The sequence below is a fragment of the Leptosomus discolor genome, chromosome 11 (assembly GCF_034619465.1).
Source record: "Leptosomus discolor isolate bLepDis1 chromosome 11, bLepDis1.hap2, whole genome shotgun sequence".
Taxonomy (NCBI): domain Eukaryota; kingdom Metazoa; phylum Chordata; class Aves; order Leptosomiformes; family Leptosomidae; genus Leptosomus; species Leptosomus discolor.
Genome location: NC_141401.1, coordinates 21,751,500 through 21,822,732, shown reverse-complemented (window position 1 = coordinate 21,822,732; position 71,233 = coordinate 21,751,500). Strand labels below are relative to the sequence as shown.

The following is a 71,233-nucleotide window of genomic DNA, read 5'->3' as shown; positions in this document are numbered from 1 at the left end:
CTGGTATCTTTAAAAATAACATCAGTGTGTTCCATGTCAGCATCTGTAATTGGAGATTAAATACACTGTGGATATGGTTAAAAACATGTTTTCTAACCACCTCCCAGGCATTTATGAAGCATATTGTTTCCTTTTTGACAGGTAGGTTACTAGTAATAAAGGTCTGTGTCTCTGCGGTGGCAGTGTTTGTCCTCTAACGTGGCTGTGCAACGGTGTCATCTGGTATAAGCTGCACCAATGCCATGAGGGCAGAATCTGGGCCCGTATCATTTACTTAATCGTGCTGCCTGCCATTAGCAGGGCTGATACCTTTCTGCCCACTCCCCTACCTCAGTGCTGGGGGAATAAAGCGACTCAAGCTAGTCAGTCGCTGCAATTCTGAAAACAGGTTTTTTGTGCAAGGAGTTGCCATCTGCACAATCCTCCTTTTCCTCTTTGAGTAGCAAACAGCCAGAAGGTAACGAGCCCCCTCTCTGCCTTGCAGAGGGAAGAATCTCAGACATGGCTTTGGTAGCTGTGCCCTGCTGGGTTTTTAACCCGTTGAGGTATTTTATAAAGATGCTCTTATTTCCTTGTGCTTGGCTGGTGTTATGGTGACCATGAGTGAGTATATCAAGTTACTGGTATGGGAGAAGCCCTGCCAGGAAGCCAGAGGGCATGTTCAGTGCAAACTGTTTTTAGAAGCCTGAATAGGCATAGGTCTAAGTTGGGTGCCTGCTATGTTAATAAAAGGACCAAACGTTACTTCTCCTACCTCCTGACAGTGGACAGAACACAGCCCATATCTGAGAAAAGGCTTACTCCTGGGTTGGTGTCACACGGCTAATTGGCCCTTACAGCACTGTGGGAATAGCGATATTCTCAACCCGGGGTTAGACAGTCGGATTTTTGAGCTTGGGCTCTGCTACAGTTCAGGGGGAGGATTTTTTAAAAACTGAAAGGGGAGAAATTAAAAAGAAGCAAGCAAACAAATGCCCCATCCCCCCCCAGCGTGGGAAATTTTAATGAACAAAATGTGATCAACTCATTCTAGGGGTTAAAGTGAAAATGAAGAGCAGAGGGAAAGCTGCCCCTACTTCCTTTCTTCCTGATATTGAAAGAGATCTGTTCCTTGCTTCACAAAGGAAATAAAATGATCTGCTTCAGGAAAATCAAGTTAAGAAGGTGACCTACTGATTTATTTATCTTACTCTTCTCGTGGTGGTATAACACATCCAGCTGCAAAAGTGCACTTGATTGTAAACTGAGCTGCTCCACTAGAGGTTATTCAGATTAAAACTGCTAAAAAACTCTGAGCACCATCCCAAACAGTAATGTACAGGATTTTATCAATTATACTCCCCATGCTTTCCCCCATTCAGATGATAATCTGTTGTAAAATGGCAGCTTTTATCTAAATTTCCATAATTTCACACATAGTATTTATTAAAAAGTTATTTAAATACATCAAGCAACTCTCAGGCTCACTTAAAAGTAGCGGAGGACAAGAAGTGCTCTCTCATACTGAAGTTTATACCTTAGTCTGCTTTTCCTTTTGAACTGTTAGGGAAATGTCAGAAGCCAGATAGTATGGGAACGGCTGTTTCTTGGCTGTTTGCGGTATTGATTTGCAAGAGTAGTGATATTGTAACTATTCAACTAATTAAGACATTGATAAAGCACCTTGATAAAGGATGCCATTCTTCTCCTATTTAAACTCGTTTGCTATTGGTTTTTTTGTGAGGTTGAGCATCCACCCCAAACATGCTAGTAAGACTGCAAAGATCCCCGTGGGTACTGAGAGGACTGTAGCCAGCACTGCTGACACGCTCACTGCCACACTCTTCTGACGTGGGAACCGCTACACAGCCTTTCCCTCCCACCCCCGTTCATATGTTGTTATCTGCCCATGGACTGGGCTCCCTCAACAGCTCTCTGGCTTCATCCCCATCTCACTGCTACCTTTCCTGATAGCCTAATTTTGGCTCTGAGCTAGATCCAGTGCCTAGATAGGATAAGTATAAGATTTCAGCCAGAAGGATTATCAACAACATTTTCTTTTCGATGTTCTTGGCTCCAACCCCACAGAAGATTGCTTCAGCCCAACAGAATAAAATCCCATCCTTCAGGCAGCTGAGCCAGTTGCCTTGCTTTAGCATGCAACGTAATTATCCGGTGTGTTCCGTTTAACACGTATTCCGCTTGGAGCTTCTGTTTTCTGCCTGAAATCTGGATGTGCTGCTGACTTCAGGACTGCGCAGTCCGAACTTCCTTACAAAGGCAGAGGAAGGCATTAAGAATCTGGACCTAGGCATAGGAACATAAACAGCCTTTCATTTCTTACATTTCACCTTGATAAGAAAAAATAATGTCCATGCATCACTGGGCTCTATGATGGTGAGAAAACCTCACTGTGAAGCTTATAAACCTATTCAATACAAATAGATAATACGACTTTTTTTCCCATCTTGATTCAGATTATAAATAAGTGAAATTTAGTCCAACAGTCCTTATTGAGTCATTCTGCAATCATATATTCATGCTGAGGAACACTTTTCAGTGGGATCCTTTGCCAGCTATTGGAAGTGGGATCATTGCAGAGCTACTAATATTTTCCTGCTACTTAACAAATGCAGCAAAAGTCTGCCTGGCATCTTTGTTAGTTATTTAGAGTGTAGCAGGCAGAGTTAATATTCTCAGAATTATTATTGTAAGAATTTATGATCTATTATGAAGTGAAAGTGATTTTGATATATGAGCAGTATTAGGAGGAACTACCAGTGTGAAAACTCAAACCGGATCTGTGTGCATAATATTCTTGTCTCGCAGGAAGTAGTGGGAGTTATATGTGAAAAGGAGTTGTTCACGAATCAGTATCCTGGGGAGCTCTCTAGATGACTTTTCCTGCACTTTGTGATATTCTGCAAAAAGAAAGATCCTCTTTCCCCTTCTTGAGCCCTTTTGTGTCCCAAACTGTGCACACAAAGCCATGTGTGTAACAGCTTACACTGGTTCTTCAGCAAAGGGTGCAGAGTAGGATCAGGTACAAAACAAAGCTTCTAGTCCATGATGGTGGTTACAACTACAAATCTCAGTGCAAAATAATGTTAATCATTAAAACAAAGGTATTCTTAAAACTGTCTTCATTATTAAAGGCTGATTTATCTTTCCACATCATGTTGGGATGAATACCAGACAAGCCTTTGCACTGCCTTCACTCACAGCTTAAATGGAATCACGAACAGTTTTCATAATGAAGTCCACAGCCTGCAAAAGATTTGTGTTCCAAGTGTATGCATGGACCCTGTTGTTCCAGACTGCACTTCTTTCCCACAGCAGGCGCTGACAAGCTCTTCTGAAGGTACAACATGATCAGCCAACTAATGTTTATTGCTGGCTGTGCGTTAGGCCAATCCAGAGTTTCACCACAACAAGGTATGTTTTAAATGGGTTGTGCCTGAAGGGCCCTATACCTTATGGATCAGCTTAGCGGGGAGAAGATCCTGCGTCTTCATCAGGGTGTGCTGAGCCCCACCTCAGCCTCAGGGGAGAGTAGGTTGAGTGACAAGTCCTGTCCTTGTCTTCCTCAAGCACAATCACTCTTGATTTGTTCCTGACCTTTTTCCAGGGCTCTGAGATGGAGGAAATCCTCCTCATGTCCTGCCTCACTCCAGATAGCTGCGCTCAGGCCAACCGCAATTACTGCTATGTGTATCATGTTCAATAATTAAGTCTACGTAGCATCATAAATACATGTGTATTATACCTAAGTTACGTTAATAGGGCAAAGATGCATCCATAAATATATGCACCAGATGCTCCATACACAGAAGACAGATGGTATTTATTCTATATTAATTAATATTGCATCCAGAATTTCCTCCCTCTAAATATCTTGAACATCTTTTTTTTAGAATCTAAATGTACACATACAGATTCTTTCTGCTCTGACAGATGACTTGTATTTTATCTCCATTCAACATAGGTGGCCTTGGTTTGTTCTTATAAGTACTGTCTTGTGTATCTTCAATCTAAATGTCATTATTGTAATTCTACTTTCTACTTAAATCGAGTTAATTAGTTTAATGATGGAAAGCAAACAATGGTGCTAACCCTCCTGAAAAAATTTCAGAGTTAATATGTCAAGTTTGATGGGATTTAGGTCTGCAGGTGTTGGCTTCACTGGCCATCACCTTTTTTTATACTTTGCTTTTTCTTAGTCACTTGTTTCAAAATAACATCACACATAAGGATGAAATGTGGCCGATGCTGGTATTTTACTGTTCAGTGTAACTTGTTCAGAAATACTGCTTGAGACACACGGTCTTTGCTATTGTAGTCTTGCACTGGAACATTTCTGCCTTACAACCAGAGCCACACACAGATGTGGCTAAAAACAAAAAAGCGATGGCACTATCACAGATATTCAAACCCAGTTGCTTTAAGGGACACTCTAAAGGAAACTAGGCCAAAAACTTGACCTATTTTAAAAGACATGGCAATCTGTTCTTTTAAAAAATCATTCACACTTCATTGAGTTCTTCTCTCATTCCTATACCATGAAAAATATTGTACAGTAGCAAGATTCAGAATCCTTCTATCTCCGTACAGTTTCCCATACAAATATTGTAAGCTGAAGTCTCCAGTTTGACAATTTGATTTTTCTCCATCACTGATCTTGAGAAAGAAATTATCTTAAAAATTAGAAAATGTGTAAATTGAACTGATAAAGTCTAGCAAACTAAAATTGCTATATCACTGCACTTTCACCCTAGTGTTAGCTGCAATTGGCCCATTTGGCAACCAAAAGGTCTTAGGATCCATAAAGGATTTTTGCTTCTAGGGACTTCCATGTTTTGAATTTGAAAACCAGAAGCGGTGAGCCATATTTCTCAGTTATTTTGTTGTTTGAAATCTGGCTGTGAAACTCTATTTACTTTGTGTTGGACTCCTGCCAGAGGAGGCCTGGTTTTAGCAGATGGTGGTGGAGCGGAGGCCAGACGTTTCCTGCTGCGCCCTGACAAGGCACTGATAGCACCGCTCCCAGGCACAGGCAGCGCTGCCTTCAGCAGCCTCTGATGACGCTGGAGGTGCAATGACTGCTGGGGGAAACGTCGTGAAGAGTCCGTGAAGCAGCCTTTGGGGCAAAAGCCTTCACAGACAAGAAGGTCCTGACATGGTGCCCAGAGGTGACGGAGCTGCTGGCCAAAAGGCGAGCAGGGGGAGGGCTGGAGTTTTGACCAAGAAGAACTGAAGTGTTAAAACCAGATGGACATAAAACAGTAGTGATGAAAGGTGGTTGCTTTGGTCTTTGGCAGGTCACCCCACTGTCTTGTCAGGGATAGAGAGCTGAAAGAAGAAAACAAAAATGGGAGGCTGAGGCATCGTACTGTTGTGTGGGTTCACCTGTCTGCTCTACAGGCATGGTGTGCAGGTAGCATTTTCCTTTCCTCCCATTTCTGAGGGGCAATTTCTTTGAGAACAAAAATCCTTAATGTGTCCTCAGGCTGGTGTCTGATCTTTCAAGATACTGCCGGCTCGCAAGATGGGAAATCAAAGGGCGATGCCATACTCTCAAGCACTGGTGTATCGTTGGATCACTGCCTTGCCAATTTGCATACAGGAGAAAATGCAAACAAATTTCTCGGGAGGCCGTAGGACTTGGAAATCCTCCAGGATTCCTTCAGGCAGCAGTAAGATTAAGGACATCCATAGTTTATCTGAGGATCCAGGACTTGGACCAGCATAGCTGAAATTCATGGTTCCTGTGCCATATGGCTCTGCATTTGGGGATTTGATGCTCTCCCGTCCTCTGCCACGGGAGGAGGGCTATGTGATGCCTCAGATATGTAGAGGCACTGCATTACTGTGTGAGGCTTAGTTGGGGCATGACTTTGTGCAGGTGGCAAGCCCCCTGAAAACTGCAGCTGGCCCTCTCCTTGCGCTCAAGCCATTCTGTAAGTAGGTAACGTTTAGTTTTGAATGCTTGTGCCTTTCCAGTTTACTACTGGATCTCAAAATCCAAAAAAACCCAAGGAAAGACGGAAGTGTTGATTGCTTTGTTACGTGAAGCTTGCATATATTTCTCTCTCCTTGGCCTTGATTCTGTCAGAATCTCCCTAAAACTGAGCCTCTGGGTCAGCACAAGAGACAACTGACAAGATCATGCATCTGCACAGGGGCCTGACTGAAAATATTTTTCCCCTAACTTCTACCTGCAGGAGCATCAAATATTCAACAGCACTGAAAATGGAAGGATGTCTCTGTTTAAATCCTCATTCAGTCAAGTATCAAACTTTGGTATTTCTTTCAGTGACAGCCCTTCCTTCCTACTCATCAGCATGGTACGGGATAGTCTGAATCACCGCTTTCCTGACCTACTGTCCCCTTCGAATTTGTTTTCTTAGGCTGTTGTAGTTGGTGCCTTTTTCAACCTTATTAACTTCTTCCATCTTGACGACAAGCATGCAGTATATAGGAACACCATACTTAACTTCCAAGCTCAGCAACTGAATCCATTTGACATTACATTGAGAGAGTGATTTATTGTACTGTACAGATGAGGCAGTCTACAGAGATGAAAAGTTTCAAACTATCTGTATGTTCAAAGAACCGGGATGGACCTCGGGAATCTAGTCTCGTAATCATGACTGACAGAATGCAAATAATCTGTGTATTACCCCAGCAAAACGCCATACTCCTCGTCTGACCGACTGGCAAGGCTTGTGTGAGCCTGGGCTATGCTATCGCTGTCTTGCATCTGATGATCATCCATACCTGTACAGAGTGAGGGCTGCATACTCATTTCATTAGCACCTCAAAACTGCCTTGCAGAGATAGAAATGACTAAACTGATGGCAAAGCAGAGAACTGGAGCTGTGCTTGCCAAGAATACTGTTTCCACAACTAGTCGGAGTGGTGGCTAATACTCTTTCTTTGCTGTATTTGTGATCACAGGGTTTACCTCAGACTTCTCTAGCATTTTTCTTAATGTTTCCCATTTTTTGCCAGGTTGTGATGCTGCCCACCACACAACACTTGCACCCGCTCGAAACAGGTGCTCAAAAACCGAGCAAAGTTTGGCAAACTTCTGGTCAAACAGGCTCTCATTATAGTTAAAATTGCCCCCTTTTCACTGACAGACTTGAACACAACCCAGTTTCTCCTGTCAGTTGGTATGATATGAGTTTGGATGTTTCCTAGGTAAACTGGCTATTTTTTAAAAAACATAATTGAAACCATAAAAGCTGAAGTATTCATTAAAATTGGTTAGGTGAATTACTAGTTACTGCACTTTTGTTTTACAAGTGCTACACATGAGTGGAGATAACAAAGTAAAGCGAACCAGAGGGAGGTGTCTTGGGCATAGATTGGGATACACAGACAGACATCCCTAGGGAAGGAGACTTGCAAAAAGGCATCAAAATGGAGTTCACTGAACCAGTGTTTAAAGCTTTTGGAAAGCATCTTTTTTTAGCAAGCCTTTAAAGTCAGTTATCCTCACCAACTGTGTTTTATGTTTATCTTGAGGATAAAGATAGCGAGATTTCATTATTTATCTGCCTAATACCTCAGGTTAGCCTCTGAGTGTGCAGGTCTCTGGCCCTGTGCTAGACAAGAGCTGGCAGATCCCTCCCTATTGACAGGAGAGCGGGAAAAACGCCTTCCCCTCAGTGCTGGAGTGCTGGCTGATTGATGGCTGGAGAAAGGGCAGCGAGGCATTCCTCCTTGAAAGCATGAGATGCTGTATTCCCAGACTGTCAGAGACAATTCATAACAGGAAAGAAAAAACAAAACAAAGCCACGCTAAAGTACAGTAGAGAAAATCCTGGAAAATAGGTTAGACAGTATTTAAGCACAAGTTTTCCCCACGGAGAGGGCTTGCATTAGATCCTAAGCTTCAGAAATAGAGGAAAAATAAACACGGCTTTTGGAATTAACCTGGCAAAATAGAGTTAGTGCCTGCCTGTCACAGGACCGCATGGTGGAGATTGTCTTCGTGCAGACAGCCGGCTCTTTCTTTCCCCAAAACGGCTCTTTCATTATCCTCTAATGAATATATCTGTCCAGCGCAGCAGGCTTCCAGTGCTTTTGAGTTAGAAAAGACAGGAATTTTAGCACTAATACAGCAAGATCTGTTTCTAAATGAGCAAAATCTGTCTGCAGAAAGGGAGAGGAGGACAGGAAGGCCCCAGCCTACCTGCTCTAAGCTCAGCTGCTGCGCTCTTCAATAAAAACAGGTGTTTGGAAAATGGAAAGGAACAAGGAAGATCCCAGTCCTGCAAATACTGGTTGGATTTCTGATGTGCTTAAACTTTCACACAGTCATTTGTTTACAGTAATGTGACTTAAAACTAACTCCTTTGTATTAGTTTTTGTCTGTTTTTTATACAGTGCTGCCCAGGAGCTCAATGTCTATGTCAAATGAAGGTGTTCAGAGCCATTAGAGGCAAGAACTCCAGCAGACGGTTGTAATGGTCCTGGGTGGATATTCCCTGGAGGTCTCCAGTCAGTCCATCTGATTCAGGTTCATCTCTTAGCTGTTAAATAATTCCCCTCATTGTCTTCCAGTTAATTCTGTCAGCACAAGCTTTTTGTTTACACAATTATTCTGGATCTATTTGTTCTTTGCTGTAGTTGTGTATAATCATGTAAACTGTGTGTAAGATGCTGCTATTTTTCTTTCACCCATTTTATGCAGAGACCGTACAAAACAGAAGGCAAGTTTAGCTGGTTGTGTAGGAGTCAGCTAAAATGGCCTCTGTTGATGGGCCTACCCACTGCATAGAGGGAAACATTCCTCACTGGGTGTTAAAACAGGCGCGTAACAAACCTGTGCCAAACGCCGCACTCAGTCGCACTGAGAGAACACAAGGAAAGCACCGAGGGGGCATTACTCCTAACATGAAAAAGGCTCTCGGAGAGCAGAGCGTGGGCCTCTCCGCTGTAGTTCTACACAGCACAGCCCCATTTATTTCAAGTATCATGCTGGGAGAAAATGTTAAATTTTTCTTTACTGCTAGGCCCGCAGAAGAAATCTCTTCTTTACACAAGATGGGACCACAATCTCATTTTGGGCCTCTGTGCAATCTCATTTTGGGCCTAGTACTCAAACCCAGCAATACAACCTGGCTTGCAGTTGAAAGGCTTCACACCAAAAAAGCATGGAAAAAAAAGGGGTTTTACAAAAAGAAAGGTGAATTGATGGTGCGATATGGGAGCACAGACATAGATTTTGAGGCCCAGTGACCACTTCCACCACAAAAAAGCAACCTGGGAGTCTGGCCCACCTATTTAATCTCTGTGCTAATTTAATCCCATTCTGCCCTAAAACACCTGGTGTGATTACAGGGTGGCCTGTGTGATTAGCAGCCCTGGGGTGCCAGCCTGTGCCCGGCATGACAGATTTTGCAGAAGAGATGTGACTAATTTACTTTTTTGGTCATAGGATGCCCATATGGCTGTAAAAAAGTGGGATTACAATTTGACGTGGCTGGGAACTAAATTCATGAGGAACTAAATAATAAATTTGTCTTCCAACTACTGGTTTAGACTGAAAGTAGCACTGCTTTTGGTGGGGATGACTACTATTTGTTGTGATAGCCTACGATCCTGCAGACATGTTGCACATCTATTGAACTTTATTCTGATGCATAGGCCCGTTGATTTCAATTTGGGACTGATAGACACGCATTGGCCTGAACACTTTTGTGGCTGGGATCCCTGTGGGTTAAGCTCTGGCCGGGCAGGTGTTACAGGGTCCAACAAAAGATCTCAGCAGAGGCAAGCCTGGCTGTGTTGATACAATGGTATCAAGTGGAAATTGCCACAAAACTAGAAAATATCACCAAGGACATTCACCTTTGTCTTCCTGTGCCAGTTTACATGCATAGTGATGTAGTTTTCCTGCAAAAAGCATAGTGGTTGGGGATTTAAATGGATTACTTCTCTGTTTACTTCTGATTACATTTTTTGCTTGTATTTTTCTCTTCTTTTTGGAAACTTCCAACTAAAGTTAAAAAAAGTGCTTTTAATAAGAGGCAGGAGCAAGAGGCTTAGTTTTTGTGGTTCTGATGAGAGGTCATATGAGGAGAAGAAAATCACCATCATTGTCATAGCCATTAATGTTCTGATTTTGCAGCAGTGGAAACGTAAGTGAAGATTTATTTTTGAAATGTCTCGCTTTGGTTGGTGACATAGTAATTCACAAATACTTATCTCCTAAATTTAGCAATGCTGTGTCTCCGTGTGTGTATTTTCATTATTAGTTGTCTTTTGGCCCACATTTTCTGCGATCAGCACAGGCTAGGTAGTCACTCCTTTATCCTTGCACAGCACTGTTCAAGGGTACCTGGGCGTCCATCCCCCTCACAAGTGCTGCCCCGGTGGGCCCAGCGCGAAAATTGCTAATTCCCGTCAGAACACCACCAGAATTGGAGTGATCGGGGAAAGAGGGGCAGCCCGGGCGCAGCTTCACCCGTCTGCGCTGTTCACAGAAACCTGGGGGTGAAGACCTGTGGGACTAACGCCACCACGGCCCCGTTTATGTCCAGGGGGACACAGGAGAAGGCTGAGGGCGAGGGACGGACCGGCCTGCCCCCGCCCCGCGTCGACGGCTGCCTTCCTCGGGGACGTGTGAGCAGGGAGGCATTTAATTTTTGTTTTTAACGAACGAGGGTTTCGGGAGCGCTGCCCGCGCAGGGAGGGCGGCAGGGGACGGCGCCGGGAGCACCCCGAGGAGCCGGGCGGCGGCGGTGCAGCCAGCTGATGTAATGCTGCCGCCGCCGCGGGAGCGGGGCTCACGTGTCTCCAGCGCGCCGCTCCGCGCTCGGTGCACCCTCTGTAAATCACGCACATCTACGTGTGTTTTATAGATACAGATCTGTCGGTAAAAACCCTACACACACACATATGGGCTATTTTCGCCGCCTGCGCGCAGCGGGGGCCGCCCCCGCAGGGCCGGCCCGCTGCGACAGAAGCCCACCACCCCGCGGCGGGGGGGCCGCAGGCCGCGGCCCGGGGCTATCGAGGGGCGCGCCCCCCTCCCCGCCCCGGCTCCGGCTCGCCGCCGCCGGCCGCGCCCCCGGCCCCCTCCCCGGCGGCGGCGGCGGCGCGGGGCGGCCCGTCTGCTCGGGCAGCGCCGAGCCTGCGCACTCGGCGCCCGGGCGGGCACGGCGGCCGCGGGGCGAGGAGCGGCGGCGCGGGGCGGGCTGGGCCAGGTGCTGCGAGGCGGGGGAACGCGGAGCGACCCTGCGCGGGGGCGGCGGCGGCGGAGGAGGAGGAGGAGGCCGGGCCGCGCCGCCATGCGCCGTGCCGCGGGCCGGGCTCGCCATCCTGCGGCGTAGCGGCGGGACGCGGCTCGGCTTTCCGCCCGTGATGTCCCCCGGGCAGCGGGGGAAGGCGACTCACTCGAGGGCTGCGGCAGAGGCCTAGTGCGGCGAGCGCCGCTCCGCGTCCCCGCCGCCGCGCCCCCCATGGCCGAGGAGCAGCAGCCGGAGGGGCAGCCGCCGCGGCGGCTCGCCGGCACCCCCGCGCCCGGCGGGGCCCTGCCGGCCCTGGTGCCGGGGCTGCAGGGCGGCGAGGCCAGCGCGCTGCAGCACAAGATCCGCAGCTCCATCTGGTAAGGGCCGGGCCCCGCCGCCGCCCGCCTCGGCTGCGCCGCTGGCCAGCGCTCGGCTACGCGGGGGGAGTGGGGTGCGGTGGGCGCTGCGCGGGGGGACGAGGGGGGGCGCGGCCCCTTTGTGCGAGGAAGCGCGGAGCCGCCTGCGCCCCACGGCCCCCCCCCCCCCCCCCGCGGGGCTGCGCCCCCAGGCGCGCACCACGGGCGGCCATGCGGAAAACACGCGTGGTCGCATGCAGGTGTGCGGGGCGGGGGCTGGCGGCTGCCGCCGTGCCCGGTCCTTGTTATTTTCCAGGAGCGAGGCAGCCTCGGTGAGCCGGGAGGGGTTAGCGGTGCTGCCCGCTTGCGTTCAGCGATCGCGGCTGCGTTCGGAGGGGTGGGCGCAGCCTCCTCACCTGCGGAGGGCATTTCAGTCTGCCGGCAGCTCCTGCGGCCCTCTGCTTTTCTCGGGCGTTCGCCTGAGACCCCCAGCACCAAGCGGTGGTGCAGCGGGGAAGGCAGAGCGTTGCAGTGAGGGTGCATTTTGCCAGCCTCCCTGCAAGCCTCTGTTCTGCTGAGTTTCCAGTCTGGCAATGGAAAGGCGATTTTGGCTGAAACTTGTGATGATGGTTTGCAAGTTGCTGCATAAGAATCCGCCCCCCCCCCCCCCCCCAAATGAAAATAAAATTCATAGTAAACCAACATTTTACTGAAGAATATTAGTTCTGTGTGTATTGGGGGGAAAGGGATAAATTGAGTTCAGCTTGCCTTACAAATTTTTTTTTTTTTTTTTTAAATGCCTGCAAGAGGCTGTCACCTGCAGCATTTATGTTTTGTGTATGTTTTTGAAAGCTGCTTTTGGCTGAGAGGGCTGATAAAGTATTGTGAAAGTTGGGAGTTGTAAATACAGGTTACTCATACATAATGTTTTCCTTTATGTATACACACTCTATATATTTGTATACTCGTCCTAAAAAACCCATACTGGTCTAGCTTCCATATTACTTAATACTATAGTTAGATTTTATGATTTGAATTCATGTAGCTGAAAAAGAAAGAGAATCTAAATATACCTTCAGATTCTTTTCTTCTATGGCATAGTGAAATTGCATTTATTGTTTGGTGTTGGTTGTTTTGGGTTTTTTTTTTAAATTAAACAGTAAATAATAATCCATTGTCCTTAATGCCCACTTGCTACCTTTTGTTTTGATTTTCTCTGCAATGTGACCTAGAGAAGGAATACAAACTGCAGAATTTTCTGTCTGTTTAGATCACAAAATCTTCACACCCTCCTAATCTATTATGGTCTTTAGTGATGTCCTTTTTATATTCTCTTTCCATAAACGTGCTGTTTGGAAATGAGCCTCAGAGAGCGTGTTTACATTGCGTTCAGATTAGGTATCATGTCCAAGTTGAAGACAAAATGGCTACTAAGTGAAACCTCTGCTTTTATTATGGGTTTTCTTTTCAAGGAAAAAGAGCATGTATGTTAGCCTTTTAAATGAAAGCTGCTTATTTGATTCAGGTAAACTTGATCAATAGTGGAGCCCACGATTGGTACAAAGGAATGCAGCGTTTTGCCCTGGTGTAAGTGCCTCGCCTGGTGCCAGGTGCCTGTGACCAGCAGAGCTTTTGTCAGCACCTTGCAGCCCTGTCTCCTGGTACTTTCACAGATGTTCCTCACCTCAGTGTGAGTGTTCCTCCTGGCTACCTGCTTCCTGCACCGGGCTGGGACTGCCCTGCTGCTTTCAGGCAGTATCCATTCCCGGCAGGTTATACTGTTGAAATGCAGTATTTGAAGATAGGGTTATTTCTTATATAGAAAACCTTTTATTTGAGATCTTAAAATTTTTTGTCTGGGACTATTAGAAATTTGGTGTTTCTGTATTGCGATCAAGCAGTCTTCATTTGAGGCTGGAGTTTAATGTTAATTTGCATCTTCATGTGGATGCAGGCGTTGTTTTTGAGCAGCAAGGGTGAGAAGCATTGCCAGGGAAGTCGTGCACGTTGCGCTCAGAGTAAACACTGGAAAGTCTCCTTCTGTACTTGCAGATCAGCTGTTCTGTTCAGCGGGTGCTGTGTGCTGGTGATGGATAATCAGTGGGAGAGATTGTGGAAGGCTGCTTGCGAAAATGGCAGTGCTCTGTTGCTAACAGAACTAGGTGGAACGTGCAGAAGAGAGCTTCCTCTTTTCTGTCTTCCCTCCTCTTCCCCTGCCGTGCCAGTTGTGTGTGCTGGCAGGTTGGTGCATTCAGTTCCCCCTTTGCTCCCCAAAGGCTTTGGCACATCTAGAGTAGTACTCTTCCAGATTGGTTCCCCCCCCCCCCCCAATCTTTTTCTCCCATGCGTGTTTGTGCGTAGTGGATGGATGTTTTTAGTTGGTTCTGTTTGTTGTTGTTTTGTTTTGGTTTTTTTTAAAGGGTTTCAGTCTTCAGATTGTATTGTCAATGAAAATAGTAGTATAGCAAAATATAGCAGCTACTGAAATACTGAACTTGAGGATCGCGAACAAGTCTGTGCTTGTCCTTCCACTGTACAGGCAAATATAAATATAGTGTGTGATGTAGGCCTCGAGCGGGACAATGACTTATTCATTATCTCAACTCATACTTAATTTATTTGTTTATTAAATTAAAATGTAGTTTGACAAAAGTAGCTCAAGTAATTGTGAGCATGTGGAGTCCCTTAAAATGAAACAATAGGTTAAGTCCTGCTGATTGAAATTGCAGGCAGAGTCAGCATATGTACTGAAGATTTAAAAATGTGCTTGCTAGGAGTCCAGTCTGGTTTGTTTTGGTTTTTTGTTGTTGTTTTTTTTGCATGTGAAGTGACAGTTAGTTTGGACTGAGGAGGGTAAGGTAAAACAGTTACTTAGCTGTGCTTGAAACAAATCAAGAAGTATTTATTTGCTTTACAGCATCGCATACAGGTATTTGACAGCTGTTTGGTTACAATAATTAAAGTTCATTACTATGTAACTGCATTTTTTTCCTGTCTGCCCCACTTGAACACCTCCAGCAAAGCGGTGTCCATTTTTGTTCCGTGTTGCGTTATGTGAGTTGCTGAGGCAGTCGGATGTGTTCTTACGGCGTTGATGAAACGGGCAGAAATAATATTAGATGTCTTTTCCCATTGACGGATTAGAAGTCTAGACGGGGAGAACACGTCTTTGGGAGCCCAGCCTGGCTGATTAGTGTCAGGTTGGGCGGGTTTGTAAACTGCCCTGGTCTTTGCTGGGCACTGGGCCTTAATCTGCCTGTTTTTATTTCCCTTTAGATTCATTAAAGCTTTCATATTTATTAATAGCTTTTTGTCCAGACATTAGAGCCCCGAGGCAGGAAAACCTCCCTAGTCAGCTGTCTGAGCATATAGACTAATGGAGTTTCAATTATTTCTTTCTTTGGGTGGGGGTATACTGTATTACCAAATGTGTGTTATCTGTATATGATGTTTCTGTACCCAAACGCACGGTGGTGAAGACAGAATCTACTCAATATTACATTAAGTTGCCAAAGCATATCCTATAGCTGAAGACAGCAAGCAATGTACATATGTAAAAGCAGCGTGGCACAAGGATTGAGGTGTGGCGATGACCAAGGGAGCAAGGTGTTCGCTGAGAGTCTGCTCTCGCTGGTGTGACTGACCGACAATTTTAGGCAATTAATCCCTCCGCTCCCTGTATTACTCTAAAATCCAGTCCATAGCTGCGAATGCTGAAGGAACGGACGGGTTTGTTTTCTTGTTCACTGTTGCGAATAACGGGTGATGATTCTTCAATGAGTACTTGTTTACTGTTGTAAACAGTAATGTGGTGCTTGCATCTGTGCATGGGTTGGCCTCAGCTTCTTTCACCTTGCCTGCATCTCAGCTCTTTTTGTCCTGAAGGCATCTGTTAGGATTTGAATATAATAATTCTGTTCAAGAGATTAATTTCTTTCCTTCCCCTCCCCAATATCTTGCGTGTAAACAGAGCTGAGGACCAGGCAGCGTGGAGTGGCAAACACAAAGCATTGCTTTTGTGGCCTTTTCAGTTGGACGTGGGTGTGTGTTACAGATCCGTAATTTTTGTGCTCAAATCGCTCTTCCAGCTATAAGTTGTATTGGAAAACCACATGAGCTAGGCTGGGCACTGCCAAAATTATATGTCCTAAGGCCCGGTTTGTCTCATGTTCAAGGGGGAGTAGGAGGTGAATTGTGCCCTTGTTAGTTTTGGGCTCTTGGTATCGTGCTAGAAAACCAGATTATCTGATCATAACACCAATATTTTCTAATCTTGGGAAGGCTCTGTTCTTTCTTACTACTTACATCATTCCTATTCCCTCCTGCAATTGCATCCATCACTCCTCATTAGGCGTTGTCAGCAAGTGTGGATTGTCACTTAGCTGTTGGCAGAGCAAATGTTCTGCAGTTTGGGAAATGCCATTAAGATTTTTTCATCATAGGAATTGCTACTTATTTGTTTAGCTAGGTCAGCAGAAAAATGATTGGCAGTCTTGATACTTTTAATAAAATATCTGGCAATGAAGAGGGAAGTTCAAGGGATATGTGTTTCAGGCTCTTTGCAAATACAGGTGCAAACATCTTTTTGGTAGTTTTCCTCTGTAGTTGAAATTCCTGTTACGAACACTCTTTACGTGTTTATTTTAAAACGTGGATTTCTTGAGTCAGGTTGGATTAATCTGCAGACCAATCCATCTGCATTTACTCTTTTTCAATTTTCTGTAGCTTGGGAGAGGGAGATGGGGAATAAGAGCAAAAAAACCCCAAACCCCAAACCAACTGTATATTTTGTTAAATGTCTGTCAGAATTGAGTGGAGAACTTAAAATTTCCTGTAACTGATCACAGACTCTTTGTGGTTATTCTGTGCCCCCAGCCCAAGATGCACCAGCTGCCATTCCTGGTTGATTCATTGTTGGAGGTTGGGAAACAAAACTTATAATTCTTCAGTAAAAGGTTATTAACTATTGGAAGGAAGAGCTAATAATTATCATTGACAGGTGTACAGGCTGCACTCATTTCGCTAAATCTATGTAACTTCAGAAGTGTCTTTTACCTCCTTTGAAAAAGTTCTTTGAGCCCCTCAGCTAAGAGGTGCTGTGTAAAACTGCAAAAATTTGTCAATGACCCAGTTTTCTTTGGCTTTATGGTTCCATTATTTACAGGTGATGGTGAGACTTGCCTGTCCTGACTGTATTTCCCGATATGTCTAAGCAGTCTAATATGTATGAAAAAATTGAGCTGTGGACCATATTTTAGGATAGTTCTTGATGATTTCAGGGAAGGTCAGCCTTCTTTGGGCAAAGCATTTAGCAGCATGTCATTCTCCTTCACACTTTGCTTCCCCAAATGGACAGGAACAGAAAGTGGAATTTGTTTTGTTTGACTCCATCTGTTTCTGTACGAGTTGGTCAAGGTAGCTTCCTTGTAGCCACTGGGGAGAAAAATGCACTTCTGAGGTGAGAGCCATCTCCTAGGGGTGACGTTTCCATAAAACAATCCGCCGGATCACTTCATGTGCCTGTTTCTCTTTGGCTGTAAACAAATTTTAAACTGTGGGCCATCTGTGGGACAGATCTCTTGAACTGGCTAAAATAAATCCTACACCATTTGTTACTTTTTCAACTCTACTTCTTTTCCTGGAGGGTGGCTGCTTCATCCCTCCATAGGTTGTTTTGGAGATCTGTTCCTTTGAAGAAGGTCCAAGTGCATCCTTTAACTATTACTATGCATTCCTGTATGGAGGAAACCTTCTGTTTGTGGGGAAGCCCCCCTGGAAGAATTCCTTCTCACCAAAGGGAATTTTTTACTATTCTCTGCTGAAATGCATCCCCTGGCTGTTGAGAAAGCCTTCCTCCACACCACCGACCGCTGGGAGAAGGCAGGTCAGCGGCATGCAGAGTCAGTGCCAGATCGGCGTGGGAGGAGAAGCAATTTTCCAAAACGGGGCATGGCCACCATGGTGGTGGAGTTTCTAGGTCAGCAGGTGTGGAAGCCAATTTGGTCTGCAGGCATTTTTACAAGGTTAGAAAATAAACCTGAATAAAATGAATACTGACCTTTATGTAACCTTTTGAGAATGGAGTTGAGGTTTTATTGAATGTCCTGGCTCCAAGCTGGACAGAATAGCTCTGCAGAAAAAAGATCTTTGTAAATTTGCTTTTAGAAAGTGAGTGGATTTTTCAGTCTTGCTTGTGGGTTCTGTTTGCCTTTGTTTCCTGAAACAATAGGATCTAATAACGTATATGGTGGAAAAACAATATTCAAATAATAGAAGATTTGACTAAGTTTTACTGCTGTTCATTTAAAATGCATAGGAGTGCATTAATTTGTTGACTTCACAGCATCAAACATACACAGTTCCTTGTTTCATAAACATTTTACTTTCCACTGCAGGAGTTCCCTTCGTTGAAGCAAGTCAGATGGCGTGACACGGATTCAGAGCAGCATTTCTAACGAGTTTTTAAGCACAGGATTGTCATCTCAGGCCTCCATAGCTGAGTTGCTTGCGATTTGGGGCAGTTCTGTTTGATTTGCCTGTGCCTGTATGCTGTTGGCGAGTAGGAATCCCAATCTCTATCTGAAAACCTGGAAACCTCCCTAAAATTTTCTGGATGCCCTATAATTTAATCAGGAAAAAATACTGTAACTGGATGGGATGACTGTGCTGCTCAGGTTTGGATGATAGGCTCTACACTGAAGCACTGATTAATTTTGTAATTAATTGGGGCTTGGGGTAGTTTTGTTAGTCGTTTGTGTGTGTGTAGTTTTGAGAGCAGGGGTTGAGCTTAATGTTTTTATACAGATCCCATAACTTATTTATGTTGCCTTCTCTTGTTACTCCACTCTGCTGCTTGCCAAACAGAAGTATTTGGAGAAGGGCCAGAGCTGCAAAATTCAGATCAGGATCCAAATTTGGATTTTGGGTTCAAGCTATTCTAATATCTAATATTACAGAGTCTCATATATAAATAAGGAATTCCTTACTTTTAAACCGTGAAGATGAAGAGGTGGAGGTAGCTTTCTAGCTTGCCTCCGGAGCAGCCCAGGTAGAATGCTGGACTGTATGTTTGAAAAGTTAACAGCAGGTGATTCAGAAGGTAAATTGAATAGATGAAAATGCAGTGCTCTGTGACCCCGAAAGGGCCCAACCAGAAGGCCAGCACAAATTGGTACTTTCAAGCCAGTGAGAAGAATCACTTAAATAAATCGAAAAATTCTGAAAGTGCTTTGGTGTTTTGCTGTGTTCCCTCAGATCTTTGGAAATTTTGAGGGTTTGTTTTGTTTTGTTCTAAATGGAGTTAGAACTCTCAATTTTAATGCTTTCTTGATTTAATGGAAAAAGGATTATCTGTCATCAAGTAGGTTGCTCATTATCGGCTGCTGTGCCATCAACAGGCTTTCACTAAGCTGCCAAGTGTTTTCTGTTGTCGAAGGTTTAATCATTAAGACAGCGGAAAAAACATTCAAAACATCCCGAATATTTTCCCTATTGCTTGTTTTTAATTGCCTGTGGTTGCTGCAGTGACGTTGTCCTAGTCAAAGGGTGGGGAGGCCGGGTGGTGCTGCAGGCGGGACTGGGGATGGGGGTGTTCTTTGTGGGTGGGACCTGCACCCTGGGAGTCCTGACGGAGGGGCTCCCGCGGGTGGCAGACCTGCCAGGCTCTCCTTTCGGACCTGCTTAGTACCGCACCCAGTGAGTGATCTAGTCTTATTTTTCAGGCTACATGAGCTGGTGTCTTTTTCTGACTATAACCTGTAAACACACAGCGCGGTGCCCTGGGTGATGGTTGCAGAGGTGTGGGATGTGTTCACGGACGTGGGTTTCTTGGGGCATACCCGCACTCCTCCAGAGCAACGGGTCCTGCTCAGCCTCTCCCTGGAGCTGGCTGGGGCTGGTAGCCCTTACCGATTGTCAGGTACTTCAAGTTTGGGGAGAAAATCTCGTTCCTGGGAAGAATTCATTTGTTAAATGAGGCATATTCGTATCTCCCCCTGAGAGGAAATTTGTGGTTAAAAGTCAAGATCCGTGACTTATGGTCGTCCTTTTTGATGGATGGTCTCACAGGCATGGAGGCCATCCGTATTTCTTAGTCAAAGATTCCCAAGTGCCATTATAAGGTTTTTGGGACTCCTGCCAGTGAAAAAGTTGGATTGCACTGGGCAGCAGGAATTACAGTTCATTCTTTGGTTGCCTATAAAGCAGTGAATTAAATTATTTTTAAAGCTGTCAGCAATGCAAACGGGCTATTGGAACTTTCTCTTAATATGAAGCTGCCTGGAAGTGTCTGCATCAAGCGTCCTTCAGACAAACAAGAATTATCTTGTGAGCAAGGTGTGGTGGGTAGTAGGATGGGCAATTTGTTCTGCTGCGTTTTCGTCACCGCCTTCTTGCCCTTGTTTAGAAGTCACCTCAAAAATACTTGGAGTAGTCTTTGTGACTTCAGTGAAAGTACTGCTGTGAGCTTTCTCCCTTTCTGTTCAGAACTGTTACCACATTAAAATACAGACTTAAAAGACAGGTACTCAGTACCAGAGTGATAACTGTTTGAGGGCCTGTAAATTGAAAAGTTTTAAAGTTTATTTAGTATTTTTTTGTGAATGGAATTTTAAGTGCTTTTTTAATCTGGTTTGAAAAATAGTCACAACTCCCTCCTCCAGAACTACACGCTAGTTTTATTGCTAATTCAGCAGAGAAAAGTACTCAAGAGCCTTGGGTGCTTGTTAAGCTGGGGGAAGAACTGGGCAAGGTGGGTGCTTGATGCTGTGTGAACGCTGTGTCTGGAGGCAATCTGAAACTGGGACTTGAGGCTTCTACTTTGGGGCTGGACATCCTCTGGCAGGACCGGTTTATTGTCCGTGCCGGCGGTGTGCAGGCAGTAGTTTCTCTGGAAGAGCCTGGAGGCAGCGGATGCCCAGCTGCACCCTCAGGGGAGGTCCGCAGGACGGGTACCCTGCTGGGGCGAGCTGTGCTTGTTGGTACTTACCCAGTGTCATCCGCCTGTGGCTGCCATCTCCCGCATTGTGTTCAGATTCAGGTGCTTTGTGCTTCTCGCAGCATTTCTCAATGAAAGGTAAATGATCGCTCCACGGTCCTTGTGCTGATTGTTGGTGGCCACAGGTGAGGTGCCTGTGAGGCCAGCCAGTGCTCAGCCCTTGCGTGAAAGCTGCAGCTCTTTCTGCTGTGATGGGACTGTCTAAAGCAAAGGCCAAAAATCATTCTGAAATCATCTTGCAGGAGTCAGAGACTGCCACAGGAACCTTTTATCCAAGCTCTGACAAAGTATGGCGTTTCTTTCATTAAGGGTACATAAAGTGTTTGGCTGTTTTCTTTACGGTTTGATTTTATTATTTTTTTGTAAGTCTGTTAGCGTTATAAGTGATGAGCTGTGTTAGGACCTACAGTTGCTATTAGTGGTCATGTAAACTAAATAAATTAGTTATTTAAGACAGTCAAATCGCTCGCTGGCAGCAGTCGCAAGCTGCACACCTGGAACCACAGTTTGCTGAAGAGCTAAGCCAGCTTTTGGCTCCAGGAGCCTGCTCTGCAGAATTACCTTCATTATGCTTGATTCCAGTGGTATAGTTCAATGATTAACTTATAAAAAGTTGAGAAATGAAGTATCAGCTGAGAGAAAAGTGTATTTGCCTCTTCCATTCAACAAGTGAAGTGGGATTTACAGATCTAGTTTCAAAAATACAGAAAGGGATATTTTGAACAGAAACCATCAGTTGGTTTCAGAACAGAAACCAACAATTAGAGATAGCTTACTGAGTCAGATAAAAAAATCCCAAGTAGTCAACAACTGTGCTGAAGACATAAGAAAAAAACACTTTTTTTTTTTCCTTTGGACAGCAATTTGGAAATGTTGGTTTGTGTGTGTTCAATTACATTGGACAAAAGTTGGTCTAAATCAGTTTATATTGAAATTTCAGTTAAAAGTGAATCTTGGAAATTATCATTTTATCATGCAAAAAATGCTAAAATGCTGACTCTGAAGATTTGGTAACCTATATAATTAAGTCCCTGATCCATGGAGATACTGAGACAACTATCTCTTACTGATTACTTCCGAGAAGAAGCTAGGTGTCTTGAGTACCCTGTGGTGGTTATAAGCCTGAATGTACGCTATGAGTAGTCAATTTTCCTGGTTAATAACGGCTAAAAAAGTGGTAATAGTCTTGATCTCTCAGGCTGAGAATAAAAATTAAAAACAAGATAATTTTGTGGATTTGTTTAGTACCAGTAAGTTTAAACGGTCCCTGTTTAGCTTTCATTGCACATGTCGCCAGGACTGCATCTTTTTCTTGCCAGAAGCTTGCTTTTTTGGAGGGATTAAGAACATGAGGTTCATGTACCGTCATGGGTTGTACATCCAAGTTGGTGAAACTTGTAGCTTAACTGAAAAACAAAATTTAGATTATGTGTACTGTGGTTCAGTGTGTGGAAGCCCTCTCTCTGTGAGGACTTAGACACACATGTATGTACTGGGATGTTGCCAGTCAATAGGTCCAGATGTTCAGGGTGAAAATATTTATAACGGCTAAGTGTTTGCAGGGCAGAACCTAATAATTTTTATTTGTCTTTTCACACTGATTCTTATCACTTCAGAAAAGTTCTCGGTTACCACTGAATACTTTAAATACCAGTAGCTTTGTGGCAAATTAGGCCTAATGTAGGATCAGAAGATAGCGCGAGGACAGTGTATTCTTCTGGAAGAGATTGTTGTTCCTAAATGCATCAAACTCGGAAAGGTGTGAGCTGCAGTTTTGGCTTGATTAGTTCAGCTGCTCAGTAAGGGAGTGGCAAAGCATCATATAGTTCACCTTGAAAACTGACTGTGTTAATAATCAGGAAAAGACATTTTCAGTCCCTTAACGCAGACATATGCTTTCCCACTGGCATGTTTATGCATGATGTGGTTCACAGGAATTAAAATCCAGACTGAACAATTCTGTAGTGCTCTTAGACAGTGTCTCCTTCTGGGAGGACCCATCAGACAAGTAATTGTGGGTAACATTAGAGTGAGACTTTTATAAAGCATAGCTCAGTAAATTGTTAGATGCTGAAAGATGTTAGCTAGTTATGTGCTGCAGCCTACAGGTACATTTCAACAGTGTGGTTAACTTGGTGAATATTGCTTTAGTAGCTATCCGTCTTAAGTACAATGGTGCTGTTATTTTTGGAAAGTCAGAACTTTAATGCAGCTTTTCTGAAATCTGTTCCAGATTTAATCAAGGACAGCCTTTTCTGTTTGTGACTATTTTAGTAAGTAAGTTGTGGTGTAACTTCACAGTTCCCTGGGATGTTTGAAGTGGACATATTATGAATAATGAATCCATGCAGGTGTTCTGCAAATCGTCTTAATAGGGTGCTGAACTCTGTGACCTGCATGGCTGTGGCTTCAGTACTTTGTACTAGGACAGGTCACATGCCGTTAGTAAAATAAAACCATGACAACATGAAAAATTTTATATCCAAATGCTTATGGATAACGCTGTGCCTGCAAAGTAGTATGTTACTTGAGAAGAAAATGGCTAAGTTCTCAGTTTTTTGGGTCTCATCCCCACCCAGTTGCCTGCAGAAGTAGGTTAGGGTGGCAGAGCCAGGCGTAGCACAGTCTGCCTGCAACGAACTGCCTACATACGTCGTCCTCTGTTCCAAGGAGACGGAGTACTGAACCCTAAAGTTGTGGGGTATTAGGTACTGGTCAGATGCCTGCTGTTCATAATTTCCATTCTTAAATTAGGTTTTAAAGGAAAGAAATAATCTGGTAGACTTGCTTGTTCATTCATCGCGGCTGCAGAGGCAGCCTAGCAGTGAAGGAGGCAGTGGGTGGAGTGAAAGTGCCTGAGTGAATGATGCTCGTCTGCCCTGCGTGTGTAGTTTGTGCAACGCCGGCAGTGGAGCTGTGTGTTCTGGCTGCTCTGAAGCTGTGCAGGCCTGATGGGTGCCTCAGCCTGAGAGCTGGTGAACGTAATCTTGGGTTGGAGCAACCGGTCCTGCGGTGCTGGCTTGTGTAAGATGCTCATTTGACGCAGTTAAGCTACCACCTAGGAGTGAGAGCAGTTGTGTTCAGACCCAGGTGCAAACTGAAGTAAATGCGTGCAGGTATGAACTTACATGGCTTTAAAGTAATTAAATTTGGTGCAGCTTTAATTTTAAGCAAGTGCAGCTTACAGGTCTAGACAAGCTCTTGAGTCTGCAAGTAAACTAGAGTTCACCTGGGTTGCAGGCTAGAGGAACTCAAACTTTCCAAACTAAGTCCTTGCGAATTGGAGTAGCACATGTTTGTAACTTCTGAAGATCCTAGTTTAGGGATTAAAACCATTTTAAAAGATGGCATTAGGAGTTGGTTTTTTACCCCCAGAAACACAGATTGGAAAACTGATGGGTTATACTGCTTTAGTATTCAGTGAACTGACCTTTGAGGTAGGCGAGAGACTTCTGTCTACTTGCAGCTTTTTATTTGCAGAGACCAGACAGTTTCTGTGCCTGGAGTGGGTTGAAGCCAGTAAGCAGAGGTGAGTGAGAAATGCCCCAGGGTGCAGGTGTAAGGCTGAAGGATGGGGGCCTGAAAGAACCTGTGGCAGCTGAAAAAGGAGGAGGAATTTTTTGAGGTGGGAGGTTGTATGGCTGTCAGCATCGGGCAGCAGCGCTGTGTTCATCCTGCATGCATTCAGCTTTTAGGTTTTCAGCTCTACAAAAAAGTCAAGGACAGGAGTAGAGGTATGGGATGTGCCGGTGAGCAGTGTGGCACAGGTCAGGGAGAGAAGTTGCCTTTGCTCTGGCGGTGAAGCCGTGCCTGTCTAGCACGAGAGAAGCGACCCTTTTAATAGGCAGACGTGTGGAGAGTGCGTGTAGATACTCTCAGCATTACTCAGCACAGGGAAACCTAAGAGGTTGCAAGGATTGCATTCCCTGGGAGTTACCAAGGTCAGCACTTGGGTACAGGTTCCTCAAGTGAAAAAAACGGTGCAGAGGAGCTGTGTGGTGGACAGCCGTGAGAGGAAAAGGAGTGAGGAGGAGGAGGAATGCAGACGTCCAGAGACCGGGGCAGAAGCGGAGGTAACAGGGTATCGCAAGCAGCATCGGGAGGAGAGGGCTAGGTAAAAGCTGGATTTATTTGCAGAAAGACAGGCTGATGCTTGTCGGTGAGCTGTTCAGTGGGGGAGGCAGGTGGATGTCTGCAGCATGGAGGAGGGACACAGCGTGTGTCAGGGAAGCCCTGTGGGTTGAGCTGGACCTCCCCAGGGCAGTGTCTGTGAGGGACTAGCCAGCCCCACTGCAGCCCTTGAAATGCTTCTCTGCTTCCTAGCGTGTCGGGCCCCAGGCAGTGGTGAGATGGTAGGGTGGTGTGAGGGCTGGGGCTCCTTTCCTGGTTGACCACGGGACACCCCCAGCTGTTGACCCTGCAGGTCTTGGAGAGGGGATGGCTACATGGGGTGCCAAGTACTGGCTTGTCTTGGTGGGACTTGGGTGGTGTGTGGGGCTCAGCACTGGGCTTGGCAGTGCGGGAGGGTCTGGTCTGCTCTTCAGGCTGGAGCTTGCTTAGGGTAAAGCCACAAAAGAGCTTGGATGGGACTGGGTTATGGCACTGCTAACAGATGATACCTCCCTGGGTACCAAACGAGTAGGGTAATGAAGAGGTACAACCAGTAGCAAACCTGTTGGTTAACTGAAGAGAGCTAGGATAGCTGTGGGTCGTGGAATGCCAAAGGAAATGATGAGAAATAAAGAAACGTGCCTTTTATCAGCAGGCCTAAATCTGCTGTCTGGGCATCTGTGCCAGCATTGGGAAATGTCTGTGACAGGAAAGTGTTGCTGCAGAGCTGTTAACTCTGGGAGCTTTTCTGTTGGATTCAGCTGAACTTTGTGTAACTATGTACAATAAACATAGCCCTATGCAGGTGTGTGCATTTATGGGTGTGTGTTAAACGTAAGCAGAGCGCAGAACCGTTCCTGTTTCCACATGACTCTGAGTATAGTTTCAGTTTGCTGTCAGCTGTCTGTAGCCACCATTTCTCAAGGGAAGGGCGGCGGAGGGCCAGGTCTGTGCCCTGTGGCAGGCTGCGATGCACAGCAAAGCGCTGCCTTCCTCCTCCTCCTCCTTGCCATGTTGGCTCTGCAGGTGTGGAAGTGAAACAGTTTTGTGTACATGTGTTTTGTAGGTGTGTGGGTTTTTCCTGGGTTTCCCTCCCCCTCTTTTTCTAAGTACCGCTGGCATCCTGTCTCAGAGCCACGTGGGACAAAGGCTTGAGAAAAATCTTACCATGCTTTATAGCATCTCCAGTTCAGACCCCTTAGAAATACTGGCCTTTAGTAAGAATGTGGTGATGAGGCTTCTGCTGACGATGGCTGAATACCACAGCGTATCTTTTAGCGAACTATAGACTGAATTCAGAAGCAACCAAAGATTGATTTTTTTATTTATTTTTTTTTTCCAGAATTGGTATTAAAACAGAAGCTTTCATTGTGAAATACATGAGCCGTTGTGATGGATGATTTGCCATTTAGCCACAAACCTGCCTACCTGGTGACTGTATCTGTTCTTTCTGCATTTAGTGGGACACACTTTAGATTAAGTTCCTACTCAATCAGTCTTTTTTCGTGTCATTTTATTGAGATCACCCTGTGTTTTTTGTATTTAGTCTTTTTAGGCAATTGATCCTTGCGGACTGATCTTAGAACAATGCCCTTCAGTGCCCCATGTAGACTGTTAGTAATAACTATAGGATGTGGCTCCTCTGAAGTCATATTATCTTCCGACATAATGTGCAGAGGGCATCACATCCTTGGAATAGAGTCCTGCCTGAGTATAACAATACACGCTGGTTTTAATTCAGAGCAATGCTGAAAGAACCAGGGTGAGAACTGTGTAAAAGCGTTTTCTTTGTCTCTTCTAAGAGTTCATTAAAGTAACTTGTGGCAAAATAACTGTATTTAAATAAATGTAAAAAAACCCCAGGAACTTAAATGACTGTCTTGTTGCTGGAATAGTGCACCTAGCTGCAAGTTCTTCCCAGTTATTTTAAGAACTGTTGAACAAGCCTTTAGTGTTGAATACAGCTAGGTTTCTTCAGAGAGCTAAAAGAGATTTTATAGACCTAAATTTCAGATGTAGGTATTCTGATATCTGCTGGGTAATTATTTCTTGGCAGTTCATTACAATGGGCTATGTTTAAGACTTGGGCGTTTCATTAGCAGCTTTATCTTCCTTCTTTGTTGAGCTGTTTGTATAGTTGGCATTATTTAATAGTCATAAAATCATCACAGTGTCAGAAATCGTGAAGGGATTACGTTTTTATCCTATATCATAGAATCATAGAATGGTTTGGGTTGGAAAGGACCTTAAAATCATCTAGTCCAACCCCCTGCCATGGGCAGGGACACCTCCCAACAGACCAGGTTGCTCCCAGCCCCATCCAGCCTGGCCTTGAGCACTGCCAGGGAGGGGGCAGTCACAGCCTCTCTGGGCAGCCCCTGCCAGTGCCTCACCACCCTCACAGGACAGAACTTCTTCTTAACATCTCATCTCAATCTCCCCTCTTTCGGTTGGAAACCGTTACCCCTCGTCCTGTCACCACACCCCTGATCCAGAGTCCCTCCCCACCTCTCCTGCAGCCCCCTTTCAGCACTGGAAGCCGCTGTAAGGTCTCCCCGGAGCCTTCTCTTCTCCAGGCTGAACAACTCCAACTCTCCCAGCCTGTCCTCACAGGGAGCTGCTCCAGCCCCCTGAGCATCTTCATGGCCTCCTCTGGACCCGCTCGAGCAGGTCCATGTCTGTCTTGTGCTGGTGCCCCCAGAGCTGGACGCAGCCCTGCAGGGGGGGTCTCACCAGAGCAGAGCAGAGGGGCAGAATCCCCTCCCTCGACCTGCTGCCCACGCTGCTCTTGGTGCAGCCCAGGATGCGATCGGCTTTCTGGGTTGCGATCGGCACGTTGCTGGGTCATGTTCAGTGTTTCATCCACCAGCACCTCCAAGTCCTTCTCCCCAGGGCTGCTCTCAACCCACTCATCACCCAGCCTGTATCTGTGCTTGGGATTGCCCTGACCCAGGTCAGGACCTTGCACTTGGCCTTGTTGAACTCCATGAGGTTTCCATGGGCCCACCTCTCCAGCCTGTCAAGGTCAGGATGAAATACTTTAATTCCATATATTTTAGTAACAAGTGTTGAAGTTATGCATTTGACCAATTTTAACCTGCACTAACTTAAAATGTGGCATGTTGAACTACTACTTTTTTCAGCGATGTGGTGCAGTATTGGTCCTTCTTGTGTCTGGTGGAAGACTGGTCTGGCTTATTCTCTTCAGTGAGTGGAAGGAGGTGGATTAGTTTACAGGGAACATGAAATGGTGCAGCTCGCCTATGTTGTGCTGTTTTATCCGCTTGCTGTAGTTGTTGCTTCCTTGTTCTGCTGAGAAGAGTGGTTTGACTTGGATTGAGGAGGAGTCTGCCTTCAGGCTGAAAGAGCTGATGTTTACAAATTGGTGAATACTTATTTTGTTTACTTTTTGAGGCCTGAGAGTTGGACGTTTTTCTACGTTTCCAGTGGACACAAGTATGGGTAGTTTTATGCTTCAGGGAAATAACAATACTTCATGTGCTTCCAAGATGCAGTTGTGGTCCCTGTAGCTTTTATCTGGAGTAAGAATATATCTGCATTTGAATACTGGGAAATCTAATTTGTTTTGTGTTAAATGTTTTGCTTCTGTTTGCTTGTGTTTGTGCTAGGTTCAAGTGCCTTGTCTCTAAGGCATGACGTTGAATTGTCCCCAGGGGAGAGCAGTGCAGGCAGGGAGAGAGCCCCTAGGTGGCATCAGAAGCCACCTGATTTTTGGCTCCTGCCTGCCAGAGGGCGAGAGGTGCGGGTGGGAGGGGAGTCCTGCACTCTGGGATGCCAGGGTGGACTTGCGGACACGGACGTGCCTGGCTTGGGTGTGCTTTCCTTTCTCAGTAACCTGGGCTAGCAAAAGCTCTTACTCCATTAGCTGAGCGGTATATATAGTCATCATCTCACTAATTCAAACATGCTTCAACCTTTTGCAGCTCTGCTTTCTAAATATTTAACTGAAATGCTTTTACAGCCATTTTACTTCTTTATCAATGTGAGCCAAGCCAGACAATGTAACATGGCATTTAAGATGTTAATTGAGTAGCAGCACACATAGGTGGCTGTTTCATAATTTTCTCCTTAGATGATCATTGGCTCCAGTTTAACATTTCTTTGTGTTTCTGAATGGAAGGTTATATAAAGATATGTTTGGAGCTGTTAGTCTAAGAAAGAGAAGCATTAATTCAGTAAGATTAAGGATTAAGGGCTGAATCCTGCAGGCACCACTGGGACACAGTGCTTGTCATGGTAAGGGTGTGATAATAGTACCTTTCTGATAGTACCACTTACTGTAATAGGGTTGGTAATCCTTTTATTGAGTGGTTCCTCACAGCATGCAGAGTAAACAGTTGGGTTTTTTCTTCTTTTTTTTTTTTTTTTTTCCTAAAACGTCACCTGATGTTGTGAGAGTTGTGGAAGAGATACTGAATCTTTCCAAAGGGATGTGTGGTCCGTTTAATAATAACCCTCTCTCTTTTAACATGGCTTTCAGAAAGATGACTTTGCCGAAACTGCCACTGTTTGTATTTAGTAGCGGAGTCTAACTTGCTTTCCTCGGAAGCTAACGGGGTTCTTGCAAGAGGCAAAGAGGCAGCAGGACACTGCACAGGAAAAAGAGCTCCTGGGTGCTCTCAGCATCCAAATACCTCCTGCGCCTGGGAGACAAAAGCCTAGCAAATGCAGCTTGTGCGGTGTTGCTCCCCATAGGAGCAGCCTTTCAAGACTACCCATAGGCCCTGTTGTTAAATAGTTTGACAAACAACCTTTGGAGACTCTGTGGAGGAATGACTGATGCAGTGGGAAATGGAGCCTTTTCAGAGCTGTGTAATTTTTAAAAGGCCACATGACCAAACTAATTGTTCCTTGGCAGACAGCTCTAACTGCTGTCTTGGGCATCCTTCTCATACAGAGGCTTGTTCTCAGACACCTGAGTAAAAATATTGGGGCAGCAGCCATACAGTGCTAAGGTCGTACATGTGGGCTTTGAGTGAGCAATTGGGAGGGTGTCCTGCAGCCCTGAACAGCCCCTGGTCCTGCTCCTCTGCCCGAGTTGCACTGAGTTATTGCTGGTCTTGTGCTGAACTCTCAAGAGAAAAAACTTAGGGTTTTTTTGGTTTGGTTTTGGTTTTCCCCCTTCTCCAAAGAAAGCCTATTTTAGAACTTTATAAACCTCCTCTCTGTTAATTGTCTGAGATGATGATGAGAATTGGCTGAGATGGTGGTTTACGATCTGAAATAGTAACTGGTTAACAGTGCTGATAACTCACTCTACACTGGGGTTTTCCTTTCTAGTTGCAACTTTTCTTACTGCACCCTCTAATAATGTAACACACTGCATGAGTGCTGGAAACTGGGAGCCCTGCAGTGGGCAGCCCTTGCTGTCGGGTCAGGAGTCGTATACCATCTTTGTGATGTATGACAGAGCTATTGGCAGTGATGGAGACTGGTTCCTTTTCATAAATTCTGTTAGGGTTTGGCAGAAATAATGTTTTTCCCTAGGTTGTCCAAAATGTACCAAACACATGAAACACAGCTGTAGAGGCTGTTTTCAGGAGGATGTTCCAGTTTAAGGAGATATTTGCAGTCTTGGGCTGAAGGGGATACAGAGTATCTGCAGCAACTTCACTGATGGTGTGAAAAAATCCCTCTGGGCTTCCTGGGTTTGACCACCTAGTCAAACAAACCATTATGATATTTTGCACAATAAATTGTGGCTCCTCTTGTTCCCTGAATTTTGCTGAACTGGACTTGTTGCCGTTGTTGACATCTTCCTCCCATCGAGGAGTGAGTCCACTGCTACTGCCTAAATGATGAGAGCTGCGTCCCATCTGACTTTTGGGGCTGGTAGGTCCTCTGCCTGAGCGGAACCACAGTGTCCTGCAGGTGCTGCTGTCCCACCCCTGCTGGGGACACAACCAGGAGCCCCTTCGCTGTGTGCACAGTGCGTCCCAGGACAGGAGTAGTGCTGCAGTGGATGGGTGTTCATACAGTGCGTTCACTGAGAACGTGTGTGTGCTCCCCCAGTATTTGTGATGCTGCTGCCTTTCATAGGGAGTGAATGATCTGCAGTTGGGGAGCTGATAAGGGTTAGTTTCAGTGGCTGTGCAGGCTTTGAGAAGGCTTAGAGTTAACTAGGCGGTAGCTAGTAAGTTTGAGGGCTTTCTTTTGCCCTTTCCAACCACCTTCTCTTCCTGGTCTCGCAGGCATAACGCCTCTCATATCCCTTGTGGTTGTATGGCTTCTACTATTGCAGCATTAAGGAAACACTCACTGAGCTCGGAGCGAATTAATTCTATAATAGGATAGTCCCAGGTTGCTCAGAGTAGTTCAGCTACCTATTCCTGAAAGCAAAGGATTGCTTAATTAGAGGAAGGTTGGCAGCATCTAGTTTTATGCCACTTTGAAAAAAACTATATCTCCTTGCCTTCTCCCCCTGCTTTTTCCCCTTCATATCTCCCTTAGTGCAAAGTAAACCCAGCTGCACACCTGGGCAGAGAACACTCTCCTCATTCTGCCTGTGCCAAGTCAGGGCCGTTAAAATGGGGCTGTTTTGAGTAGAAGTACATAAATAGGTCAGGGAAAGCAGACATGCATACTTTGGCATAAGATAGAAGAGCAGTTTGAGGAAATGCTTTAGTCTGATTTCCCTCCTCTCCATCCTTCCCAAGATACTTTCAGGAGTTTGTCAACGTGGCTTCGGCATTTACGAGCTTAAATTTCTGCAGCCTTCAAAACTTACCTTCAAGATTCTCTCAAAGGTCTTGGGCCTAAAGGTTAAGTTAAAAGCTGAGGCCTGCTTTCCGCTGTAGACACAGATCAGCTGGCACGGGTTCCCTGGGAGGACGTAGGACTGGGGGTCTCGAGGAAACACAGCAGCTTTTGCAGGGAGGCACCCTGCTGTGCTTCTCCAAACCACAGGCAAAGAAACCCCCTGTTCTTTGCTGTTTTACTAATTAATAGAAGCTGGGCTCTTGTGTTTTGAGTGGCCGATGGTAGTTCTTCAGAGGTGAGCAGATTGATCCAGGCTGGTGGCGTTTGGGGCAGGGTTGATGCTTTTGAGGAGCATTGCTGTAGACGGTAGGACAGAACTACACCCCTCTTGAGTCGCTCAGTGTACCTTAACTTTCAAACAGTCTGCACGGTGGATCCACCAAGCAAAAGTTCTATTCTTGGTTGCAATAGTGTTATTGAGTTTTTGGTTTTTTTTTTTCTTTTTTCAAAGTTTGGATATATAGTTTTATGCTCCCAGGTTCTTGTGGTGGATCAGTATCTGGTGCAAGCTGGTAAATCCAAGGCAGCTGTAGAAGCAGCCACCTTTGTTATCACTTGTAAGAGACAGCTACCCCCAGAATCAGAAAAGGCACCTTCTTGTCCTGGATAAAACTGCTTAAAGTGCCCTGAATTACGTTTTGGATCAAGTAGATGAACTAGTTTAACTTCAGGGAGGCTGTCAGCCTGGAGAGCCGTGAAGCTGTGCTTCTTGTGGGGGTAAGTCAGAGTGAGCCCGCAGGAGCCAGCTCTCCAGGAGAAGCAACTCTGGCTGTTGGCTTATGGTGCGGTTTCTAAGTTTAGTTTTCCAACGGGCTCGGGTCCCTAATGGATTCAAATGGTTATTTTAATTAGTGAGAACATCTATCACTGCCGCTGCTCTCCTGCAGCTGTTCCTAGCCATGTAGCAAAGCATGTGGGTAGCAGCCTCCAAGCGTTAGAAACGGCCCTGTGTTGGGCCTGGTTCAGCCTTGCTCTTCGGATTGCTGGCTGCAGTTACTGAAGTTGTGGTAGCAATTAGCTCAGGGGTGCGTTGGACAGAGACAGAAAGAGACTTACTTATTTGTAAATGAAACTTCAGCTTTCAAAGCCCATCCGTCCTGTTAGTACAGGAAGAAGTGGGGCGAAATAAACAAAAGTGGCAAGTGCACTGTAACTGGGATGGCTCTTCTGTTGCTGCCTTTGTCCTTTTATCTCCTGATTCGATGGAGATGTGTCCTGCAGTGTCACCAGATGGGGCTTTTCTGTGCAGTGCTCAGGGCCATGAGAAGGTCACTCTACCAGCACCTTCCCAGTCAAAGGGCTGGTTCTTCGGCATTGCCGTTGCTTGACTTTGATGTGGATCAACTCCACTGGAAGGTAAATAAGAAGTGTTTATGTCATTAGGCGCAGGCTTTATAGGATCAGACTATTTTAACCTGTGCTCTGGTTAGGATGAAAGAAGCCTGAGTTTACCACTAACAAATTTTAATGATGTCATCCCAGTATACTAGGGAGCATGGAGCAGGAGATGAAAAAAGTTGTGGTTTAAACAGCCATCACACTTATCCTTGCAGAAGCCATAGGGCCTTTGCCTTTGAAGATGTCACAACATCTGCTTGCAGATTGGAGGACATGAACTTGACTGTCCTTTTTGTGCCACCTGTTGACGAAAATGAAATGTAGAGAAACTATTTGCTGGCCTTATTACTGCTCTTCTGCTGTGGCTTCTCAACACTGTTGGTCGGTGCTATAGGAACAGAGGTCACAACTGGAAGAGCCTGGATTAAATTTGAGAGTTTATATTTACTGACTCAGGCTGATATTTGGAGATAAAAGGTCAGCTCTAGGGATCTCCTGCCCAGCTGCCTCCTGGCAACTTGCCTCTTTCTCTTTGCAAGAAGAAAATGTTAATGCAAATGGGTGTGCTTGTGTGCAGTTTGGCAGAACCTAGCATGATGGGAAACCATGCTGGCTGAAGCATGTTTTCCTGAAGAGCCTAGTGCACGATGTCCTCTGCAATCTGCAAGTCTGTAGAGTAGAGGCTGTAGTTGGACTGAGTTTCATCTGCCTGTACTGTGCACCCCGTTGTCTTCATGCTCCTTTCCGTATTGAGCTGTCACGTGAAGCCATACAAGAGGTTTAGGTGCAGAAAGGGGAACGTGTGCCTGAGCCCTGTCGCCTGCTGTCACGAGCCCTGCTTTGTAGGAGGGGCTGTGGATCTGTAGCGTCATGGGGATTGTGAGAGCCTGCTAGGAGCAGGAGGCAGTGGGGTGAGGTGGAGCCCAGGGTGAAAGAAGTGGTGCTGGAGCAGCTGTCTGTCAGCAGGCCTGGGTCAGCTTTGGGTCAGAGGCAGTGATAATAACTCGTAGCAGCAGCAGCAGGTTTCCATGCTTTTGGTGTCCTTTGGCTTTTTGAGTAAGGTGGTGGTTTTTGAAGAGTGAGGTGACATTTGGGTTACCTTCTTCAGTTGCAGTGGTAGATGGAAAAGCTCCCATTTTACCATCCTTAGCATTCTCGCAAACCTCCAACAGCTCTGCTTTACTCTCGCTTTAGTGTTCCCGACTGTCTACCTGTCTGATTGTCTTCTACACAAAGTCACCTGAAGTGGATGTCTGCTGATGTATCTATTTCAGTGGACTTGTCATACAGTCTTACCTGTTGGAATTTTTTGTTGTGTTCTGTGCCTGTGTGGGGAGGGGCATCAGTATCAGCAGCTCCTGCAGAACAGATTTTTGGACTGTCTGTTTTCAAAATGAGGTGTTGTAACAAGCAGGACAACCATGCTTCTGCCTCTTTGAGCGTCTGATACAACAGTAGATGCTGGTTCAGTAACTTTGGTTCCTATCACTACCAGACACTAGAGCTGTTTGTTTTGCTTGTTTCTTACTTATGATTTTAGTGTATCCATCAGATACCTTATTTGGTCTTTCTTCATGTGTGGTAGCACCTGTACAAAAGTACAATAACTGGAAAGGAGATATTTTGTTGTATTAAGAGGAGATTGAATTACGTTTTATCCGGCTAAGAAAAGAATCACTCCCTGAACTCCAAAAAATGGTTATTTAGTGCTTGTTCAGTAGGCGTCTTAACATGTTTAAAGCTCCTGCTGCTCTTCAGAGCAGTGATAAAATGCCTTCAACTGATGCAGTCAGATCAAGCATGTGAAATACAGCACCCTTAAAAAACACAAAAGCTGCTTATGGATGTGTTTATATGAAGTGTAATAAGTCCCATACCGTTTGCACACCTTGGCACAAGTACCGAGGTCATTTATGGCATACTTTAATTCAGTCCCCACCCAATGTCTTAATAAGCCAGCTGGGAGGTAGTGAGACTAATGCGGAAAACTCCGAAGTTGCCAGTGGGATACCAATTGTCTGCTTTGTAGCAGCTCTTTGGAAAGCTAGAAATAAATGCCTTGAAGTGGTGGGATTTACTGAAGCGTGGGGACGGAGGGGTATGAATTGTGTTTACAGATGAACGAGTAAAATGCATCTGAATTGTGGAAGAGCTTACAATAAAAGTAGTGATATCCATCCTGGCTGCTTTGCAGCTTGTGATAATTGCTCCCAGTTGCAACGATATTTCATTAAACAAAATACAATTCTTGTATAGGAGAGCAAACCAGCAAGAATTCTAATAAACAGTTACATTTGGGGTGACTTTCTACACAAAATAGCTGGATGAGTATTCTTCCATAGATGAGTGGGATATTTCACAGCCTGTAGTACAGTGATAGAAATTCAGGTATGTAATATTTTTGTCATTGCTGTTTAGATTAATTCAAGATTTCTATTCTCTCTTTCTTCCCTTACATCTAGCAAAACTGTACAATCTAAAGTGGACTGCATTTTGGTAAGTACAACTCCAGAATGCTTTTTAATATTTAATAAACTGCAAGACCAAAATAGATGGCTCTGGAGACTGACAGCTGTTATGAAGCCTTTCCTTAGCAGTGCTTTAAGGTACTACTGCTAACTGTGATCAAAATTAGTTCGCATTGCCAAAAAAATACATGGGTTTGATGTTTGTTTTCCATGGAAGTATTGACCTCTCGTTGCCAGCAGCAAGTGGCTATGATCACCACTTGTAGAACTGCCAGCCTACATGCAGCACAGAAGAGTGACTTACTGCTTTTGTAAGCATGCTTTTATGAAATGCAAGGTATTGCACAGGTCAGAGGATGCAAGAATCTAATTGTGCCTTCAAGTTCCGTTGCTCTTTAGGCCCTTAATGACAATGATTATTGCTTTTGTTGTTGTTCTCTTGAAATAGTTCGTGGCTGGTACTAAATTTTAAGGAAGGAACTAGATCGAACTGCATGTTTGTACAAAACCTGGGAGACTAATGTCCTGGTCTGTCAGAATCTTGCAGGTGCTGTTAATTATCAGATAGTTTTTTTTTTTTGTTTGGTGGTTGGGGTTTTTTTTTGTTTGGGGTTTTGGGTTTTTTTGGTTTGGGTTTTTTTGTTTTTTTTTTTTTGATCTTGCAAATCTCAAAAGTTGCACGCCATCAGAGGTACCTTCCCAGAAATGTCTAACGCTACAGGTCCTGTTAGCTCTGCTGCACTACTTAGGACACAGCGATACATAATTTTTTGAAGAAGGAAAGCCCTTGAAATGCACAAGCATAATCTTCCTTTGTGCATTGAAATAACAGGATCTAGAGAGTGATAAGAGATTATTTCTGGGAAGCAAGTATCTAGCACTAACTCAGAAAGAGGTTTTATTTTTTTGGTTTTAATAGTGAGCAGGTTGGAGTTTCTTTAAATCAGAGTCTTAAGGCTGGAAGGGACTGCTTATTCTGACTTTCTACCTTCGGCATTTCATCCAGAAGTACCAGCGGGTAAGATAAAAAGGTGACATAGACAACCATCTGGATGCTATCAGATAGAATCTGTTCAGCTGTATGGCTGAGCTAAATAAGAGTACTCCTTGAAGTCACATTATCAAAGGCTAATTCAAATGGCACCAAACACTTTCCTTAAAATGTTGTCTTTACTTATTGTGGTAAGAGGTTTAAAGTAAGCTGTGTTGTTGTGTTGCAAACCAACTTTGAACCTAATTTTGCCTATGCTTAAAAATTCTTGGATGCATCCGACTAAAATAGAGATACAAAATATGATTTTTCTCCACTTTATTCCTCACTGACGTTTGTGGACACAAAGCGGGTGTCTTAAGATGTTATTTTTGTGTGTGTGTGTGTGTCTTCACTGGCAAAAGGACATGTTGCAAAATTGCACTTGTAAAACTCTTTTTAACACCAGGTTTTTCTGTGATGAAAAATGGGAGGTGGGGTAGGTGTTCCCAAGTAGTATCAGAGAGGGAGTAAGTAAGTAGGAGGTTAACGGGTCATCTGCTTCTTGGAAATCCATTTTAAGAAAACGGAATTACACTGGGACTGTTCTCGCGTTAAATGCTGCAGATCTGTGGACCTGGGGTGCTGAGGTGTAGGGATTATCAGCTCGTGTGAGCCCGTTCAGTTGTGTAGGTCTCATCCGTTGGATGGACAAGCTATTTCTCTGAATAGTGCCCTTGGACACAAAGCTGTCTCTGTAGCTTGACTTGGAACAGAGCAGTACTGTCTTGATGGTCTGTTTTTCTGTCCAGATGCCTCCTTGTCTGTCCCGCTGATGTGTTCAGAGGAGTCCTGTCACCAGTGGAAGGGCCACTCTAGGTTAGCAAAGGTCAATCTAATGGTGTTCAGGTAGCTTAAAAAAGGAAAATCCAAGATCAGAATAGTGTCAGGAAATAAAAATGAAGCTAAATTCAGGCATTTTTACATGCTTTTGGAAAGCTGTTTGCTGCAAGCCAGAATGTAAAAGTACATTAAACTAAAAGGCCGTGACTCTGTAGCTCTAACTTGTTCGGAGCTTCCTTGGAGCCTTGTCCAGTGTTGTCCTGCGCAAGGTAGATGAGCAGGTTGCCCCTTTGGTGGAATGTGTACACGGTTTGTCAGAGCAGTCCTATGGTGGGGTACCAGCTACCTGCAGAGAGTCCAACTCCAGGCTAATAGGCAGGTCAGAACATTTCCTTTAAGGGCACCTTCTTACCTGTTTGGTTCGGTTAGAAACCATTGCAGAGCCTTTGCATCAGTCTCATGAAGCATAAAGAGACACTGTCTGACCCTTCTCTCTCTCCTTACTGTAAGGAGGAGATTTGAGACTAGCTCTCAGTTATATTGGGAGGTGCTGATGATACCTTAAAGCATTTAAACTTGATCGGTTTGCTAGCAGTCTTACAAGAAAAAACACCAGTAGAGAAAAATCAGACTGCACTTGTTGCCATTTGTGTTTAGTAGCACCAGTCCCAGCTGCAGTGCACGGAGCTGCTCACAAATGCTCTTTAGCACATAGACTGCCTGGTCAGCACAGGGTAGCAAGAGAGAGAAATCAGAGGAAGAAACAGAGGTGATGGCAGTAGTTTTTGTTTTTGTTGTGGAGGCAGCCAGCTAGCTAGCAGCAGAGGACTGTGGCAAACAGCTAGAGTAAGGGCACTGGGACTGCAGTTACTCCTACAAGAGACCAGTTATCTGCCTTTTACCGGTCATACCACAGCACTTACATTCTGACATACTGGCAGGTTCTGGAAGATCATAAGAAAACCATTGTGTGCTGTGCAATCCAAAAAAGATAATTAGCGAGAATTGTGGTGTAAACAGCCATTAAAAATTCATTATAACAGCTTTTTAACTGTAGTAGACATGTCGAGCAGTAGATTCTCTTATGACTTCATTTGTTATATTTGTTGCCACATACTAAGTGAACTCTTGAACCTGATTTTTAAAATGGTATGTGTGCTCCATAGAATCACTCAGCAAGAGGGCTAAGATTTCTTTCCTTAGTCCTAGGAAAACAGGTTAGTGCTGGTGAGAGAATGTTGGGTTGAAGGCCCTGAAAACCAGAGCTGCTGATGGCCGGAGCAGTTACAGTGCGGGCAGCAGCAGTGTGTAAGATCTGTTGAAGCAACGTGCTTTGGTCCTGCTGCGGAGAAGGTTGTAGCTTGTCAATTGTCTGTTTGGCCCTGCAGGAGACAGGCAGAAGCTCTATGAAGCTTTGGCAGCTGTGCTTAGGCACTGTCAGTACAAAGCTGCCATGTGTTTTTAGGGCTTGTTTGGAATATTTAGCACCTGAAATATGTTTCCGCTTCTGTTCAGATAAAACGTATCAGATGTGTTTATTACCAGCTTTTTAGAATAGTAGGTTCTGTTTCAAGTATTAGCTATTTTCTGTCTTGATCATATTTCCAACAAACGATCTGACCTTGAGCAAATTTAACCTTTGCTTCTTGTTTCTCTGTTCATAAAGTGGGAAGGTGATTGCTGGACCACTTTGCTATTCTTAGTCTGGCTGTTAAATAATAGATGTTTGTTCAGCTGAAGTATGACAAGGTTTAGAACTGGTATGCCGGTAGGTGCAAGTTACATTGCCATTGGCATAGCCTTTTCTTATTTCAATTATAGTGATCTATAAATACTCAAAATGGGGAAAGACATCTTAAGATCAGTCCATGCTCTCTAAAATAGTACTTGCAAAAAGCTTGCAGCAGTGCCCCTGCCCTTCAGCTCCTCTTCACCAGAACTCGAGGACAGAAATAACCTGTAATTCTGCCTTCGTTGTGGACATATGAAATAGTTCAAATTTGAATGCCCTTTTTCACCGCGTTCATTGTGACAGAAGTTGCGACTGATAATTGTTCGTTGGTATGTTCTTCCTCTCTCTTATGTAAAGTTTGGCCTGACAAAATATTTTCTTCTTTAAAACAATCCAGAAAAAGCACATTCCCTGGAGTTTTCCCATGGTAATCCCTTTTGACAGCTTCAGGATGAAATTTTTTCACTAACGTTTGTGACCTGATGGTAGATCAGCAGACAGAGAAAACCAGATAGAGAGAACCAATCCACCGAGGTCAGGAAACCTTAAACGATATCCTGTGATTCTGGAGACTCACGTTCAAATGTCTAGGTTCTCTGGTTCAAGCAGGAACTGGAATAAACTCATGTTCTCTGGTTCAAGCAGGAACACGAATAAACTCATGTTTCCTCTAACACAAATTAAGTCCTTAACCACATTCTGTGTTGGACTGATCTTTGTCTCCGTGCTGCAAAAAGTTTCAGTGTCTAGTTGGTATCTCAGAATGAAACCAGATGTCAAAACCTGCTATTTCCATTTAAAAAACAAACAAACAAAAACCCCACAAAACAACAAAACACAACGTTTTGGCCTCCTGGTTTTTTTCACAGGTGTTTATTTGCTCCATCAAAACTCCTGTTAGAAGGAAAAAAAAAAGTTGCATCTGTTCCTGAGAGATCCTTGTTATGTGTCTGCCTTGGGCAGTGAAAGGGCAGATTCAGTTGGAGCAGATCTCCGTGGCTGCTGATAACAAGTATAAATGGATCTCTGGTTTCATTTGTTTGCTACGTATTTTGTCATTTCTTTAGCGAACTGTCTATATTTGGTAACTGTCAAAACAAAAATATCAGAGATTTCTGCTTCTTTATATGTTAGTAAAAGTCTTTGCTGAGCTGTGACGAGATTTCTAATTCTTTGTCCCTAGTTTTTCTGTCTCAGAATATAAGATGACTCAGATATTTTGAGTATTTGATGTATTTTTTTTGGCTAAATTGAAGCAAAGTTTTGAAGAGAAATGTGAACACTTCTTGCTCCCCATTTTTGTTGAGTCTTCCTTGATTTAATATGGTTCCAATTACAGGAGGTAAATACAACATACGAAGACTAAGAGTAACAGGGGCGGTGCTTCGTGATGGCGTTACACCTCAGCCCTGCACGCAGTTTAGCATGCTTATGCGTTTTTCTAATGCAGCTTCGTTAGCTGTTTATAAGTAACCTTTGGAGAATTAGACAGTCTTTGTCTGAGTGGATATAACCAGTCAATCAAGGTCAGGAAACTTCAAGCAAAATTTTCACTTAGATCCTTTTAAATAATGGAAAGGGATTCCCCAGGCATTTTACATTCTGCAGGGGTTTTAAAACTACTGTAGCATAAGCTTTAACAAGCTGCACAAAGCGGAGTTTGTCCAAGATGATGCCAGCATCACAGCCTGCCGTTTGATGCTGTGACTCTCTTCCACCCTATTGACCTATTTTTTCTACACTATTGACCTATTTGAAGGGTAGTGGCGGGGAGCATTTATAGTATATGTTGTGTTCTTATTTCTTTGGTCGGTACTCAGTAGGCCAGCTGAAATATTCCTTCACTTCCTCAAATTCTTGCCTGATTGCATTAAAAAATTGGAAAGTTTAGATACTTTGAAGAGTGCAGTAATGGCTATTACTGAATTCACCAGACCTTTAGCACTGAGAACTGGTGGATGTCAGCTGAGGCTGAAGAAGAGATTGTACTTACCGAGGCTGTAAACCAAGTTTTGAGAGTTTTGGAAATGTTTAAGGGCAACAGCCTAAACAAAGCACAATGCTTAACAAGTTTTAAAACTAAACAAAACATGATGTTTCCTGAATCTGCTTGCGCTGCCTGTCATACTCCATCTCTTTGCTGCCACTTCTTCAGTTTTAAGATGATTTTCTCTAAATAGATTCAGTCCCGTCTAATAAGCTTAGGTTTATCTAATTATCACCCAGGTAGGATTACCTCTGTGAACTGCCTGTGACTCCTGGCCGCGTGTGTTTTTTTTTCTCCTGTTTTCAGGAGGTCCTGCCTCCCCGGGGCTTCCCCCCAGCCACCTCTGGAAGCTGGAGGAGTTGTGCAGAAAGGGCTGCCTGGGGCCAGGTGTGGAGAGGAATGGGTATTGAGTGAAAACAGTGAGATAACATCACTGGCCAGCTGCTTCTGCTGAGAATGTGAGAAAGCCGTAATCCTCAGCTCTGGGGATGCAGTTTTGCTGAGGAGAGAATCACTGGATCACTTGCATCCTTTGGAAAAGGCTCTGCTAATGTAATCCCAGCCGATTTTTTTCTCTACAGACATATCGTTGGGTTTGGTGTTTTGTTTTGTTAATTAAGGGGTTTGAAGGACTATGTAGCAGAGGCTCCATGGCCCGGGCAGCGTCCTTCCACACAGCCCTTTCCTTCTGCCAGGACACAGCAGAAGTTGCATCAACTGCAATGGGCACTGAGACTACCCCAGTGTTTTTTGATGAAAGGTTTAATGTTTCTTCTAAAGCCTTACCCTTTATGTTGTACTCTGGCATGTTGGATTTCGAAATGGGAGGTTGTCTTCCACCTCAGTGTCAGTCATCAGGGTTTTTTTTTGTTGTGCCTGGGACACTTTTGCCACATGGATTAGCGCTTACCATGCAAGATAATCTCGCCCGAGCTGCGTCCATTGTTGTGCTGCTTTGGCATTTGCCATTTAAAACAAAAAGCGGCTAAATTCCTTGAAGAAAAGGAGGCCTGATAAAGAAGTGCAGTTTTTCTTACATTTGTTAAATTTCTATCTTTTCATAAATAAATTATTCATTTCTGTAAATTCTTTCTTTGAAGAACGCTGATCTTTTCATTAATCGTTTTTTTTTAAAGGAAAACCCACCAGTCCAAATCCTATGATTTATGCAGGAAAGGAAGAACAGAGAATTTGACAAAATGCACCCATTAAGAAATACCTCTCTGGATATTTGGTAGTCTGAGCACCACTGCTGTGTAAGCTGCTGTAGAGCCATGCAGAAATCAGTGTCAGCAATTTTTAGGAGTTCGTCAGAGGAGAAAAAAACCCAACCAAATGTTGTGGTTTGCTGCAGCTTATAAAAGCAACAAATCCCGTGTCTATTACCTGGCTGCTGCTGGAAGTGTTTCTCTTGGCTCTGAGAACATCTGTCGCATCGCTGGTGGCCCAGTTCTGCGGAGCAGTTTTGCGGTGGGTCTAGACAGCGGGGATTAGCGAACCCCCACGCTCTCCCAGTGCCCTTCCCCGCTGGCGTGTCCCGCCAGCCCTTGCCTGGAGCCTGGGGTCGGGGAGGGGACCTGTGCGTGGGGTGCAAAGCCAGTGGGGGGAAGCGGGAGCTCGCCTGTCTCTTGTGCTGCTGTTAATTTTGTGGCAGCTGAAGCGAGGTAGGTCTGGACATGGAGAGAACCCTAGTCCGAAGTGAAGTTTGGGGTTTTCCACTCTCTGTTGTTCTTACTGCTGAAGTAAACAGCTGGGTGTCGCTACCTGTCAGTCCCGCTCTCTTCTTTTCTCTTCCTTTTGGGAAAGGTTACGTTGGCAGTAAGACACCAGTAAAGGAAAAGAGAATTAACTGTAATCCAAAAGCTGTATTCTGACTTAAAAAGGGATCATGTGAGTCTCAGACTCTACTGATGGTGCACCACCTTGTGCATTGCTTCGGCGGCATCTTCTGAAGGAGAAGCCGTTTGCTTCTTGCTGCCTGGCTTTGCTCACACTGCTGCTGCGCAGGCCTGAGCACGTCACCGCAGCTGGTTTTCCTGGTATTTCTAAGTCCATGTAGCTGGTTTCTGGTGACCAAAAGCTGTTTGTATGTAGCAACCACTGTTTGTGTGCAGCGGGTAAAACTCCCCCTTGTGTCTGATCCTCAGGAGGAGGAGTCCAGCGTCAGTGAGATTCATGTTAACTGTTGTCTTCAGGTACCTGTTCAATAACTCTCATTTCCAAAGGAAAGAAAAAAATATGTACGTGTATAGATCAATTTTAAAATTTCTTCACTGAAGTCTGTGACACTTAACTATTAATATCTGGTGGGTCACAGGATCAGGTCTGACGTCCTGCGTTGTTACGGCATAGCTGGGTTTTGGTACCACCTTCTCAGAGGTGCTTCACCTGTGCTCTGAGGAGGTAAATTCTTCATGTTACGTGTCCAGTTGTAGCTGTGATGCTATTGACATTTTTCCAGATTCTGCTTTTGTTGCATGTGAATTTTGTAGCTGTGACACGCGCTTTCTAATGTGTGATGGTGCGCAAATAAAATAGAAAATCAGATTTCCAGTCCCAGAGTGCTCACAGTCACAACCTTTCACATAAGTAAATATTTTCTTTTTTAAAAATATGTTATTTAGGAATACACTGACGGATGACAGTTTTTAGCTGTCAAGCTCAACTCTTACTGTTTGCTTTTTCTCTCCCTGTCTCCCCCCACCCTTTTTTTTTTTTTTTTTTTTTTAACCAAAACACCTTTGTTATCTAGCAAGAAGTTGAGAAGTTTACAGATCTAGAGAAACTCTACCTCTACCTTCAGCTGCCTTCGGGTCCCAACAATGGAGACAAAAGGTATGTGTGTGTGTGTAAATGTGAGCAGGTGGTACTGAAAATTTTCTTAAGTTGCTGTGGCGCTGATCTGCGGAGGAACCATTCACATGATGTGTTTGGTAGCAGAAGCAGCCTTTATTAAGGACTCTGCTTTTCGTGAAGATTTTTTTTTGGTTTTGGTTTGGAATCTTTAGTGCATGAATAGCTTGTAAATACAAACGTCCTAAAATGCAAGAGGCATCAGAGAAAGTGTTTTGCAGCCTAAATGTAATCATTCCTTTGCTTTTTATGTAGGAAGTGATAATATAGCAACACAAATGTGATGGTGGGAGAAAGAAGGAACTAATGGTATTTCTGTTAACGTTTGTTTGACTAAAGGAAGGTCTAGAAAACCAACCTGCACGTGACAACATCACAAAATTGAGTGTATGTTCCCAGTAGGATGGTTATTGGCAGGCAGGTGTCTATAGGAGGCACTCTGAGTATCTTCTGTGAAAGTTGGGTGTTTCCAAAGGGCAGCTGGCAAACTGGGTGAGCAGAAGCTTAGAGGTGGTCAGTAAGAAACCATAAATCTAAGAGGGGGAAGTAGGTGAACTCACACCCATAACTGTCTGCTTGCAGTTGTATCAGTCAAGAGCTGGAGTGTGGAGCCTCTGTTAAATTGTGATTGAAAGAGGGAGATAACTGCTGCCTGTGCCTCAAGGAATAGCTAAACGTGTGAGGTACTGGCCCTTACTGTGTCTGGTGCCTCTGCACCTGTGTAGGCAGACAGTTACCAAGTGTTGTAACTGAGGAGGAGCCACGAAGCGAAGACTTCATTGGCACTGCTTCTTCTTTTGCTAGCGATCAGATCTCCATGTCGTCCAGCCGTGCCCAGCAGATGCACGCCTTCTCGTGGATACGGAACACCTTGGAAGAGCACCCCGAGACATCCCTGCCCAAGCAAGAGGTTTATGATGAATACAAGTGAGTGTTCCCCAGCTGGATCCGTACATACGGATTTAGCGAGCTTAGATAGTTCTGTGACACTCTCTGCGCGGGTACTCCACCGATGTACAGGTGCTTATAGCAGCACAAGGCTCTGTATACTAATGTTCCTGAGAATGTATTAGCTGCAGTGAGGCAAACTGTATTCATTGCTTCTGCCACTGAAGGTAAGACTGTGATGTTTAAATTGTGCATTACACATGTTGAAGGAAAGGTACGCGCATTTCTTAGTAAGTAAATATCTGTATGAATATTGCTTTGGTTTGGTGATCAGAGCGGCACAGGTAAAAAGCACCAGTTACTGTCTTACAGTACGTTTTGGGCTGCTTGTGTATGCATACGTGTATGACTGCCTTAACCAGGATGAGGGCTTGAATTGTTCCTCCTGGAAATGCAGCTATTTTGCACATCAGCTCTAGCCCATCACATCTTTCTTTGCAGAATAACGCATAAATGTCGGACTTTCCTGCAGTAAACCTGATTTCTACAGAGGCACAATATATCTGCATATGTATGAAACCAGTAACCAAGGCCACTGTGAGTCTGTGTTGTCACGTCTCAAAGCTACCATGTAACGAGAAAGCGATTAGAAGCCATGGAGAGGGAGCTGTCTGATGGAAGTTGGATTTGAATTCATTTACAGAACATTCCCCACGGGGTGGGGGGAGGAATAATCATCCTCAGCCCAGTTGCCTAAAGATGAATAACAGATTTATGATCTAGTATGAATATTTCCATAATCTGAACGATTACAGTAATTTGCAGTGAACTGAATCCCTTCACTTCCTAAGTGCCTACAGGATTCAGCCCTTAGTAATTGTTATTGCAGGGTTGCCTTCTGCAAATACCTCCTTTTAATTCACTCTCTCTAGTCAAGTTTTTTACTCTGAGCTGAAACATGATGGCATTCGCTTGCCTGGGGTTGATAAACATGCACACACCTATTCCTGAGATCTCGCCATCGACTGGAGCGGTGACGCAGCCTGGAAATGGAGCCAATGGCACCGGCGTGCTGGGGTGGCCAATCCCCGAGCAGCAGCCGCTCGCGCAGACACAGCAACAGCGGCAGCTGCTGTGCGGGAGAGAGAGGGAAGCGTTGTTCTTAAATATATTTCTTATTAAATAATTTATGGCCTGCTTCAGCAACAAATCTGCTTGGCTTCCATGCTGTGCCAAGCTGCAGATGCCCAGAAAAATCATCATCTACAGATTGTGGAGTGTGAAATTTGGATGGCTTTTGTGTATAGCTGCATCAAATATTTGTGTATTGTATTTTTTTTCCTTACAAAATGAGGGTGGCAAGCAAATATTCAGTAAATTATGAAATGTTTGGAATCTGTTCTCCTCTGAAAGCATCTGTTCTGTTTTTAAAACATTCAGTTTCTTTGAATATTTTCATTAGTTATTCTTGCACACCAGAGGAAAAGTAGTCTTGGAGTGGGAGGTGGGGAATACGCATATAAATAGATTAGAGAGTTAGTTTTGATAAGTCATTTTTCTTTACCTAAGGATGTTAAGACTTCTCAAAACTCACTTCTGTCAGATTAACAAGTTACCATTTCCCTCCTCTGTATGCAAAGGTAGATGTTGCATGAGCTTACAGCAAGCAAGCTTCTGGGCTCTGCACGTATAAATCAAAGTTACAGGGCTTCAGAAGAGTGCTGCGTCATACCAGCATCTCAATTCCTGCTGTAAATTTTGGTCAAAATAAATCTTGCGAAACTACTGGGCTTCTGCATCACCTTTCATGTGTTTTTTTTTTCTATGAAGGGGGAAGGACAGGAGCTTGAGCTCCACCCAAGTCCATCATTGGCAAGTGTTGATAGTGTTTCCAGCTCCTTCACATTTCAGTATCCTCTTCTCGCTGAGCTTGTTCAATGCAGTGATCGTCTGTTTTCTTACTCTTCTATTTAGTTGTGATTTCACTTCTCTAACTGGATAAAAGTGAATGGATTCATCTCCCTTTTGAAAGGGATAAAATAAATGAAAAATGCATCATAATATACGTCAGTAGCACTTGGGAAGGTTGAGAGCTTGCAGCTGAATTTCAGCAAGGGGGGTAGATGAGAGCTGGTTCACCTCTCGTTGGTGCTGGGATGCCACTTGCACTGACAGAATATGTTGGGCTGCAAGAAGCTGAGTTTGTTGGGCACACAGAGTTCTGCCAGCTGCCTCTGGGAGTTACAGGGGAATACAGTCTGGAAAATATTGTGGGAACTCACGGGGAGCTGCCTAACATGTTACCTAGCCTGCAGAGGATGGATGCTGCTTCCCATCAAATCCTTTCAATGTTGCCTTGTAAATCAGTTCTACTTGCGCATCTTCTCCCTATTAGTAAATGCCCTTCTGGAGGCAGCCAGGTGTAGATTTAGCTGAGTTTACAGAATTGGGATTTCAAGTCTTGAGTGCAGTCCTGCAGTACTTTTGCAGACAAAATCCCTGTTTGCCCACAAAATGATTTGTTGAGCCTTCAGTGAACACTTGGGTCCTCTTACCTTGCTTCCACTGCAGTGACACAAGGCAAGAAAGCCATTCATATTTAAATTCGGAGCCCTGAAGATTCACTTGATACGCTTAATACGGATTAGGAGGTCTTTGAGTCATCCTGTATCTCTTCCCTTTAGTCTGTATATCGTTAATCCATCCTTTACTGGCTGCTGGGCCACTTGGTGCCACCGGACGCATAGATTATGTGTGCTAAGTGTTAAGAATGCTAACCAACAAGTCGAAAGAATATTCAAAAGCTAGCACAGCAAAGGGCAGTAGGTATAGGAATACCCCACCTGTTAAACACATAGAAGACACAAGATACATACTAATCTTATTTGATAGCACTTAACCAGTGGTTTTATCTAAAACTCCCTGATGGGAACAGGATGGGACCTATTCTGTTGTAAAGTCCGGTCCTCTGTCATAAGCAGCTACCTATATATTCCTCCTAAAAGCTGATCAAACTCCATCTGAAGCAGTTGTTTCCCACCTCTGCTGCTGCTTCTGGGAGTCTGACCTGCCACTTCATTTCTCTCATGGTTTTCAGATATCCGGTTTCCATCCTACTTGATTTTTGGGACTCATTTCTGTGCCAGCATTGTTCATCAGCTTAATGAGAGCCTACCTCTTCCTAAGGTTCTTTGTTCTAACCCGTTTTTAGAGACCAGTTGTTTTACTGGATTGGCTAAGCCAAGTTCCTTGTTTCGTTTCATGCGATAGGTTCTTTCTCATTTGCTGTTTGTAGGGTTTTTCTGCCCAGGAGGCAGTGTAAGCTGGGCTGCGTAGCCTGACTGTCTTCATTGGCTTTTTGGTTAATCTTTTTTTTTTGTGGTTTAGTTCAGGTGCACTCACAGTGTATTTTGTGTCTTGAGTATATTTAATTTGAAGATCTTAAAGAGAGAGAGAGAGAGAGAAAGGGCCTTTTGTGTGTGTGTGTGTAAGGGAGCTCCGTACAAAGGAACGCAATCAACCGCGTGTCCATTGTCATTCCTGTCTCTCCATAGACCTTCCCTGCCCCCATCTGTTTCCCACCCACCCTTCAGATAAGCAAAACAGCTCCTGGGCTCAGCGATGTGCCAAGAGTGCAAGTAGCAGAGAGAAGAGCTTCAGGGAAGAGACTCCTGGTATGTATTGTCAAGTCAATGAGAGACCACAGATGGATGTGGAGGGTTCTCGGCCAAGCCAGGAGGAGGAGGGGCCATATGGGATGATCTGTCTGAAAACTGAAATTACATGAAAATAATAATAGCTCAGAAATCACAAGCTTGCAGGAGCTGCCAGGATGGTTACGAGGGGACCACGTAACTATGTTTTGCTGCTAGCAAGTAATTGTATTGAAACGGATGTGCTAGACTTAAGGCATGGATTCTTTTTTTTCCCCTTTGTTATTTATTTATTTTCCCCTAGGGAGGGAATAATTTTAACTTTAAATTGGTTGGTAGGTCCCTAATCCTGTTGTTTTGCTGTGTTATTTTTTTCTATTTTGTTTTGCTGACATTGCTGAGTTTCAGTCAGAGATACTGCTGACTGGCAGAGAAATTCAGGGAGCCGTCGTTTTCATGCTAGTTGAGACTTGTCCTGTAATCAGCATCAGTAAGCAACAAAGACCCACTTTTTAGGAATTTTCGGAGTGAAGTTAAAATCCATTGGCGCCTGGCAAGATGCAAGTGAAAGAAAATGGCAGAGATCCATGATGTGTAGAGCAAGGTCTGGTTCCTAAGAGGGTGCAGCGAGGCAGGAGAAGTATTCCTTTGTGTTAACTTCAAAGGGACATATCCAGGATGCATATCCGGATTCTGTGACTGACACGCATTGAAATGAAATATCTTGGCATATAGATGGGATAGAAACCTTGATGTCCCATACAGAAACTAGACTGATGGCTGACTGTATACCAGGTTGTAGGCAACACCTCCTGGTTTGGACAGAGTGGCCTGGTAGCTGGGTGAAGTGAGCACACCAACTCTTCAGGGAAATGTCAGAACCAAAGAGCACCAATCTCGCTGCTTGCCGTCAAAGTCATTACATTTGTGGTAGTGCTTTCCAAGCGGAGGATACCTAGCCACTGGCAAGGTAAAGGCAGCAGGTACTTGCTCTGTAGTGACTCGTCTTTTTACAGAGGAAATAAATGCAGTGGCAGTATCTCAAGAAACACGTACTGCTTCCTATAGGGCTGCAGTTTTCAGAGAAGACATTTTGACTGGCCTACTTGGATGCAAATGCCATTTGTAACGGTTACTGGTTTTACTAGGTGATGCTGGGAATTAAACATCTGTTTTGAGAGTGCTGCTTTTTTTTTTTCTTTTGTCCTTTATGAGCAGAGATTTGTTTGCCTGTATGTACCTGATTAGAGTAGCAGGCAACGTGGTGTATGAAGTTACTGTTTTTCTGCTTTTCTGCTGGTGCCTACACAGGATCGTGTACAGTCACCTCTTCTCAGGGGCAGGTTGGTTTTGTGTGTTGTTGGTAGGACTTCTCATGGGAAAGGAGGTCATTGCTATCTGGTGCTGACTGAAATTCAGATGGTGGGAAATCTGCATGGGAGTGCTTGAACAGTATGGTTTGGGCCTTAGCATGGTAATGTCTGTGAAGTACCACAAGACTCCTGAACAAAGGACTATGTGGCATTTGTATCATTGAGCGGCCTTAAGCCCTTGCTGTGTAGGTGAACCTTCCAGAGCAGTTCCCAGTTTTCTCCTCTGCTTTCACATGTTTGTGGTTTTCCAGAACATTCACGTTTTGCAGCGAAATGAATGATTCTTGTTCTCTGCCTCAAATATCTCAGATGTTGAAACATCTGAATAGATGTCGAAACAAAATTCCTTCTGGTGTTTTTGAGACTGAAGATGGATAACAGTGCCCATTTTACTAGATGAGTCAACTTAGCAAGATAATTACCTTTTGTTGCTTTATTCCACCGTACCATCAAGCTGTATGCTCAGTCGTATGAAGATCTACATTCGCAGAGGCGGTTGAAGTCTCTGCTAATTTTGGACTGTTAATGAATATAAGGATGTCTATAATTAAGCCGCTCTCGTAGTTCAGTAGTGGTACAGCGGTGAGAGGACTGGTTCCTCAGCAGATATTTGTTACACGTGTAAAGGGGAAGCTGATTCCCTGGGAAGGTGTGCACTATTAAATTCAGTTCCGTTAAGCTCTGTTACATTGAGGGTGTGCGGGCAGCATCTTTCTCTGGACACTGACAAATCTTTTACCTACTGCTTTTCAAATATTCCTGCTGGATTTCAGGCCTTATCACACTTTAAGCTATACCTCTGGCTAGAACAATGTCCCTGCTTTTATTGCCTCCTAAAATAAGTGGATTGAAACATTCCTCAAACTAAGTTGTGGAGTAAATCTTAACTGTGCTCTAGATAATGCCACTACTTGTTATGTCTCCGCATGACTTGTCTTTGAACTCAGCAGAGAACAAGGCAAAAACTGTGGTATTAATAGCTCTGTTAATACATTTTTAATGCATTCAGTTCGTTGTGGATAGCTTCATTAATGTTAAATGTGGTTCTAAATATGGATGGTATAAGTGTTTTCTTTTGAAAACCTTTGATGGAGTCTAGCATGCAGGCTGGCCTCTTGTATTAACTTTGAATCCATTCACGCTTTCTTTCTCTTTGTTGCAGGAGCTATTGTGACAATCTTGGCTACCACCCATTAAGTGCTGCTGACTTTGGAAAGATCATGAAAAATGTCTTTCCAAATATGAAGGCCCGTCGTCTAGGCACAAGAGGCAAATCAAAATATCCTTTGCTAGAACGTTTCTCTGTAACTTCTTCTGGGTTTGCCTTGAGAACATCTGTCGTTGTGGCTTAACTACCAGCTAAATGTAGAAGTAATGTTAAATAAAAAATGCAGACACTTTCCCAACATTCTTTAAAAAATATTAATTGTGGTAGTGTTAGGTTGCAAGATACAACTTTGGAAACAAGCACTTAAATTTGGGTTCTGAAGCTGAGCTGTCTAAACAGTGAGGAGTCAAAGAAGCTTTATCATATAGTGCAAAGGGAGATAGGAGAATAAAGGAACTTGCCTTACGTGTGTGCAGTAACTAATATTTTATTGGTAGTACAGTTCAGAATAATCAGAACATTTCTTGCTTTAATATTATACTTGTGCACACCAGTAATTTAAAAGTTAGTTAAAAAGCCCGAGATCCTTCTTAGGCTGTGGTACAGATGTCTCATAAAACTGCCTCTCCTCAACCATTAGTATTGCATGAAAGAGAAGAGGGAAGAGGGAAGTCATCGCAAAAGCTGACTTCAGACTTGGAAGGCACGATCTGAGCCTCGTCCCGCCGTCGGAGAGGAGAGACGGCTTCCTTCACCGTACGGCGCAGACCTGAGACAGGAAACGCCGTTAGGAGCAAGAGTCACTAGGGTGGGGAGCGCTGTCTGCCTCTTGGCTGCAGAGTCTTGTTCCCTATGCCCAAAGCTGGAATCTGCCTCCTTCTCTTCTTCCCTGTGTTGGAGAAACAGTCCCTCGCAGAGGGAGTGCAAAAACACTGCCCCTTTAACTGTAACTTAATACAAACCCTTAAAAACCTGGTGTTGCCGTAGTGTGAGTAGACATCATTGCTACAGGCAGAGTGATACACAGATCTTGTGACAGATTTGTTTGTCAGTTAATAGACAGACACTGTGAAGAATTCAGGGCAAATGCTGAGCAAAAGAGCCTGCTCGTACCCCTAGTGCTGCTGCTGCTTCAGTGTAGGGGCGAGAACCTCTGCTAGGAAAGAGATGCAGTAATCAAGTCTAACGGTTACAAGGATGTGAATTTTTCTCAGGGTTTTCTGAGACTGAGCTGCAGTTTGTCTGGTCTTAGCATGTTGAGGTTGCCAATGAAAATCATTAACAGTTTTTGGTTTTGAAAGCAAGTGGTTCTGTCTTTCCTAAGTGGAGAATTACACCTTCCCTTTAGAGTCCTTGGGAACCGTTGTGAAGTGACGTAATCCTTGCTGCCTGCTGCATCCCCCGGGTCAGCTCTTGCTCTGTTCTGATGAGCTGGGTAAGCGAAGCCGCTGCAGCGAGCAAGGGAGGGAGAGCATTCAAAGGCCAAAAGGCATCAAGGTGCTTGTAGGCTGTAATTAAAAACCGCTCAGAACAACTAGCAGTAATGATAGGGACACGCTGTGATACTGGCCTTTGCCAAGGTCTCGCTTGAAGCGTGCACTTACAGAGGGGATTAAATGCTAGGGGGCAGCCCAGAATTACTTGTCTTCCATAGAGGGAAAAACCTGCCATGTAGCAGTAAGTGGAGAAGTTAAGTGTCATTTAAATTGTTTCATAAAATACAGTGTTGGGTTATCTAGCAGTGGAGTCCGAAACTTAGTAGAGATGTTCTGGATAGAGCTAGAGAAGTTTTAAGGAAGAAATCACATGATGTAATGGTAGCTTGATCCAGGGGATCTCTTTCAGTTCTGTTTCCTAAGTTTCTAATTCAGAATGATTAAAACGTGACCTTAGCTCACGCTGACCTGAATACCTTGCCTCCTTACATGTATTTTACTGTAATTGTGCTCCATCCAGGTTAATGCAGGCAAAGGCAAACTCCATGGTCTAGGAAAGAGTAATGCTGTGGAGAGGAAAAAAGGCTGATTTGATTTTTAGACCTATAAACAAGTGAGTAAGAGTAATGCAAGGAGTATATTTTTGTGTACTGATTTGATGAGATCACTGTGAGAACAAATGTGGGTATTTGTGTCCATATTTTTACAGAAGAATTATCATGTGTGGGAAGAGAGCCACAAAAATTGTGTGAAATCTGAGGAAGAAATGTCCTCGTCAGTCACTTTATCTTGGTATAGGGAACTTCTTCAGTTTGTGGAAGTCCCTTAGGAGAAGGAAATGTCAGGAAATTTAGCAAAAGAGGCAAAAAAGAACCTCTCTTAATAAGGTAAAACCTAAATTTGGGAACACGTTTTTTAAATGCATTTCCAAAAGTTAGTTGCTATTTCCATCTTGTTTTAGGCCTGGGTTAGGAAGGGAGTTTAGACCAAATTGATGATGCTTTAAATGTTGAACAGCTAATTGAAACGACTCGATGTGGTTCTTCTAAGTCATCAAGTGAAATTCATCACACCCAGCATCACTTGTTCCTTTGCATAGATGGAGAAACCCAGTGACCTGCCCGAGCACACAGCCATGTATAGGCCCATGATTCTGCCTGGCTATGAGACGACGTTAATGACAGTAACTCTTAGATCTGTTGTTGAGTTTGCCTTGTAAATCTTATGAGGGCTATCAGAGGAATTACTGCCCTTCCCTCCTATCCCCCAACTAACAAGCAGAGACGAATTAGACCTTAATTCTTGTTCACATATTGCTACAGTGGACTGAGGAAGAAGGCTTTTGTGCATATGCCAACACTGCCCAACCTTGACTTTCATAAAACTGGAGATGGGGTATGATATATACTTCCTTATTTTTATATATTTCTGCAAATTAACATTTATTGTGTTGTTTTTCTTTCTGAAATTTTCAAAACAAAGTGAAAAGCTGTGTAGCTTTTAAGTTTGGTTTTTTTTGTTTTTTTTTTTTTTTTGTCATGATACTTATATTCTGAATCATTGTTCCGTGTTTTTCTGTAAAGTTCAGAATGAGTTGCAGTGCTGTTAAAAAAAACTCATTTAGGAGGCGAAGCAGACTTTCACAGTGTTGCCACCCGCAAGCTGTATCTTTTTAGCTCTGATTCTGTTTTGATTTTAGTATTTTATTTTTTTAAAAAAGTCAGTGCTAGGGAAGAGGAACCCCAGTGAAAGAAGCAGTTCCTGGGTAAGTGTGGCTGCTGAGTTGACAAGACTCTGGATGCAGGAAACAATCGGTAGATTGACCTTAAGATGTTTCATTTGGAGTGATATTGATGTTATGATCTGATTCTCCCAGTTTGATGAGAAACTCTGAATATACTTACTCAACTTTGTGTATGTTTCTGATCATTATTTGCTCTCTCTTTTTATTTTCATGCCTTAATGACCCTTAATAATTAAAGTAACCTTTCCTCCTTTCTTTGTTGTAGTTGGATGGGGCAGAGCCATCTGGGCAGCTGCAGAGTGCTGATGAGGAAGTCGTCTCTGCGGCCTGCCGGCTTGTTTGTGAATGGGCCCAGAAAGTGCTGAGCCAGCCTTTTGATACAGTCCTGGAATTGGCTCGTTTCCTTGTCAAAAGTCACTATATCGGTACCAAGTCAATGGCAGCTTTAACAGTGATGGCTGGGGCACCAGCAGGTAGGTAGCTTAATGCTGTATCACTGAAATTGGGGATCTTTTTTCAAAGAGTCATAACATCTTACTTTGAGGAAGCGCTTCAGGGCAAGCTTTAAAGACTGACTCTGAGCACTCATTTACGTGATTTTAGTTCACATTGCTGCAAATTGCTTTTCATGCTGGTAGTGTGGGTCAAGAGATCTCAAAATAAGCAGTGGTCTCAGGTTTAGTCTGTGATTCTCCCATTCCTCTGATGAGGACCCTGGTCTTTAAAAGCACTTCAGGGTGTGTGAGTAATTGTGCTGAAATTATGTACTTTGCTAGATGAGGAGTTTGGTGCTGGTGCAGTGCTAGTTTGTAGACAAGCTGCTGGTGTAGTTGTGTTTCTGTCTGATAACTTGCCCTAATTTGGAAACAACTGTCTGTCTTAATTTTCTTTCAAGAGCAGACTTTCTTACAGGCAATTCTGATATGTCAGATGCAGATTTTTCTGAGATGTTTGATCAGTGTCAGGTGGCACAAGTATGTCAGCTGCTGCTGTTATTGATCACGTTAGAAATAAGGGCTTGAGGGGCATTGGGAGGGACAGGAGAGCCTTCTCCGGTGGCAGTGGTGTGACTGAGATTCCAGCACTTGATTTCAAATATTTGTTAAGGATCGAGGTAAATAGAAGAGTTATTTTGTATTTTGCTACATCAGATTAATTCCTGTTCTGTTCAGTCTCTGGGAAATCTTATGTTCAATGGGGCTGGTTGTGTTTGTTTGCCTCTTCATGCTCAAAATCAGTCACTTAATCATTTAAACAATTTTTTTCTGACTGTGGATGATGTCAATTACAAAAATGAAGGATGAAGAGGGAAGTGCAGGTGCATAACATAACTTCCCTCCCTCTGGGAAGTTCTGCCCAGGCCTGTCAAGCAAAATGTGTTTGGGTCAAGGCAAATCTCTTGACTTGAGACAGGCGATTTCCAATGGAAACCGGTGGTCAGGGCTTGTAGGTTGGGGTGATCCCTTTCTGGATCACCTTCTTTCTCCTTCCAGCTCTCTTTCCTTTGTTGCAACTTGGGACTGATGGGTGGCAGTGGCAGGTTTTGCTGCCTGTATGGTCCTTTTTTACCTGTCATTGCTTGGCTTCGTTGGTTCTGCTTGCTGTGCTGCTAGGTGTATGTATGGCTCTTCAACTCATGTAGCTTCTCCCCCTTCCTTCAAGAGGAGATGGTTTCCTTCAAGGAAAAGGACAGTTGTTTCCAGTGCTTGCCTCTGGCTTGGATAGTCCTTTCAGGAGAGGTTCTTTCTAGAATGGCAAATAAAATATTCCTATTCCTCGTTATCGCAAGGAACTACAGTGTCTCTGTGCATTAACTGATGAAAAAGCAAACTTTTACCCTCAAAAATTTGTGGAGGTTTTTTTTCCTCATAAATGTTACTTGCCTTCAGTATTCAGCCCACATAGATGAATTGTTTTCCAGTAATTGCAATGTATTTGGGCATTTCACTGCTCTGTGAAGAAGGAATTGTGAAAGTGGAGACATGATGGTGTTCAAGCTCTCATGGTACATGCAGACTGCTGCTGAGAGGGCGGGTTCCCAGACCACGGTTCCTAAGTGTGTGCTGGGTATTTAAAACCAAATACTTGCCCTAAAATAGTGTCGATTAATTTATAATTAAGAGTTATTTTTTTAAAAACTGTGAAATGTGCAAATTGTAAATGAAGCAGTGCTAAAGCATTTTTAGAGGGGCAGTCAACAGGGCTGGTTGGTCACTGAGAGAGCACACTAATCCTCTTGACTGTTAATAAACAGATCATCATAACTGTGATGGGATTTGCTAAGGGAAATTGTTACCAGCTGCAGGATGAGACTAACTCCCTGTTGTTCTCCCAGGAAGCACCACTTGCTTGCTTGTGATCCGCAAAGACATTGTCTCCAGAAAAAAATGTTCTCCCGTTCTGATTTCCGTAGTTTTTTTTCACCTCTTGCTCTTCTTTCACGTTATCCCTGATCACATGCAGATTGTGACCCGTTCTGATGTTGGATGCTTTGTGTTTAATGCCTTGGCCATTAGATAGTGTCATCTGCTCAGAGCTTTACCTCTGTGACACAGACCCATAGCTTTCTGGAAAGGTTTTTCATTTTTAAAGCTGCCTTGGACATTGGAAACAGAAACACGGTAAATGGTGAGTTTTAAAGGTTCATCTAAACCGTATTCGCTGCCCTCTACTGTCAGTTAAATGAAATGCATTGGTTTTTATGTTTTGCTGATAGGAAAGTTGGGGTTACTAGAAACAAGATGCCAGTACATGGTATTTTAGGACCTAATACCCAGCTGGTCTAACAGATAGACTGGAAGTAAACTGAAACACTGAATAGATTTGAGCATGAAGTGGATGGGAGCACCTGGTGGAGGAGGTGTCCCCAGGACGGTTGTGGAGATGCCTGCCATGTGTTCTGTGTGGTTGGATACAGAAGCGGCCCTACAGCAGACAGGGTATGTCTGGTTATAATTAATTCTTTTTCTTTTGTATTCAGGAATAAAAGGGATCCCCCAGCCCTCAGCTTTCATACCTACTGCTGAAAGTAATTCCTTTCAGCCGCAAGTGAAAACTCTGCCATCGCCTGTTGATGCCAAGCAGCAGCTGCAGCGTAAGATCCAGAAGAAGCAGCAAGAACAGAAACTGCAGTCTCCTTTGCCAGGAGAGTCCCCAGCAAAGAAAACGGAAGGCACTGCAACCAATGGCATGACCAGTATATCTAATGGAAGTCCTGCAATCCTGTCTCCCCCACCTATTGGCATTGTTGTGGCAGCTGTCCCCAGCCCGATACCGGTAACCTTCTCCAGCAATTCTGTAGAGAAACCACCTTATGAAAGAGTTGTGCACTGCCAGTAACTAAGCAGTGGTTTCAGTGGGACAGAAAAACTGTTTCTGTTCAAAGGCGTGGGTCCCTTGATGCGCTGCTGTCCCAATGACTCTGTTACACCACAGGAGTTGTGGGATCAATACAGAGGCAGCAGAATTCCAATCACATAGCATAGACCGAGTTTGCCTTTGAAGTTGTCAACAGTGGGATTTTAGCTAGCAGTAATTAAGGCTATATGCGGGAATAATTGCCCTTGAGATGAAGTTTAACCGGACGAGAGAACTGACAGCGATCGTGTGGGTTGCTGAGTCCCTTAGACACATTCTAAGTTGCCTTTCATTGGCATTTAGTGACAGCAACAATTTTATTTTTTGCATGAATACCTGTAGTATGGGACATCTTTGTATTTCAGCCTGACAAAACTGGGCTAGGGGGGAGGCTGTTTGTTTTTAAGATGTTAGCTGTGTTGTCGCTTTCAGTAGGTAAAAGAATTCTGCCTGATGGTGGGTTTGTATTTCACTCACTTTTGAAGCCTTAACAATGAGCAGTGTTTTGGACACATCCTCCACTCTTCAACCTTTGGATGTCTGTCTTTTTGTTCCGTTTGGTGAAAGATTGTATGAGAATAAGCCTTTCCTTAGCAGAAGAGCAGACTGGTATGTAGACCAGTGCCTCGTACCTTAAAAATTGAGGCCACGTATCTGTCTGCCTGTCCTTAGGCAGACAAACAGAAATTCTTGTATATAGTTGAAGAACTTGTTTTGTTTCAAACTGACGTTCACTGGCTTTGATTTGTTGAGCTGTGTTGTCCTTCACCTTCGAAGTAGTTGGGGACAAGGTGGTCTGTGAGCTCTGGGGACTTCCTTGCTTCATCGACACACCTTTTCTTTTTCTCTGCCTACAGGTGCCAAGGACCAGGCAGTTGGTGACGTCTCCAAGTCCTGTGGGATCATCTGAAAGCAAGGTCCTGCCGCTCAACGTTCAGGTGGTCACTCAGCACATGCAATCAGTCAAGCAGTCACCAAAGACTCCCCAGAACGTTCCCGCCAGCCCAGTTGGTGACCGCTCTGCCCGGCACCGCTACCCACAGATCTTACCGAAGCCAGCAAACACCAGTGCTCTCACCATCCGCTCTCCCACCACGGTGCTCTTCACCAGTAGCCCAATCAAGACTGTTGTGCCAGCTCCACATGTGAATTCCTTAAATGTGGTGAAAATGACAGCAATATCGCTTGCCCCAAGCAGCAGTAGTGTGCCCGTCAAACAGACGCCGTCAGTTAGCGGTAGTGCAGGAGTAGTGGAAGAGGGGAGGACTGGTCCACAGATCAAAAATGGATCTGTTGTTTCACTTCAGTCTCCAGGATCCAAGCCTAGCACTGTTGTAGCTGCGCCTGCGGTCAAGATCAAAATGGAACCAGAAACGTTGCTGGATGAGAACTCAGTACAGGGCCAGGAGAGCTCTGATGTGTCTAAATCCATGAAGGCAACCCCTGACCTGCCTCCTGCTCAGCTAATTAATTTTGAGGTTGCAACCTTGAAGGTTTCAGCAGATGATGTTGTGGAGGCAAAACCAGTTAAGGGCTGTGATCAGGGAGCTGAAGAAACAGGGACCAAATATAAAACACAGTCTAATGAGATCACACCAGTTTCTTCAGCTGGCAATAATCAAAGCACTCTGCAGCTCTCAGTTGCCAGTCAAAACTTGTCCAGCACCAGCATCGGTTCACCTCCTACTGGTGAGTCTACGATTAAAGACAAAACGTGCACTAAAAGTCCAAGAAAGCGACAACCTTCTACACTTCAGGATTCCCAGGTACCGCCTGTAAAGAAACCACTGGTGGAGCAGCTTTCAGCTGGTAATACTGTGGAGGGTCAAAAAGCGAATGGTGTTAAGAAGTCTCCAAAGGTTGGATCCTTAGCTAACAGTGACAATACAGCAACACTTGCTCAAGTTCCCAGCAAGGTACCTGCAAAGCTACCTGTACCTTCTGCAGCTGCAGCAAACTTAGCAACAGACCTTTCTTTGAGCACCAGTTTAAATACCAGTGATTCTACTTTGGGACAGCAGCTTGCGTCAGCATCATCTCCAGATATAAAAGTAAAATTGGAAGGAAACATGTTTATCATAGAAAATGATTCAAAGTCTGATGGCAGCTTTAACCCAAATACGTGGCACCATATCACCAAAACCTCTGACTTTGCATCTGTGAATTGTGAACAGCAGCAAGATATCAGTGTTCTGACTCTCACAGGGCATGCTGGCTCTAGCGACTTGCAGGAATCGGCATGGGAGCCGGTGCACTGCGAAGGTCTCCAGCAGGACGCGTACAGCCAGCAGTTGCCGAGCCAGATCCAGGACTCCTCCCTGGGTCAGATACAAGCACAGTCTTCAAACCCATTACCTCTGCAGTCCGAACTGAAGGAGTTTGAACACACAGTCCCTCAGTCCAGCGAAAACTTCTTTTCGTTTGATGACGACCTTACCCAGGACAGCATTGTGGAGGAGCTGGTGCTCATGGAGGAGCAAATGTCCATGAATAATTCTCATCCTTACGGTGGCTGTCTCGGAATGGCGCTTCAGAGTCAGACTGCGGCTCAAGGAGCTCCCGTGTCGTCTCATCCAAGCAGCGTGCACTTTTACCATTCGATCCACAACAACAGCACTCCGATTCACACTCCCACCCCCACCCCCACCCCGACGCCCACCCCCACCCCAACTCCAACACCCACCTCCGAAATGATCGCTGGAGCTCAGAACATGTCCCGAGAGAGCCCGTGTTCAAGGCTGGCTCAGACGACTCCCGTCGACAGTGCTCTGGGCAGCAGCCGGCACACGCCCATCGGCACCCCGCATTCCAACTGCAGTAGCAGCGTCCCTCCCAGTCCCGTGGAATGCCGAAACCCCTTCGCGTTTACCCCCATCAGCTCCAGCATGGCTTACCACGATGCCAGCATTATATCAAGCAGCCCTGTGAAGCCGATGCAGCGGCCCATGGCTACCCACCCCGACAAAACCAAGCTGGAGTGGATGAATAATGGCTACAGTGGCGTTAGCAATTCGTCGGTGGCAAACCATGGCATCCTTACGAGCTACCAGGAGCTGGTGGAAGACCGCTTCAGGAAACCTCACGCTTTTGCCGTTCCCGGCCAGTCATACCAGTCTCAGTCGCGCCACCATGACACTCACTTTGGTCGCGTGACTCCTGTTTCGCCTGTGCAGCACCAGGCGGCCCCTGCCAGTAGCGCCACCAAGCAAGAGGGCTTCGCTGTTCCTGCTCCTTTGGACAACAAAGGAACTGGTTCCTCTCTCAACAACAGCCTGAGATGCCGGAGCGTGAGCCCTGCTGTCCATCGCCAGCGCAATCTCAGTGGAAGCACCGTTTACCCCGTTTCAAATATACCACGCTCTAACCTGACACCTTTTGGGAGCCCAGTGACTCCTGAAGTTCACAACGTATTTGCGAATATCCATGCAGACACCAGTGCCAATAACATAGCACAGAGAAGCCAGTCGGTCCCCTTGACTGTGATGATGCAGACGGCCTTCCCGTCTCTTCAGAAACAAACAAACACTAAAAAAATAACCAATGTGTTGTTAAACAAACTTGATTCTGATAGCGATGATGCAGTGAGAGGGTTGGGAATGAACAACATGCCCTCAAATTACACAGCCAGGATGAATCTCACTCAGATTTTAGAGACATCCGCTGCTTTTCCTAGTGCCAACACGCAAAATATGATCAATTCCAGCACTTCGGTTTATGAATTCCAAACACCAAATTACCTCACAAAAAACAGCAGCACCGATCAGATCAGTTTTTCTTCTGGAGATAACCAAGCACAATCAGACATCGGAGAGCAGCAGTTAGATTTTAGCAGCACTGTAAAAGACCTTTTAGGGGAGGACAGTCTGCCAACAAACCAGCAGCTGGTGAATCAGGTGGCATCAGATCTCAATAACGTTGCATCTGTCTTTTCCAGCGACATCAGGTTGTCTTCCGAGCTCTCAGGCAGCATTAACGATCTGAACACTTTAGACACAAATCTACTGTTTGATCCAGGTCGTCAGCAGGGACAAGACGATGATGCTACACTGGAGGAATTAAAAAATGACCCTTTGTTTCAACAAATCTGCAATGAATCCATTAACTCAATGACTACATCAGGTTTTGAGTGGATGGAGAGTAAGGATCATCCTGCTGTTGAAATGCTGGGTTAACCTTGTTTTATAAAATGTATGTAGCACACTGTATCTAAAGGACAGACGTATTGTATTTGTCTTAATGGAAGTGCCTCCCGCAGCAGAAACACTTGCTCTATATTGTGGCATTTTTAAAAGTTTGCTGTACCTGTTGCTCATTCTTCAGCAGGGAGAAGGCAGTCTTACCAATTTTAAACAAATCTCTGAAGGTGATGGGCTGTCAAAGAGCCAGTATTAAAATTTGAATTTTACAGTGTTTCCCATTCAACATTTCGTATTGTAGCAAATAAAGACGTGGTTAAGAGCCAGCCACCGGGGACAGCTATGGTCGAAGCTTTGGGAGGGTTTTAAGTCGAGCTCGTTAGTTGGCTTTCTGTGCTCCGTCCAGCTTGTTATGTTTGAGGGGGTGAGGATCCTCGCTGACCTTGGCATTCAGGTCTGAGATGCAGGACGCCCGCAGATGGGTAGGTGGTGGGGAGGGGGTACGAGTGAGCCAGGTGACGGGCAGGTGCCTGGTCCTTGCGTAGCTGCTCCTTGTGTAGCTGTCCTGAGCGCTGCTCGGTGGTGAGCTGTGGGACATCTCTGTAGCACCGGTGCCATTGGCATCTCTAGTAAAACATAGAGGTAGGAAAAATGAACAGGAATGATCAAGGAAAAAGAAAGATGCACTAAATTTTTTATTTAAGAGAAATAAATCTATGTAGTTATTTTATCCATTAATATTCATTACATACTTGATATTTTAGTTCTCACGTCAATGTTTTTATATTAGGTAAAATTAACGCAAAAAGATTTTGAGCACTGAGATTTAATCTAGGAACAATACCCTATTCTGAAGTGATAGGTACTGTTAATTATTTATCAATGCTATAGAGAAGGAACGTGATATTTTCCCTCTTTTCTTTTTTTAAATAAAGGAGCAGCTGGAGCTCATTAAAATACTATTTTTAAAGATTCATTTTTTAACTTTGCTCCTTCCTAACCTAGTGGGGGGTGTAGGAAGAGACTCTTTTCTCTGTATTTCAGTAGGTTGAGCCTTTCTGTCTTTCTTGCTCTCTCTCTTTCTCTCAAACAAAAGATGATTAAAAATATTAGAAAATGTGGTTGATCTAAAAATATTTCATATAGAGCCATAATACTGCCAGGCACTTTACAGATACAGTCAGACATGTGATCTTTCTTTTGGTAAAACTTATTTTAAAAGGACTTACTGTCTTAGAAGCCTGAATTCCATTTTCATAAGTGATTTGACGGAATTGGTGAATCTGGTTTGTTTTTTGTTTTGTTGGGTTTTTGTTTTTTTGTTTGGTTTGGTTTGGTTTGGTTTGGTTTTTAAAGTCCTTAGCTGCACCTCTGGAAAACAAGATTTAGAATTCTGCCTCACTAGTTCACTGGAACCAAAAAGACTGTTTGTTTTATCAGCACAGCATGGATCTGTGATGGTCAAAAGAGAGAGGTCCTTCACCGGCCACGGCCCTGCTGCTAGAAGGACTTGCAGAGGCAAGCGTTCACAAAAGGAGTGTTGCCCTGAGGGTGCTACAATACCATCCCTTAGGCTTAGTATAAAATTGGTTCTTTCTCCTGTGAACTGACACTTACAAAACAGGAAAAAGAGCAGAAAACATTTTGCTCTCTTGCATGACTTTGTTGGATGAGCAGTGGTGTATTTATGAGGGAGGAGGCACAATAAGCTCCGCTCGATTTACTGGAGGGGAAGATGCTCAGATGTTTCAGATCATGAATGGTTTTTTTGTTGAAGCGCCTTGGTGGCCTTCTGTTTCTTCAGCTTTTGCTGGTGACTTGCGATCCCAGTACCGATCAGTTCTTTTGGCGGTGCTGATTCAACTTGTGCTGCCGCGTTGGCACGGGAGGTGGTGGTGTACCACGGCTTCTCTTGTTCTTGCCCCAATTCGTCACCAGCCTGTGGCATCTTCTGCAGTGACCAACAGCTGTGCCCCACTGGAGCACCTTACAGGGGCCCGATTTCACTCTGTTTGCATCAGAGGTTTTGCTCCTCTGTCCGAAACAGACTCGGAGAGTTCAGGTCCTTCCTTGACGCACGTGGATGTGCGATAGTGTGGTTCACTTCATTTAAGACGAAGTGACCCTTGTAAGTTTTGTTAAGGAAATAGGAAGAAGACTAAAAACTGCGTGGTAGCCTTCTGCTTGTTGTCTTGCCGGGTGGCTGTCAGTAAGGCTTGAACCATTTTTCTTGTAGACTCAAGTTGCGGAAGGCAGGGCTTGAGTTCTGTACCCGCCCATGGCCTTCTGCCAGAGGGGTGCCCTCTTACCTTGGGGGCTTCGCGGGACCCGAGGAACACTTGGCACCTCTTTTTTTTTTTCCCTGACCCCGTGCGAAGTGCCAGCACTACTGTGAGTAGGTGGAACCCACCTGCTGATGGAGAGCGCCGGTGCTGGGGGGAGAAGCCGCGCACGTGCTGCAGCAGCCCGTGTGTTTGCACGACGTGCTGGCCTCACCTCCAGGTCACTAACACCGAGACTGAGTGGGCTTGGGGGAAATAAGATTTTGCCTAATTCCACTAGTTTTTTAAGAAAATTTTTCAGACAAGCAAGAGTACATTTAAAGCTGATGCGTTCTATATTATGCAGCCATCACCAAAGGTTTTTAAAAGTGTGTTTAAATTATTTTTAAATACAGGCATTACATTGGGCCCAACATGTGACTTGGAGGAAATACTCTATAATTGGTGGATTTAAAGGAAATACGTGTTTAATTTAAGAAGTGTTAAATTCAATAAGGATTGTTTCAAGTAAGATCCAAGGCATGGGCACAGCTTTATACATTAGTATGTATTATTTTGGAGGTGTTTGTGCATTGGTGTTGTAACTAATAACGTTAGGTCCCCGCATTTAGTGCCGGTTAGTTCTTTACTCTACATTGAGACAGAGCACTACTGCACACCAAAGTATGCAATACCCAAAGGAAGATTCTGTGATTCTAGCTGATGGAAGCCTGTCTGTGTCAGATACTCCAAAACTAAGGATTTGAGACAGTTCTGACCTCTTGTTTACATTATTGGCTTCCTACTAATGTGAGAAAAATTATTGTGATAGCAGTTTTTGCTCAAGTATACAAAGTAGTGAATTTGTACCCTGTGTACAGTATTGCAGCAAACACTTTAAATTTGGTTGGTTCATTAGTCCAGCAAACTTTCTGGGTTCATATATTGCACTAAAATTCTGTTGAACCTGTGGCAGGCACATTCCTTAAGATAAATGCAACAAATACAGCCCACAGATTGAGAGGGGGAAAAAAAAAGACAAAACAAAAGACCCTTTTTAATGTGTTTCATTATTAAAAGGCAAAATGTCATTAAAAGTGACAGGTGAAATTGTCTTATGTAGCAATGTGCATTGATCTCAATGAGATATTTCTATTTCTTATTCTCTTACATGAGAATATTACAGCAGGAAAAATTAAGTTTAGTTTGCTTCACCATGTTAATACATGATCACAAAATGTGCATGAGTGTTAATGACTTAATCTTGTACAGTACTAGATATATTCCTGTAACCACTTTTATTTTTTTTTATTCTTTTGCTGTATTGAAACTGGTTCAGTGTTAACCAGGTGAGCATAGTTATTCACAAGTTATTTACTTTTTTATGTTAACTAATTCAGCTTAGTTATTGTTGAATATGTTCCTTTCTTGGATTATTTTTATTGTTCTGGTGTTAAAAAACATTTTTGCATCATTTTATCATTATAAGAATTCATGAAGTAAATAATTTGCAAATAATTGCAATAAGCACTGACTTCTGAACTGAAAAGAAGGAAAGCATTTCTTGGGCAGTGCATCTGAGGTTCATATAATAGTCTTGTACTATACTGTGCTTTATTTACTGCACCGTGAGGAAAGAAAAATCCCTGTTCCACGTTTTCATTTAGTGCAGGAAATCCAGTTTCTCCCCTCTTCCCCAGTGTTTTGTTGTCTGTTGTACTGCTGAAACTACAGTAGTTGAATATTGCAGTAGCATTTCAGTTATTTTTTTTATTGAAAGTGCTCAAAAATTGTTTTTTAAATGTTTTCAAAAACAATAAAAACATTTTATATTAAAATGACTTCTGGAGTTTTTTCTTTATATGGAAAAACATGCGTTAAGGTTGACCTAAAATACAGAGCTGTCTACTTTGTGCAAAGATGGATCCCAGCTGCCCAGCTGTACCCGCTTGCTGCAGGTGCTGAGCATGGAGGTGGCGGTTCCCCGCTGGGACGCCTTGGTACATCTGCGCTCTCAGGGTCGTCTCTTCAGAGGAGTCGGTGGCAATGGGCTTCTGACCGCGCACGTTATACTCCATTTCTGCGTAGCGCCCTTGGAAGTGGGAAGTGCTTGTGTGGCAATACTCTGTGTTACTGTGGGGGGTGAAAGCAGCTGCAGCTTACAGCTGAACCTGACACTTCACATTTGCCATCAGACGGTAAAATACTATTTGGGCCGAGGCTGTGCTTCCAACCGCGGTGGGTGTAGTCACGCTGGTCAGAGCCGTTGCCACGCGCGGCTCCTCTGTGCCGCGGGCATCCCGCTGTGGGTGCTGGCCGAGGCGTTCATTTTATGTCTGGCTGGTGGCTCAGGCTGTCGCGGCGTACAACGGCCTGTGCTGGTGTAGCCATCCGCGGTGGTGGCGCTTGGCTGATTCTGCTTTTCCATGCTAGTAAAGCGCTCGTACGAGGCAGTGGTACGGTGCAGCTTGACTCTGCTGTAAAGGGGAAAATAGGCTGGTTCGATCTATGGAGTCCTTTATTTGGGTTGTAAACTTGTGTGTAAACCCAGCAGTGTTCCCAGCAGAGTCTGTGTGAACACGATGGAAAAGTATTCAGAGCAGCCACAGAATCTGAGAAAATGAGGGTGAGGATAAATATGCAGGTTTTCATGCCAAACAGATAGCACTGGTTAACGGACTCCATCCCAGCCTACAGGGTGCCGAGATGAGCTGGCAGGTGGCAAGATTTGATGGTGGCACAGAATCACTTAGGTTCATCAGCAGAGAAAAAGAATCATCAGGGAGACATAAATGAGACGACGTGAATGAAAGAGCATCAGAAAGACAGATCAATTTTAACATGACATTGGAGGGATTGCTATTAATGTATCTCACTGGATTCTAAATTAACATGCTCTAATAAGAGTTCTCAATGAACAATTCGCGGTCACGCTTTCTCCGTGTTCCACAGTCGTAAAAAAAGGCAAATTAAAAATTCCCGAGGAAGGAGGTGGAATATAATGTTGGAGATATAAAAGGCTATTTAGAAACTGATAGTTCATCTGGAGTAATAATGGGGTTTAATCAGAACCTCTCAGCTGTAGACTGGGAAGAATTGGCCTTAATGGTTAATGAAGAGGGTCATGAGAGCAAATCTGTGAGTGTGAATGGAAATGGCCGAACAGGAAGGTGGAAATGCAGGAACAAGATGCATCATCAAATTAACTACCTCAAAATGTTGACGTCTTGCGTTTTGTGCGTTTCAAAAAGACTAGATGTTTATATGTTTCATAAAGACATCCAGAGTAAATTCTGAACAACTGCTTAGAAATATTTTTGTAGAAATAGAAATCTGCATGTGCGAATGCAGCTGGCATTCTGGCAAACAGAATTCTCCCTTTAGAGTCATAAGGATTGCTGTGTCGAATTAGCCCATGGTTCATATAGGCTATACAGTGTCTTTGGCAATCGATGCCACCATCTTCTCCAGAGGAAGAAGCCCTGCATTATCAGGTGGTCACAGAACAAATTGCCTCTGCGGAAGCTACTCTCCTAGACCCAAGAGCTAGGAGCTCAATCTGAACCCACTGCATCAGAGCCCGGGGGGTGAACTGGGTGACCTCCAGAGCTCCCTTGCAATCTCATTTGGTCGGTATGTGCATCAAGGCTGGAGGGTTGAGCAAATCTAACTGGGTCTGACTCTGTACTGTGGCTGCTCTCACTCTGGTGAAGTTTAAGGGTAGTATTTGGTGATCATCAAATTAATTCAACAGCAAACTTTTCATTATCTAGGCCTCCTTTGATGCGTAACTTGGAGATAACCAATGCTTGGCTCTTGCTGCCCTTGTCCTCCTCTTACAAATGGCACAGGTTAAGCTTGGATAAGGAGAGGAAATACAAGGAAAATGTAAGTGAGGCTTAGAAATCATGCAATAGCTCTGGAAAGCGATTCCAAACTTAAGAAACGAGCAGTGGCCTGACTAGGCTTAAGATGTTTCTGAATAATGCTTGTAAGGGAGTGCAATAAAGCTTGCAAGCTTCGTGGTTCGTGCTAGAGTTTTAACCTGCACAGCATTTCTCATAGCTACCTGTAATCATCTGGACCAGAAGGCCGTTATGTGTTGAGAAGTTGGTGATCCATGTAACAGTTCACTGTTAACCTGAACAGGCCCTGGCCTGTGCTGGGCTGATCCCCAGGCTGCTGGGTGAACTGGTCCAGGTATCGGTAACAGAAGAGCTTGCAGGCAGCTCCCGCTCAGTGCCAGGGATTACGCCACCGGCATGTCCTTGCCTTTATCGGAAAGCACAGCGAGACGTTCTCATGGGAACATCCTTTGTGCTTGACAGTAGACATGATGAACAGGGACGTGTTCTTGTAAGAGAATCCTGTAGTGGTCTGAATGACTAAAATGGGGTGACCCTTCCATGGGTGGGATCTGCGTGTGGATCAGAGGCCCGTTCAGTCGTGCGTAGTAGGATGCCTAGTGAGGGATGTAAGGCTACCTATACTGGCCTGTTCTTTTTTTTTTTTTTATAGTGCTGGCTCTAGCAGGTGGCATTTTAAGCCATATTCCACAGAATCCGCATGCCTTTGTTACTGCTGTCGTAACAAACCAGTACCTCCTAGTGCATAATTAACATTACCCAATAAAATTGCAAATCTTTTAGACTCTTTCGCTGTTCCTGCTCAACTAGTTAAAAAAAAGAAAAAAGTGTAGAATATAAACTAAGGAAGGCCAGATCAATTAAGTCAAAAGTGAACTAAGGACATGGAGAAACCTGCTTAGAAAACAAATGGTGCTAAAAAGATGGCAGTTTCATTGTGCAGATTGAATACCCAAAATAGAAGACCACCCTGATACAGTTCAGAGTATATAACCAAGTGATTTTGGTTGCTGATAGATCATAACATGTCTGCTATGTGCTTTGAATATGTAGGAGACACCCTACTAGTGATGTAAATACTTGAGATGTGTTGTCTTGGAACATTTGCATATCTATTCTCCAACGTCTTTGTCGCGGCTCCTCCGGAGTCTGTTCTTCCTGGGCCTGCCTACCAGTTTTCTGTATCTGGTGACGCCTCAGCTCTGCAATCACTAAAAAGTCCATTTTTGTCCCTGTGGTTCATCTTCCCTCTGCTGGCAGCTTCCTTTTAATAAACTGCTTTTATATGGATGATGATCAGTTACGTATCATTGTAACTTTGCCTGTCCACACTCCATAATTAGATGATGCCTAACAGAATTCAGTGGATCTCAAACTCTTGTTTCAAATAACGTTAGCAGAATGCTACAGATCTGGAGCATGCTCTGTTGCACATCTGGGGGGGTTTTGACACAAATGTTAGAATTGTACTTGAAAAATTGGCCCAAGGATGGAAATGAGTCGCAGGAGCTTGTAAGAAGGTTTCGTTTTAACCTACCTCGCATACAAGTAGCCATTTTTGGTAGAAATATTTTCGAAGTAGTATAGAAATTATAGCAAATAATCTAAACTTATTTTTTAAACCTTCATGTATCTTAAAGGTAGGAAAAAGGGGATGCGTAGGGAGTTGAAAATACATATCCATTTATTCAGGAGTTCATAGCCTTATGTCCAGTTATTAACTTGGTGCTGGGGGATTTTTGTGAAGACTAAATTGAACAGAGCATTACCTAGCTGCTGCTGGGGCTGAGTCCTTCTGCAGCCTCAGGTTTTCTGAGTGCTGTGTGGAGGAAGGTGGCTAGTAGGAATCAAAAGAAGTGGTCCCTGTAGTCTTCTTCAGGTAGCTGACCTACAAATCTGTGCTTCTCAACATACTTTACTTCAGAGAGCCATTGGGCTCCCTCTTCTCTAATATTTTTCTTTGGTTTTTAGTATGGATGGGAAAACACAGCTGTATAACTGTATTACATCATGCACTAGCTGATTAGGACTCGCTCATCTCCTTTCTCGATCAAAAATACCCTTGAGGGTTCAGTTTGCCTGCTCTGTATCAGTACTTCAACAGGACACTCGTTCCAAGGGCTGTGATAGTCAGTTCCCAGAGGGATCAAGCCAAATTCCTCCCTGCTCTGAGACAAGAAGAGGCATTTTGAAATATGCTGGTTAAAAAGCTGTGTATAAGCAATGATTACTTCTGACTGGAAAACATGCTATTTGATTCTATTTCAAACTGCTTTGAAAATCAGAACAATCTCTCCTGCTAACGTATGTATAGATGAGAGGGGAGACGAAGCGCCTGTGTCCAAGAGGCCCCACTCAGAGTTTCTTGTGCCAATGGCCTGACTAAAATCTACTCTGACAAGGATTACTTGTGGAAAGCAAAACTAATGCTGGGGCCTAAAATGGCTGTCTCTGCAAAACCAAAATAGTGCTTACTAATAAGGAATCGCTGAAGACCTGTTATGCTGCATTTAACTTTAGAATTATTTTGCTGCTTTAAGAAGTTGCTTTTTTTTTTAATTTAACATTTGCAAACAGTAGCTGTGTAATACAGGAGAATACCTGCGTGTCGGTTTGTTTGACAGAAGTAATGGTCTTCTCACTAAGAGGTATCACCCTACATGCACAAAGCCCTGCCTCCTTGTCAGTCATCCTGGTTTTAGGAGTGTGTTCTTGTGGGATTCCTTTCTATGCCAGGCAGACCTGAAGATGTGTGGATGCTTCTTGGATGGTGGGCTATTATGTCTAGTTTGGCCTGATTGGTAGTTAATTCCCAGTGACAACACTTTCAAGTTCATTGGAAGCCAACCAGCGGACCAAGGAAAATGGGTGTACTTGAGATTATTTGACCACTAAAAAACCTCAGAAGTAATTAAAACCAACTTACAATGGCCATTATTTACTATTCCCATTTTCCTAATGGAATAAGGGAGAAACACTATGAAAGAGAGCATCTTGTGTGAAAATGAGAGGTGCTTGAGCGCTGCTCAGTCCCGTGCTGAGTCAGAACAGCAGCTTCCTCTGGTCTTCGCGATGTTTTAGGCACTGGCAAAGAGCGTACAGGATGTACTGCGCCATACACAAATGGAGAATGATAATCTCAAGGTATTTAAAGAAGAAAAGCCCAAATACGTCATCCCCGGAAAGATCTTACTTCTGTAACGTTGCAATGGGTTGAGCTGTTAGCAGAAATATCCACCATGACTGTGCTAACCATGGGATCACTGGTGGTGAATTAAGTTGGGAACAGCGTGACAGCAGTTGACTGGCGCTCAGCACCTCCAGGTTTCTGTTCTGGCAGCTCTCCTCCCCCTCAAGCTGAAAATAGGGAAAGATGACAACTGAGCGGTAGTGATTCAGACAAGTGTTTACCGCTTCGTTCAAATGCATATGCACAAAATGAGTGTAACTTTCCACCTCCACCACAGCTGCTGTTCTTACTATGCAGGTTTGCTCATCAAGCCAGAGAGATTTCCAAAAGAAATCACTTGTGAACTGTTTTACTAGTCACAGGAATCAGGAAAAACATTTCTGATGTCTTTCCTTTCTCACGGCCTCCCCCTGAGAGGTGGAGGTCTCAGCAGCTTTTCTGAGCTGGGGGGACAGAGGGAGCTGGCAGGTGTTAGTGTCTGAACAGAAGAGATGTTGCTTTTAAAGGAAAGAAGAAAAGTCGAGGGAAACAGAACCAGTGGCTTTGGACAACTGAGGATGAAAAGGA

The 71,233-nt window shown here is 44.3% G+C and overlaps 1 protein-coding gene across 1 annotated transcript; it reads left to right on the top strand.

Annotated features, from left to right (window-relative positions):
* Positions 1-11,453: 11,453 nt before the first annotated feature.
* Positions 11,454-62,117, top strand: RFX7 (regulatory factor X7). The gene is made up of 9 exons (XM_086471593.1): positions 11,454-11,599; positions 35,264-35,297; positions 43,554-43,636; positions 44,459-44,581; positions 50,731-50,847; positions 53,423-53,507; positions 54,122-54,329; positions 56,837-57,132; positions 58,071-62,117. Exons 1-9 carry the CDS (start codon positions 11,454-11,456, stop codon positions 61,383-61,385), a joined length of 4,407 nt encoding a protein of 1,468 aa, XP_086327719.1. The 3' UTR covers positions 61,386-62,117.
* Positions 62,118-71,233: the final 9,116 nt, after the last annotated feature.

Bases quoted from the DNA above. Each gene is read 5' to 3' on its own strand.
- RFX7 (XM_086471593.1), top strand. From the start codon at position 11,454: ATGGCCGAGGAGCAGCAGCCGGAGGGGCAGCCGCCGCGGCGGCTCGCC. The intron at 35,298-43,553 runs GTAAGTACAACT...TTTGTTATCTAG, and splicing joins CTAAAGTGGACTGCATTTTG to CAAGAAGTTGAGAAGTTTAC. The intron at 44,582-50,730 runs GTGAGTGTTCCC...TCTTTGTTGCAG, and splicing joins GAGGTTTATGATGAATACAA to GAGCTATTGTGACAATCTTG.